This window comes from Rhinopithecus bieti, unplaced genomic scaffold (genome assembly GCF_001698545.2).
Source record: "Rhinopithecus bieti isolate Rb0 unplaced genomic scaffold, ASM169854v2 scaffold_22548, whole genome shotgun sequence".
Classification (NCBI taxonomy): Eukaryota; Metazoa; Chordata; class Mammalia; order Primates; family Cercopithecidae; genus Rhinopithecus; species Rhinopithecus bieti.
This window is the reverse complement of record NW_016810469.1, coordinates 755139-825634: the sequence shown is the minus strand read 5'-3', so window position 1 is coordinate 825634 and position 70496 is coordinate 755139. Positions and strand designations below refer to the sequence as shown.

At 50.5% G+C, this 70496-nt stretch overlaps 1 protein-coding gene across 6 annotated transcripts; it reads right to left on the bottom strand.

Moving 5' to 3' along the window:
* Positions 1-10172: 10172 nt before the first annotated feature.
* RSPO1 (R-spondin 1) lies at positions 10173-33713 on the bottom strand. 6 transcript variants are annotated; one of them, XM_017892151.1, is made up of 8 exons: positions 33356-33443; positions 31080-31214; positions 28689-28749; positions 28368-28484; positions 15311-15502; positions 13025-13174; positions 12545-12733; positions 10173-11743 (listed from the first exon to the last, which is right to left on the bottom strand). In XM_017892151.1, the coding sequence occupies exons 4-8, from the start codon at positions 28459-28461 to the stop codon at positions 11580-11582; spliced, it is 789 nt and encodes a 262-aa protein (XP_017747640.1). In that variant the 5' UTR covers positions 28462-28484; positions 28689-28749; positions 31080-31214; positions 33356-33443; the 3' UTR covers positions 10173-11579. The 6 variants fall into 6 exon arrangements, with proteins under 6 accessions (XP_017747640.1, XP_017747635.1, XP_017747641.1 ...); XM_017892146.1 differs by having other exon boundaries at positions 28368-28749; positions 31080-31146; positions 33356-33713; XM_017892152.1 differs by lacking the exon at positions 31080-31214 and having other exon boundaries at positions 33356-33447.
* Between the last annotated feature and the right edge of the window lie 36783 nt (positions 33714-70496).

Below are 70496 nucleotides of genomic sequence, written 5' to 3'. Positions count from 1 at the left end.
CAGAGGTTGCAGTGAGCCAAGATTTACACCAGTGCACACCAGCCTGGGCGACACAGTGAGACTCTGCTACAAATAAATAAATAAGAAGAAGAAGAAAAGTAAAGTGTATTAACTTGGAGCTTCATAGGCCAAGTTACCCTCAGTTTTCAGTCTAGGATACCTGGGAAATTCTTGGACAAGGATATAGCAAACTGGTGGGCTTGCTAGCTGTAAAAATGGCTAGGTGACTCACCTCTGGGAACCCCGAGAAACTTATCTTTATGGTCACCACTTCTAAGTGGGAAAAACAGTCTGTATTAGTCTTGGCATGCATCTCACTGCTGGGTAGGAGCTCTTCAAAAAGATCCCCAGATTAAGCTTTGGAAAATAACTAGAAGCATTTTACTCCTTCCTATCACCAAATCCCTTGTGGTCTTCGGCATATTCTGCGCAAGAAAATCTGAGAAGCCCTTTTATGAGATACGATTAATGGCCTCTAATTTTCAGCGTGGTTTAGATAACTCAAGACTGCTGGCTGTGTCCTGAGAAGTGGATCCAGAACACACACTGATGTGGGAATTTAAAATATAATTCCAAATTGTAGATAATTGTTTAAGCTCTGAGGAGGTTGGAGGGCCTATATTAAGTCATCTCCCCAGGATCAGTGTGTTTCCTATTACACTTGATATCTATCTGTCCTGGGATCCTTTTGATTTTGAAGCCGTTAGACCAAATCTTTGTGTAATTCTTTACCCCCTTGTCTCCTGCCCACCTCCCTCCTTTTTCTTTAAGAAAACACTTTTTAAAAATTTTATCCAGGTCCCTTGGTTTGTTTCCAGTGGAATAACGTCACGTTGAAGAATCTGAAAAGTTAACTTCCCGTCTAAAACCAACAAATCAGTGGAGCTCTGTCTGTCAGATGGTCAGTCTTGCCCTAAGGGCATCCTCTGCCCAGAAAGACACTGAGATTTTCCTTGACCTCCTCCATCCCTCTTGCTCTTCTGTCTGGTTTAGTCTAGACTAGGAACAAAATCTTATTTCTAAAATAGAGATTCAGGCAAAGGTATGGAAGAAAGTCAGGGTGAATATCTTCTCAAGCAGCAGAGGAAGAACTAGTCAAAACCTTTAGCTATGTTTCCTTCTTTAGAACCCCGATTAGAAAAAGATAAGTCTACCACTTCCTCATCTTTGGGAAAAGCAATCCTTCCTACCCACTGTGCAACCCAGGTTGGAGGAACCTTCTAGATGGTTTTGTTTGTTTGTTTGTTTGTTTGTTTGTTTGTTTTGAGATGGAGTCTCACTCTGTCATCCAGGCTGGAGCACAGTGGTACAATCTTGGCTCACCATGCCCAGACGAGTTTTATATTTTCAGTAGTGACAGGGTTTTGTCATGTTGGCCAGGCTGGTCTCAAACTCCTGACCTCAAATGATCCATCCGCCTCAGCTTCCCAAAGTGCTGGGATTACACGCATGAATCACTGCACCCAGCCCCTTCTAGATGCTTTAAAAGTCTATGTGAGAGACTTTAAAGTTGTCAGTTTTGCTTCTAGCTAGAGCTGGGCAAATCCCCAAGATGCCCAGTCACTGTGCCCAGGACCTGGGGACTCAGGTTTTGCTGTGTCCTCCCCACTCTCCTACATCAAGAAAAGGCATGAACCAAACGAAGTAGCTTATCTCCGAGTGCAGGGGTAGGCAAATTACAGCCCACAGGCCAAATCCCACCAGTTGCTGTTTTTATGTGGCCCACAAGCTAAGAATGGTCTTTATGTTTTTAAATGGCTGAACAAATTCAAAATAAGAATAATATTTTGTAACATGTGAAAATTATATGAAATTCAAACTTCTGGGTTCATAAAGTTTTATTGGTTCACAGCCACACCATTTGTTTACATATGGTCTATGGCTGCTTTTGCACTACAAAGGCAGAGATGAGTAGACACGACAGACCACAAAAGGCCTGTGAAGCCTAAAATATTTACTACCTGGCCCTTTACAGAAAACACTTGCCTACAACCGCCTGTGCTAGGGCACTAGTGTGTGCTGTGATCATTGAAGAGACAGGGAATTGACCATTCACTGACTATCTATTTGCCATTGCTCTCTGAGAGTGAACATTGCCCATCCCACTGTAGAGGTATATTTCATTTTTTCTGCCCTGGGGATTCAAACGAGGGGTCCACTCCATACCTCATGTAGCTGATACTTTCATGGACCAGCAGGGGGCTCTCTGCAGCGGTTTAAAATTCATGGGGAGAGAGCTGGTGTTAGAGGACAAAAGCAAGTCTCAGGGGAGCAGCACTGATCTGTCAGTCTCCTAGGTGAGCCCCAGGATTTTTTTTCTGCCTGAAGGGAACTTCAGGCAGAAATCCAAACTGCTCCTTTGTCCATGGTCTTTGTGAAAGCAACTTTGGTAACCTTGAAGCAAAGCACAACAGAAAGTAGAGGAGATGGTCCACTTGCCCGGCATGGTTCTGGTGCACCATGGTCTTTAGGGGCTACACCAAGTGCAGGCAGCTTCAGGCGTGTTGGAGGCAGCCCCTGCAGCATGGCACAGGGGCACACACTGGCAGGTGGTCTTGAATAGCTTTGTGAGCAATGCATGCTGATGAGGGGCTCAAGAGGTGAGGCAGGGACGGGTGGATGTCCTTGCAGGCCCTATAGTGTTATTTATAAGCATATATGATCCAACCCTCAGAATCCCCTCCTGCCAATAAATGAGACACTCACCAGGCTGCATATCATGGTATCAAGTTATGGAAAAGCACATGGAAAATGCAAGTTTTCACATAGCTAAGTGGTAGCTGAGCCAGACTACCTGGGGTCGAGTTCTGACCTCACTATTTATTAGCTGTGTGTCCTTGGTCACATCCTTTCACCTCTTTGTGTCTCAGTTTCCTCATCTGTAAAATGGGCCTAATAATGGTATCCACCTCACAGGGCTGTGTTGAGGATTAAATGAAGCAATGCGAGTAAAAGGCTTAGAATAGTATAAGCACTGTGTCAATGCGTAGTGCTGTAAGCGCTACATGTATGCACATAGTGTAAGTGCTATGAGAGTATTTCCAACTATACCCACAGCCTCAAGAGACTTGGGAAAGAACAGGAATGCAATAATACATCGCACAGTCTCTGCTCTCAGGAGCTGATCTTAGGCCGTGGGATGCGGACATGGATGTCATAAAGGTGAAATAGTCCTTAGAAACATATAGGAGGAGCAGCTACTGGGGAGGGGCCTCCTTCACAGAGGAAGGGTAATTCCATCAGGGTAAGAAATATGAGTAGAAGGTCTGCAGATGAAAGCAGGGAGAAACACATTTTGGGGGGAGAGAACAGCATAGACAAAGGCATGGGAACTTGAAAGTGTATTTTTACTGGGCACCAGTGAGTAATTCTGAGTAGAAGACTAGATGGGGCAGGGGATGGGAGTGCCAGGAGATGGGCCTGGAAATCTGGGTTGCCATCAACAGTTGTGGCCAAATGACAGAAAGATCAAGATTGCTTTGCTTTTGGCCTGATGCCCCACTGAGCTTTGATGCTGGCCTCATTTTTCCTTCTAGAAGGAAAAAGGAGTAAGCACCATCAACAACTATCATCTCCAGGGATAATATAAGAACATTCCCGTCCAAGAGGGATTGGTCCATTCATTCACTCAACAAACATCTAGCCTGTGATACCAAAAGACAAATGCAATTGGTCAAATATACAGGAGAAATATGGACTGGGCAAGCCATGGCTGTGAAGAACCTGTGGCCATACAGCCAAAGGAAAGCAAAAAAAGGATGACAAAGGAGAGCGGTGGATGCGGTGCTACAGGCCGTCTGGGAGAGCAGAGAAGCCAGTCAGCCAGCATGGAGAGGGATCAGGAGGATCAGGAGGGTGAAACAGGTTTGAAAAAAGTGGGAGGAAAAAAAAAAGAGGAAACAGAAGGGTAAACCATGGGAATGCGATGAAAATGTGTTTGTGAGAAATTGAGATGCAATGTCTGTGGACGTTTTGTTGGTTTGGTGGTGGGAAAAGAATTGTAACTATGCGTGGTAGGCAAATACCTCGTACAATAAAATACCTTGTGAGAATGAATGTGCGGGCATGAGAGAAATCAAGCACAGTCTATCGGCAGTGGTCCTGCCCTTGGGAGAAAGGCCAAGTATATATTCAAGGCAATTGTTGCCAGAGTCCGTGAGCCCCTGGGGCGTATCCAAAGTCTGAGCCAGATGGGTTATGTGTATCTCAACCTGGAGCAGGCAGCTTTTTATCAGACTTTTCTGCCCAAAGTAGGGAGGTACTGCTGCCCTCCTCCATGCTGAGCCCAGGCCTGGAAGTAGCTGGGTAGGCTGGGATTCTACTCTGGGGCCCACAAAGAGGTGGCTCCAGCTTCAGGCTCATCCCAGGGCAGTGCTCACTTTGAGCTTGCCATGCCATTGGATCCTGAGGCCCAAGTGTGCCAAGGGCAGTCCAATACCCTTTAGGGTGTGGTTTCCTCGTGCCCCAGGCAGCGAAGAGTGTAGCAGCGAGACACTGGCTCAAATCAGGAACCATCATCCACATGTAAAGCCCTCAGAGATAAATCTGATGGGAACAACGATTAGATTAAAATGTTGGGTTCTGTCATGGTGAGCCTGCTAGTCACTTGGCCTCAGCATCGAGTCCTCCCTCTTCAAGTCCTCCAAGATGAGACAGTGGAGTTCAACTGCCTGAATGGCCATCCTCACATCCCCACGGGGCAGTCTTGGGTCAGCAGGGCCACAGCTCACTGCCCCACCCACCCAACTGCCACAGCCTCTTTCCATCTCAGTGTCCTGCTCCAGCTCCAAATCCTTAGGAGAATACTTTCCATGGTCCCTGGGATTGTGACACCCTCATCGTCACACCTTTGCCAAGCGAGGCTTCCAGAACTGGCCCAGGAAAGCACCTCTCTTTGTTCCTTGCGCTGCCAGCTCATTTGACAGGCTTGGATCTGATCTGGCTGTTACAGCATCACCTATCCCCCTCCTCTGCCCCCCAGTCCCTGTCCCTCCCCCACCCCCTGCTTCTGTTCTCCTGCCCTGAAGGCTGCCAGTTTATTCCTTTTGGAGATGAACTCATTGTTGACTTTAACTCACTTCGATGTTTCCCAGGGAAGCATTCTGGCGGGAGGCCCACCGCAGCTCCTTGAAGAAGACAGCCAGGCCGGGGCCAAGACTGGGTGCCAGGGGCCTTGGAACTGCCAAAATGCCTCCCATTTTATGGACAGGCCTGGCTCACCCTGAAAACATTCCAAGTATTTAATCAGCAGTCCATGGTACATATTGGGTTGCAGAGGGAGCCCTCAGAAGCCGGCCTTTTAGGAGACAAAACTCAGCCAGAAGAAGGAGCTGGCCTTCTCCATGGACCAGGCCGATGCTCGACAGATGGAAAAAGTGCATCCCAATAACAAGGATCAATAACCAAAGGCTGACAGCTGCAGAGACCTGGCCTGAGGGGCCCCTCAGCTCTGCCTCTTTCCCACACCAGATTGAGTCCAGCCAGGAATCCATCTCACCCACCTCCCTGCACCAAGCTCCGGGAGAGCGAACAAGCGAGGGAGGAACCATTTTTCACATACTTTCTCTTTCAAAATGTAGCCCTGTTTCGCAATTTCCTACTTAACTTCTGGAAGGCTCTGGGGTAGAACCCAAGCCACCTTCTCTAGCCACTGGCCTGGGTCTCTCGTCACCAAGAACCTGGTAGGCTAGCGGTGACAGAGAAAGGAAGGGGCCCAGATTTACTAACTCTCCCTCCGTCCCCATCCATGCTAGCTCACCCAAGGGTCTATTTAGTGCAGGTCTGTCTCTCTCTCTTTTTGTAGGGACAAGGTCTCAGGATGTTGCCCAGACTGGTCTTGAACTCCTGGCCTCAAGCTGTCCTCCTACCTCAGCCTCCCAAAGTGCTGGGATTAGAGGCATGAGCCACCATGCCCGGCCTCACATTATTGATGCTAAAGGAGCTTCAACCAAGCCTCCAGTCAAAACCTGTTTATTGTTCCCCATGTGTTGGCTTTCTCTTGGGAGAGCCAGGAGGTGTGCCACACCAAAGCAGGTGCACCCAACCCTGGTATGCTCATGTCTCAGCAACCCCTGAGGCACCGAATCTTCAGATCTTCTCTACTCCCCTATAACTAGGCTTTTGTTCTGGCTCACTTTTACTGGCAGTACTAAACAGTATTCCAGCCCTTTTGCAATGAATCCATTTAGTCCTTAAAAATGAAACCTGTTCTCTCTGATTGTTTTCCTCCTACCTTATCACTGTTCACTTGGGTTTCCACCTGTTGCCCATTTAAATCTTGTCTGGACCACAGCTGGAGGAGTGAGACGCAAAAAGCCAGCACCTGGGTTGCTGGCCCTGCATCAGGGACTTGTAATAGAGCCCAAGAAGCTGACCCTTTTCCTAAATTCCCTCTCAGTCCTCCTACACCAAACCAAACAAACCAGAAAGAAAAAAAAATCCCCACTTAAGTAAACAAATCCAGAAAACACAACCCCATCACCCAAAATATTGAAATGGAAAACAAATCTACACTCTGGAGATTTGATCTGAAACATACCAGAGCTGGAACTGCATACAGTGGCCAGAAATGTGTTAGTCTGGGCAAATCTGTGGCCCTGTAGAGGAAAAAGCTAACATTTTCCAAATAACAATGTGGGCACGTAACAACCACATACAATCATGTGCTGTTGTTGCCTAAACCTGGAAATAGGGTTAGGCAGCTCTACATCTTGACGTAGATTCCCTCTCTCCAGCACTCACTCATCCTAAAAAGCACAGGGTGTGATGTCTGGACCAACTCCGGGCTGCTCTCAGCCCTTATGGTCTCTTCCTCAGGTGGGCTGCTTCTCGGGTTGTGAGCAGGTTTTGAAACACACACCCCTCTCCAGCTCAAAACAGGACAGGGTGAGACAGACACGAGTAGGTCCAGGTGGGGCTAATTGTTTTTTTGGAAAGTACTGGGATCGCATCTGAAAGCACCCAGTGTATCAGTATCAGACGATCTTGCCAGTAATTCTGCAGATGTAGAAGCTCAAGTGTGGGGTGTACATCAGTGGATTCAGGACTTCCTGAAACGCATACTATGTACCTTGTCTTAGCTGCCTAGGACTTCAAGAGCAGCTTTAGGTGGCTCAAAGATGTGATGTGGAGAAGCGGGATGGCTCAGAGCATCACAGAGTTGATGGCAGGAGATACAGGAGGATTCAGCTCATTCTTTGATGTTGCTAAGATTCTGAATTTCTGCTTTGATGTTGGTGTAGAGGAAAGCTTATGACAGTGCTTCTCAAATTGTTAAATATCTGCACAAATTTCCTAAGGGATCTTCCTACAAGGCAGATTCAGATTCTTTAGGCCAAGGTTGCTGGTCCATGGCCACACTTTGGGTAGCAAGAGCCTAAGGGTCAGGGACACATCAGAGCCAAAGACAGCCAAGACATACTGGGACTAAGGATTGATGCCCCGAAATGAGAAACAGAAGGACAAAGAGAATCAATGGTGCACAAAAATAGAGTCAGAGGCTGAAGTGGGAACAGAGAAGGTCAGGGTGACAAAAAGAGGGACTGAGAAGACAGAGTTAGAGATGCAGAGAGGGGCAAAGACAGAACACAGAGATGGAAGATGGATGACACAGAGAGACTTGCAAAGACACAGCCAGGGTCAAGGAGAGGAGACAAGGTAAAGAGTGAGGGAAGAAGGGCTGGGGTTGGCTGTGGGCAGTCTGTGACTGGCAGTGAAGATCACAGGTGTAAAAGGGACAAGACCTGCAGGTGCACAGACATGAAATTCCCCACTTTCCTCACCTCCCAGCCTTCCCACACCTGCATCACTCTCTCCTTGCTCCTGCAGAGCAATTCCTCCCAATGGAACCTTCCACTACTGATTTCCCCTTCTTTTGCCTGTGTACTCAACTGCTTTCTCTTAAGTGCAGCCCTCCCAGAAGGTTTTAAACACCATCAAGTCTTTCCCATCTAAAGAAAAAGGGTCTCTCTTGACTCATATTTCTTTCTAGCTCCTGTCGTATTTCTCTTCCTCTTTTTCACAGCTAAGGAATTGTCTGCTTCCATCACCCTCCCCAAACACTGCTGCTAAGCTTCTGTTGGCACACATGTTGCTGAGTCTGATGGTCACTTTCCAGTCCTCTTTTGCTTGATCTCTCCCTCCTTCCTGCTAGTTTCTGGGGCCTGATATTCCCCTGGGTTTCGTCTTGCTTGCTTCTTCTTTAACTCACCCTTTGTGATCTGATCTTTATATTTAGAGGGTCTTTATATTAGAGATGGGTCCAGACTCCTCTCTTCACCCAGTGCTGTCTTTTCAGTTGACCTCTTCCAAACCCACAGCCTCGATTGCCTTCTGTACACATTTACATTCCAGCCTGAACTCCGCCTGTACAACTAAACCTATGTTTATGTCTAAGCAATGTCTGCTCACCATCTTTACCAGGATGTCTCAGAGGTGCTACAAACTCAACGTGGTTGAAACCAGATTTATATTCTTCCTTCTTCTCCCAAACTGGTCTTCCTTGCAGGTTTCCCATCTCAGAACACAGCACTGTCATCTCTCTGGGTGTTTGAGTCAGAAACAGAGATTTCGTCCTTGATAACTCCCTCCCCGTCTCTCCCCTCTTCCACATCCAATGCATCACCAAACTCTGTCAACTTTATGCCCCAAATACCTTTGAATTTTGCTCACTTCTCTCCATTTCCACTGCCTCCACCCTAGTTCAAATCTCCAACATCTCTCACCTAGATGACAGCAACAGTCTCCTAACCAACCTCTCCCTAATCTGTCTTTCAAGCTACAGACAAAGTGATCTTTGCAAAATGCAAATCTACTTGTTTTGGCCTACTGTTTAAAACCCTTCAGCAGCCTCCTTTGGCTCTGAGAATAAAGGACCAACTCCAGGCAATCTTTCTAGAATCATCTGAACTCATTTGCCCTCGAGACCTTCCAGCTATACTGGCTTTCTTTCAGTTCCTTGGCCAAACTACTTTCTGCTACAGGACAATTGCATATGCTGTGTCTGTAGAACTGTGCTGTCCAACATGGTAGCCACTGGCCACATGTGGTTATCGAGCACTTGAAATATGGCTAGTGCAACTGAAGAATTGAATTGCTAATGTTATTTAATGTTAATTGCCTAAATTTAAAATTTAAAAACATACATCATTAAGTTCCAGAAAAACTGCTAAGTGTTCTCAAAACAGCTTGGCTATGTGTATCTTCTTTTCAACTTTAGTTTTATGCAGCATAATTACAGATCAGGTATTTCCAGTGAAAATGTAGCATCCAAATTAAGATATGCTGTGAGTGTAAAATACACACGGAACATTGAACACGTGGTTTTAAAAATGTAAAAGATCTCACTAATAATTTTCTTTTACCTTGATTGCATGTTAAAAAGATAATACTTTGGGGCCAGGTGCAGTGGCTCATGGCTATAATCCCAGTGCTTTGGGAAGCTGAGGCAAGAGGATCGCTTTAGCCCAGGAGTTCAAGACCAGACTGGGCAGCATAGTGAGACCTCATCTCTATGAGGAAAAAAAAAAAGATAATACTTTGCATATATATAGTTAAATAACAGATGTAATTAAAATTAATTTCACCTCCTTTTCCTTTTTATACTGTGGCTACTAGAGAAATATTTTCTTTTTTTATTGCTTAATTTTTTTTTTGCACACCAAGCTGGTCTCAAACTCCTGGGCTCAAGTGATCCTCCTATCTTTGCCTCCCAAAGTGTTGGGATTACAGGCGTGAGCCACCCTGCCTGGCTATTTTTGTTTGTTTGTTTGTTTTTGAGGCAGTCTCGCTCTGTTGCCCAGGCTGGAGTGCAGTGGCGCGATCTCGGCTCACTGCAAACTCCATCTCCCGTGTTCAAGTGACTCTCCTGCCTCAGCCTCTGAGTAGCTGGGATTACAGATGCACACCACCACACCGGGCTAATTTTTGTATTTTTAGTAGAGATGGGATTTCACCATGTTGGTCAGGCTGGTCTTGAACTCCTGACCTTGTGATCCACCCGCCTCAGCCTCCCAAAATGCTGGGGTTACAGGTATGAGCCACCGCGCCCGGCCCAAAAATGTTAAATTAAATATGTGGCTCACATATTTCTACTGGACAGCAGCAATCTGTCTTAAATCCTTCTATCCATCCTTCAGCATTAGGCTCAAATATCACATCCTCTGAGACACCTCCCTGAGAGAAAGTATTTTATTTTTATTCTGTTTTATTAACTTTCATAGCTATGCACAGATGCCAGTGGTCGCCTGCCCTTGGCACCATCCTTTTGTAGTTACATATGTGTTTGTACGATTCCTCGGTGCATGCCTATCTTCTTCCCCACCAACCTCTAAGCTCCACAAGAGCAAGGCCTGTGTTTGGCTCCTCCCTGGAAACCTAGCACCTGGTCCAGAGCCTGGCACACACTTCAGAATGCCACAAGGAGTTATTCCATCCACTGCCCTGCCTTTGGGCAGGACTGTCCCCAACCATCACTGGAAGCCTATGCACTCCCTTCCCCTGACAGTGCCAGTAGCCCTTCCGTATGTAGATTCTGCCTCTCCCAGATGGAAAGTCCTCGTTTATAGATGACCAGAATTCCTCCTGCTGCAACATGGCTGGGGCCCTTTCTCCCATCCATTAAGGGGAATTAGAGCAGCACTTCTTACATTCATATAACATGCCAATCATCAGGAATCTTGTTAAAATTCAGACTCTGGCTCACCAGGTCTGGAATGAGACCTGAGATTCTCACTCCTAACAAGCTGCCCTGTGACGACACTGCTGCCAGTCCGTGCTCTGAGTAACAAGGATATAGACAGCCTGTTTACCACCCTCAGAGCAGCCCCTAAGTTTTCTTCCTTCTCTGCACGACCCTCTACTGAGCAGGCTATTTGGGGTCTCTTGAAATTCCCTGTCTCTTCTTGCTCCCACGCATACCTTACCAAACCCTCACACCCTGCAAAGGAATGTGGTGCCTGTGTCTACTGCTGTCGTTGATTTTTTTTTGTTTTAATTTGAAATAAACCTTTAAGGCAGTTTTCAGAGTCAGGTTAGCCCTCATACATATCATGGAAGAGTAACAATACTCTCCAACGATAAAGTCACACAGCTGGGAGTGCCGAACGGGATGGGAAGAAGGCTTCTCCCCAGGTCACCAGCAGTCCTCAAGCTTGGCTCCCATCTGCCACACTAGCTGGTGCAATCCCAGCAGCTTCTCCAGAAGGCTCCCCTCTGCAATTTGGTCTCAGATGCTGGGAAGTGTTGTCTCTGACACGTCCACGGGGAGCTCCGGAAACCAAGAGCGTACTGCTGGACCCGAGGGATGGAAGTGTCTTCCGGTGGCCTCAGGTGTGTGTGTGTGTGTATGTGCGTGTGTGTGGTGTCTGTGTGTGTGTATACATGCACACACATGTGTGCAAGTATGTGTGGTTGTATATGTGGATAGGGGTTTGAGTGTGTGTGTCTTGTGTCTATGTATGCATGGATGGATTGGAGTGTGTGTGTATGCTTTGCCCCCGATGTTCCAGTTCAGGAAAGCTTTAATCACACAGAGCAGCACTGAACTCTTTCTGCATGGGCCTGGGGGCTGGACAGTGTCCCTAGGCGGGCCCTGCAGATGTGAGCGGCCCCACCGTCCCTTGCTGCTGCTGCTGCTGCCCCTTGCGTCTTCGAGAGCCAGTACCCGCCTCCTTGCTCTCCTTCCTGGCCAGGTTCCTGTTGGCATTCTCCCGCCGGCCCTGGCCTCCCTTCCTCCTCTTCTGCCCTGAAACAACCAGATAGCAGGAAGAATCAACAAAGGATGTGCAGGGAGCCCCTGGGCATGGCCACAGGCCCTAGGAGGGGAGTGTGAGGAAGCCGGAAGGGGAGGCAGGGAGGAGGCAGGGGAGAGGCAGGGAGGAGGCTGGAGATGCTGCCTGTAGGTAGTTGGGTCATGGTGACCTCCTCTGACAGCAGCCACTTCAGAGGACCCTGAGGCATGAGCACTGAGAGGCAGCCCAAGAGCCCTTTCGCTCCCCAACCCTCAAGGCACACAAGACATCATCCTCTTCCTCATGGGTTCCTCAGATCTTGGATCCCAATGGACCAAGAGCACTTCCCAGGTATTCAGTGCAACCCTCAGAACAGGCAGGACTGCCCCCATCCCCTCCCCACCACCAGCCACCTCTGGGGCCAGGCAAGAGCAGCAGCCACCTCCTTGCCAACTGCAGGCTGTGTGACTTTGGTGGAATCACTACAGCTCTCTGGGTCTTAGTGCCCCTTTCGCCCACCCATCAGGCCTCCGAGGGGCCTTCTAGTATGAACATCCACTAGCTCAGAAGAAATGGGGAAACTGGAAGGATATTGGCCACAGAAGCTTCCAGCTTCCACCATGCAGTTCCGGGGCCCTGTTCTCTGCCAGGACATGGCATCTGGATTGGACAGCATGAGGTCTTGAGTTGTGGGTGCCCCATCTGGCCTTGCCCTGAAGCTTTCTCCTGAACCATGGGCAGGAAGCAGAGATGGTGGGACCTGCCATGGCTGGTGCCTGAGCCCTGACCCCAAGGAGGCAGAGGCTGCAGCTCACCCTCAGGACACGGCACCCTCCTCACTGTGCACCTCCGGGTCTCCTTGGTGTCAGAGCAGGCAGCATGGTCCCCTCCAGGGGCATTGAGAACCCTGCGTGTCCGCTCCTCGGAGCCTCTCCGGAAACCACAGAGCTTCTTCTTCTTGGAGCAGGGCCCCCATGGGGACCATTCGCTCATTTCACATTGCGCTGGCAGGAAGAGAAGGGAAGGGAGAGGAGGACAAGGAGGAGGGGATCATATCTCCTCCCCTGGCCCAGAATAGCCCAGGGGAGCATCTCCCACCTGCCTTCTGCCTGGACCTCAGGCTGCAGGTATCTTTAGTCCAGAGGGCAGAAGAGTCCTTGGAGACCCGGAAAAGAGTGGTAGGGTAAGCTCTCCCTGCACAGTGCCCCAGACCACCCACTCTCTGGCCAGACCCTTACCCAGCCCCTCCTCCTGGGGCCCTGGACCCTCTGCCCACAGTGCCTGCCATGGCTTACCAGGACTACTGCACTCCATGGTGCCATTGGCAGCTGAGGAGCCCTCGGGACAGGCTGGATAGCAGCGGCCCTTGTGCAGGTACAATCCCTCCTTACACTTAGTGCAGAAGTTATGGCTGAAGCAGGCCTCACAGTGCTCGATCTTGCATTCTGAGGAGAGGACAAATTGGGGGCTTCTGGCCCAGCCTAGAGGGAACATTTCCCCTCATTCCCAGCCCCAACACCCTCCCTTGTGTCCACATCCACCTACATGGAGGGCAGGACCCTGTCCTAGAGCTGCAGTTACTGCAGAGGAATCTCGGGAGGAAAGGGAAAGGAAGGGTAGTAGCAGGCCAGGGAAGAAGAAGTTGAAGCGGCTGCTCCTGAGGGCTGGCTGGGACTCTTGCCACCGTCAATCAACTTGAACATGAAGCCAGTCTCAGTCCCTGGAACCCAAGGTGAGGCTCAAGAGAGCAGTTTCAGAGGAGGAGGGTGGGGCCCTCTGGGCTTGGTGGGGGTGGGACAGGAGTGTTTCAGCATCTCACAGCATCCACAGGGCCACCCTAAACGGAGTTGAACTGAAGGGCAGAATGGCCCCCCAGAGAGTGGCTGTGTGATCTCCTCTTCCCTCATTGCTGGGCATCTACAATACCCCAAACTGTGGTTCTCTTCCTGCCTGGGGCAGAAAGAATCAGCACGGAGGAGGGGGAACCCATCCTCTGGCAAATTCCTCTCCCTCTGCAAGGCTGAGTTCCAGGAACCACCTTGGTAGGACTCCTGGGTCCCTCCCTGATTCCCTGCTGCCAGTTCTCTCCTCTGGGGGAATGGGAGCATGGTGGGTCCTCCAGGGCTTGGCTGAAAGCAGGCAGGGTCTTTCACAATCTCTCCTTCCCAGAGTGCAGGCGGGGCTGACTTCCTCCCAGGCTCTGGCACCTGAAGCCCACACTGCCAGTTTCCTAGGAGCTGGCATAGCCAGGAGCTCCCCACCCCAAGGACCCTAAGGACCAAGAGGGTAGCTCCCAGGGTCCCACCTCCATCCTCACAAACTCCCACCATCCTCCAGGCTTATCTCAGCCTCACCTCTCTCCTTCCCTTCTTCCTTCCCTCCCTGGTGCTCTGATTCCTGGGTTTGGTTGCCAGTCAAATAAGAACAAAAAGAAGAACAATAGCAGCTACCATTTATTGAGTGCCAGACACTAAGGGCTTTACCTGCATGTCTCACAACAACCCTAGGGGGTAAGAACTCTTAAAGATGAGGCATTGAGAGGTGGAGACGTGCTCAAGGTCACACAATGAAGAAGGAGCAGAGTTGAGCTCAGAACCCAGTCTAGTCTTGGACCAGTCATTTACCTTCCGGGCCTCAATGTTGTCAGCCCTGAAAAGGGTACAATCAGTTGTGTCCTGTCTCCCTTCCAGTGTTGTTGTGAGGCTCAACTGATATGAGACCTGCAAATGCATTCTAAATGGCAAGGCACTGAACAGGTGGTGGGGGCACTGGCATTGTCTCCCTGAGTGTGTTCACATGTGTCCCCCAGCACATCGCAGCTGCAGCTACAGAGAAGGGATGGAGATATGGCAGCGTGTGCCTTGGAGCACGTGGAGCTGTAGCTGGTGTGGAAATGAGGAGCCAGAAGATCAGGGAGCGAAGAGAGTGGAAGAGCAGGCTGCCTGAGCTTGGATTCCCCTGCAGCCCATGTGGAGTTAACAGTGGTTTTTAAGCAGAAGTGTGATGGGATGGGTTGTGTGTCTCAGAAATGTGATGGGATAGGAATAGGTTCTGTGTCTCAGAAGTGTGATGAGATAGGTTGTGTGTCTCAGAAGTGTGTTGGGGTAGGGTGTGTATCTCAGAAGTGCCTTTCTGGCTGCAGTGCAGAAGGTGGGTTTCAGGGAACCAGATGAAGGCTGGAGGACAGATGAACAGGCTATTGCAATGATCCAGGAGCAAGGTGTTGGGAGCCTGGGGAGGACAGTGGCAGTGAGGACAGACAAGAGATGACAGACAGGCTCTGATGATTGGATGGATGGGGTGGGAGAGGTTGGCACTCAGGGCTGTGGCTTGGGTGACAGGTTGGGACATGGAGGGTAACCTGTGGGAATACAGGTAGGGGCAGGTGCGAAGGGAGGAGACAGGGTTCCAGTATTTACACACCAAGGTGGAAGTGTGCAGCTGGATACTTGAATTGGAGCCTCATCTCCTCTCCTCAGAGCCCCCTCTGGTCCTCTCACCAGCCACCAGTGGTTCAAAGCACTATCCCCCAGTCCAGAGCTTCTAGTGCCCCTGCCCCCGACAGCCCTGCCCACACTCACTGATGCACTTGTTCATGTCTGGGTTGCGGGCATCAAAGTATCCAGGTGGGCAGGATGGCAAGCAGACGCCCACCTGGCGGATGTCGTTCCTCTCCAGCAGGATGAACAGCTTGGGCGAGCACTTGAGGCAGCCGTTGACTTCAGAGCAGAGCTCACAGCCTTTGGCACAGGCCTGGCTCCCCTCGGCACTGACTGCAAAGGTGGAGCAGGGATGAGAAGGCAGCTGTGGAGAGAACCTCACCTATCCAGATTCTGACAAGGATGGGAAGTGAATAGATAGGCGTTTCCTTCCACAGAAGGAATATGCTTCTCAGAAAGCACAGGCCAGGCAGGCAGGCAGCTCTCTGCAAGGCTGCTTTATACACCTTCCCAGTAGCTTTTCTCCAGAGAGCTAGCAACAGATGCTGACCCATGTGCCTCCCTAGCTCCAGGCACGACATGAGCTCACTCTCTAGGCCGGCTCCGCCATCCCCAGAGAAGCAACCCAAGCTGCACCCTTCCTGGAATTTCTGCACTCTCCCCAGAGCACAAAACAGTCAGCCTTAGGTATAGAAGGAGGGTTTTTAAAATTTCTGAGAAAGTTTTAAGGGCAAGAGGGATAAAGAGTGAAACAGAAAAGGAACACCTACTCAGAAACACAAAGACAACTGGAATAACCTATGTCTAGAACAAGGGTCTCAACCACGGATGATTTTGCTCCCTAGGGGACATTTGGCAATGCCTGGAAACCTTTTTGATGATCACACCTGGGGAAAGGGGTTGTTACTGGTATCAATTGGGTAGAGACCAGGGATGCTGCTAATCATCCTATAATGCATCAGGCACAGAAAAGAATCATTTGGTCCAAAATGTTAATGGCACTGAGGTTGAGAAACCCTGGCTCAGAATCATCCTTTGAAGCTGGGCATGGTGGCTCACGCCTGTAATCCCAGCACTTTGGGAAGCTGAGGCAGGTGGATCACCTGAGGTCAGGATTTCGAGACCAGCCTGGCCAACATGGTGAAACCCCATCTCTACTAAAAATACAAAAATTAGCCAGGCGTGGTGGCACACGCCTGTAATCCCAGCTACTCTAGAGGCTGAGGCAGGAGAATTGTTTGAAACCGGGAGGCAGAGGTTGCAGTGAGTTGAGATTGTGCCACTGCACTCCAGCCTGGATGACAGAGCAAGACTCCATCTCAAAAAACAAACAAACAAAAAAGAGAACTATCCTTGGAGGCTTCGTGGTTTTCCATCCCAGCATTGAGTCTCAAGATCTTTGATCTCACTCACTTGTTTAATCCTCACGGAGCCCCTTCCACGGACCTTGCACAGTGTGAGCCCTGGGGACAGAGGCAGACAAGCCACTCTGTAGAGGAACTGAACTTTCAGTGGAGCAGACAGACCCACAAATAGGTGAATGTTGACAGTCACAGGGCCAAGCAATAGTGGAGCCAAAAAGAAGGAGAGAAACAAGCCACAAAGGAGGTGTCATTGAGGCCACGTCTTAGATAATTTGTACAGATGTGTCCTTTAGGAAGTAGAATTAAGGGCACTCAGGGAGCAGGACCACAGAGGTATAAAACGGGGGAAAGGTGGAATTGCAGATAACTTGGGGTGGAGATGGGAATAGGAGGGGAGTGGTGAAAGGTAAGGTTTTCTATCTTTATATCATGCTAAGGAACTTGAACTTGATCCTGCCAGATGGCATTTCCCAAAAAGTATTCCTTACAACTTGATTCCCCCAACCGTGAATAGGAAAATGTGGAGAAAGGCTACTGTGTCAGGTAAGACCAGGAACCAGTGGGTCAAATAAATCTAAACAGGTTTCTTTACTGCAGGCCTAATGGAAGCTTTATTACTCTCCTGTGCACAGTGACTCTCTGAGCGGAGCACAGAGTGAACTGCATTTCCCAAGCATATTGGCCACAGAACACTTGTTTTGGGACCTTCTCAGACTGTTTAGACATCAGGGAGCCATTAGAACATGTTAAGCAGGGATGAGACCTGGTCCAATTTACATGTTGGGAAATTGTCTCTGGGAGCCAGGGTAGAGACCAGAGATGGAAGAACTGTTTGGGAGGAAGCTGACTAGATCATCCAGGTGAGAAAAGTGAGAACGTCTTAAAATTCTGTTCCACAGGGATAGAGGGAAGAAAGACAGATTTGAGAGATGCTTAGGAAAAGCAACCCGTAGGACATCGTGGCTAACAGGCAGAGAGGAAAGAGGCGTGGGGAGGAGCCTGGGGTGATTCCCAGATGTGTGGCCTGGGGTGTGGGTGAGCCGTGGGGCCAGACTTGAAAAGAAGCCCATGGCAAGAGAAGCAAGTTGAGAGGGAAGGAGAGGAAGAAAAGTAGTTACATGGGATGGAGATGGGAATGGGAGTGGAGTGGTGAAAGGTAAGGTATTCTGTCTTTATATCATGCTAAAGAACTTGAACTTGATCAAGAAGGGCAACAAGAGCCAGGCAGTGGCCGGGTGCAGTAGCTCACGCCTAGAATCCCAGCGCTTTGGGAGGCTGAGGTGGGTGGAACACCTGAGATCAGGAGTTCAAGACCAGCCTGGCCAACATGGCAAAACTCCATCTCTACTAAAAACACACAAAATTAGCTGGATGTGATGGTGGGTGCCTGTAATCCCAGCTACTCAGGAGGCTGAGGCAGGAGAATCACTTGAACCTGGGAGGTAGAGGCTGCAGTGAGCTGAGATCATGCCACTGCACTCCAGCCTGGGTGACAGAGCAAGACTCTGTCTCAAACAAAACAAAACAAAACAAAACAAAACAAAACAAAACAAAACAAAACAAAACAAAACAAAACAAGAGCCAGGCAGTGAGGAGCTGCAGATACAGGCATAAGGCAGAGAGCTGGGAAAATCAGAATAGAGATGGTGGGAGACGGTGCAGGGTAGTGGACCCAGAGCTCAGGTTTCAGAGTCATCAGGACCCGAAGCCAGATTCCCAGTCTGGGAAGCTGGGCAAAATACTGAATGTCATGTGCTTCCCTGAGAAGGGGAGATGAGGATGTCCACTCTGGACAGCTGCTGGGGTGAGTCTCTGCTGCAGGAATCATTCCTGGTTTCAGAACAGGAGAACATGGAGGAGTTAGGAAGAAGAGCAACCGAAGGAAGGACCAAATCATCACAACAACACAGCAATAACCACAGTGGCGGCAGTGTGTTACTAAATGTTGATCACTTACTCTGCGGCAGCAATGTGCTCAGTGCTTGACAAGTATTAACTCATTTAATCCCTACAACAACCCGTGAGGTAGGTACTATTGTTATTTATTTTTTTAGTTTATTATCTTTTTTTTTTTTTTTTTAGACAGAGTCTCGCTGTGTCATCCAGGCTGGAGTGCAGTGGTGCAATCTCCGCCTCCCAGGCTCAAGCAATTCTCCTGCCTCAGCCTCCTGAGTAGCTGGGATTACAGGCACCTGCCACCATGCCTGATTAATTTTTTGTATTTTTATTAGAGATAGGGTTTCACCATGTTGGTCAGATTGGTCTTGAACTCTCGACCTCAGGTGATCCACCTGCCTAGGCCTCCCAAAGTGCTGAGATTACAGGCGTGAGCCACCACATTTGACCTATTATGCACATTTTTATAGATGAGGGAATGGAAAGGTAAATTACTTGAACAAAATTTCTCAGCCAGTATGTGTTTCAGGCAAAGGAACAAAGTTTAGGGAGCCCAGGGTAGGACAATATGAGGTGGCATGGAAACTATATATTTTTGGAAAATGGAATTCATGGGCCGGATGTGGTAGCTCATGCCTGTAATCCCAGCACTTTGGGAGGCTGAGGTGGGCAGATCGCTGCAGCCCAGGAGTTCAAGACCAGCCTGGGCAACATAGGGAGACCCCTTCTCTATTACAAAAAATAATAATAGACTGGCCAAGGTGGCTCACATCTGTAATCCCAGCAGTTTGGGAAGCTGAGGCCAGGAGTTCGAGATCAGCCTGGTCAATATGGTGAAACCCCATCTCTACTAAAAATACAAACATTAGCTGACCGTGGTGGCACACACCTGTAATTCCAGCTACTCAGGAGGCTGAGGCATAAGAATCACTTGAACCCGGGAGGCAGAGGCTGCAGTGAGCCAAGATTACCTCTGCACTCCAGTCTAGGTGATGAGCGAGACTCTGTCTCAAAATAATAATAATATAAGATAAAAATAAAAATCACGATCATCCTTGTTGGTAGAATCGTTGTATGAGCAAAAATACTCCAAATGCGACATTGAAGTTATGAGGGAGCCCTTCGGATTATTTTTCTACTCTGGGCCTTTATTCAGTTGTGTTACAAATTTACGAGTCATTATCTATTTTAGGCACCACTTCCACTTCAAAGATATTAAATCGTCTACGACTCACTGTTTTGATTTAATTCATTGTTGACGTGAATGCGCCTTCTAGGTTTCTGCCTTAGTTTCAGTAACGGCAGTCATCCCGGCGTCCCATTTGCAGCCCTCTCCAGCGATGCTGCCATACTCATTTCTTCCTTCATTATCACCCGTGCTAAGAACAGGTTTGCAAAAGGCGCCCTTTCAGATCTGCTGCCCACCTTCCATTCCACTAGCAACAAGTCCCTGTGTGCATTTTTCTTCAGTGCCGTCAATGGCACTGCAGAGAAAGTGTGGCATACCCAGGGAAGGAAATCTGGAATCAGGTCAGCATGGCGGGAACGTGGAGCGAGTGATGAGGCAGGAAGCTGGAGAGGGAAGCAGGGGCTGGATGAGGAAGAATCCTAAGCCTGGAGTAAGGAGTTCACACCCTATCCTGAAGGTCAGAAGGAATCAGTGGGAGGTTTACAACAGGAAACACAGTCAGGATTCCATTTTAGAAAGATCACTCCGTAGAGTGGAGAATGGATTGTCCGAGGGCAAGAGTGGAGACAGGAAGACTCCCAGGCTAGAACTCCAGTTCAGGAGAGCTGGGCTGAGCCAAGGAGAGGGGAGGGAGTAGACACACGTGAGATGGTCAGGAGGCAGGGTCAACAAGATGGGGCGAAGCATTCAACAAGAGGGAGTGAGGGGCAGGGGCAAGGTGACCTTGAGATGCTGGGTTTGTATAACAGCCCTTCCCCGGGAGAGGAACCACAGGAGGAGGAGGGGGTTTGGGTGGGAAAATGATGAGTAGCTAAGTATTAGACAAGTTGAGTTTGTGGTTGCTGTGGAACATCCAGGGAATGATGTCTGTTAGGCAATTGAACACGTGGGTCTGGAACTCAAGAGAACTATTTTGGCTGGAGATTGAGACGCGGAGTTCGTTTTTTCTTCTTTCTTTCTTTTTTTTTTTTAAGAGATTTTTTTCTTTTTTTAAGAGATGAAATCTCACTCAGTTGCCCAGGCTGGATTGCAGTGTCACAAACATAGCTTATTGCAGCCTCAAACTCCTGGGCTCAAGTGATTCTCCTGCTTCAGCCTCCCAAGTAGCTACAACTACGGTCACATGCCACCATGCTTGGCCAAAGAGAGTTGGAGTTCTTAACATCGAACAGTCATCAAAGGCATGCCAGTCCATGAGATGGCAAGAAGAGTGGGTCTGGGGAGTGAGAAGAGGAACTGGACATTGAAGAGAAGGACAGATAAGTCTTTAGTCCACTAAGAGGCAGAGGAGGAGCCAACAGACAGGCAGGGGACACTGGGAAGTATATTGCATCGTGGGAGCCGAGAGAAGAGTGCACTCAGAAGAGGGAGGCATCAACACGACAGTTGCTTCTGAGATGTCATGTGAGCCCAACCGGGTGGTGGCGGCCCTGGTAAATGCAGTCTCAGTGGGGTGGTGGGGTGGACAGCAGGAGGCAGTGGTTCGGCAGTGAAAGGAAGGTCAGGAAGTAGAGAGAGGAAATAGCACCCCCTCTTTGAAGAAGTTGGCTGTTGGCTGGCATGGGGGCTCATGCCTGTAATCCTAGCACTTTGGGAGGCTGAGGCTGGAGGATTGATTGAGTCCAGGAATTTGAGGCTGCAGTGAGCTATGATTGAGCCACTGCACTCCAGCCTGGATGACAGGGCAAGACCCTGACTCAAAAAAAAAGAAGCAGATAGTTAGATCTGTGGGAGCAGAAGAGCCTGGGTGGTGCCTCAGGCAACATCTGCATTTAACAGCTAGGCAAGAGGAAGGGGGGCTCGGGAAAGAAGTGGAGAAGGATCCCTGGAGAGCTGGGAGGAGACTGAGAGACAGAGGTGCCAGGAATCAGGTTGAAAAGGGAGAGATCTTCAGGGACCAGGGCTGGGAGGAAGCAAGGCCAGTGAGCTCTGAAGCAAATCTACAAGACTTGATTCTCAGTGGTCATTGATGAGGTGACCTTGAGAAGGGCAGTTTTGGTGGAGAGGTGGAGATGAGAGCCAAACCACAGTGGGCTTCGGAGTGAGTGGAAGGGAAGGAGTGGAGATAAAGCCAGGAAGGCAACAGAGAAAATCAGAGATCACAGACAGAGAAGGGGAGAGCACGGCTGGGGGTGGGGAATGTGATTACAAGAGTCAGAGGCAGGAGACATTGATGGAGTAGAGACCTAAGGACACGAGGAAATGGGAGCATCAAGACATAGGGCTCAGACGCTGAGGCTGGCCTTGGTTAGGGGGAGGGACCAGGGGCTGCAGTCAGGGACAAGGGGGCCAGCGAGCTGAGCTCCATGAGGGTTTGGGGGCTCAGAAGAGGAATGGCGGCTCAGTTACAGGCGGGGTCAGTTCATTAAGGAAAGGGATGTTTATCAAGGGGGACAGAAAGCACAGGATGTTCTCAGCTCAGAGAGGCAGTGAAGGGATCGGGGACAGGAGAGGGGGCTCGACAATAAGAACGTGCCCTTGAAGGAAGGGTCCAAGGAAGATGGTTCATATTTGGGGGAAATGCATAATGATTCAGAGCAGGAAAACCAAGGCTTATTTATTCCACAGATGTTTACTGCACACCTCACAGGTGCTCAGGGCTCCTAGGAGCCGGAACGTGGAGGTATAGCCACAAAGGCCCACCCAGGACAAGGGAGGCAGGGCTGGTTACACATCTGGATATAGAGAGGGAGAGGGCACTCCGCGACCCAGAAGCCTAGGGGAGGAGGGCGTTCCACACAGGAGGAACAGCCAGTGCAAAGCCTCCGAGGCACTGAGTATCCTGGATCGACCATGGCATGGAAAATAGGGCTTTATATAGCATGTGCCCGTAATTCCAGCTACTCGGGAAGCTGAGGTAGGATCACTTGAGCCTAGGAGTTGCAGACCAGCCTGGGCAACATAGCAAGATCCCACCTCAAAAGGAAAAAAAAGAACATAGAGCTTTATATATTCTCTCTCTCTCTCTCTTTTTTTTTTTTTAAATGGAGTCTCACCCTGTTGCCCAGGCTGGAGTACAATGGTGCGATCTTGGCTCACTGTAACCTCCACCTCCTGGGTTCAAGCGATTCTCCTGCCTCAGCCTCCCAAGTAGCTGGGATTACAGGCATGCACTACCACGCCCAGCTGATTTTTTTGTATCTTTAGTAGAGACGGGGTTTCACCATGTTGGCCAGGCTGGTCTCAAACTCATGACCTCGTGATCTGCCCGCCTCAGCCTCCCAAAGTGCTGGGATTACAGGTGTGAGCCACCATGCCTGGCTGAGCTTTGTATATTCTCTTGGTGAGGAAAACGACCAATGGAAGGGCATCGTTGGGTTGGTAGTTTAGAAAGCTCCCCTCTAGCTGGGCACAGTGGCACACGCTATAGTCCCATCTACTCAGGAGGTTGAGACAGGAGGATACCTTGAGCCCAGAAGTTTGAGACCAGCCTGGGCGACATAGCGAGATCAAGACCCTCTCTCTAAAAGAAAAGAAGAAACAAAAGCAAGAAAGTTCCCTCCTGCTGCTGCCTGTTACGGGGATTGTGCAGGGAAAGCGGCCTTGCAGGGCTGTAAGCCTGGCTGAGGAGGCCAGGTGGACTCTGAGGGTGAGGGGTGCTTGCAGGGGAGGGAGCCTCCTTCCTGGCTTCTTCAGCACCCCCAGCTCTGCCCTCCCCACCAACCACTGCCCCCCACCAACCCCACCTCCCTCAGCTCCCAAGCACCCTGCTCTCCAGCCCACTTCGCTGAGCCAGCAGGGCAAGGCTGTGCCCTCAATTCCCCCTCTCCTAGCCTCCTTCATCCTATGCAAAGCTCTTTTAAGTTGCTGTGGCTATGATGAGGCAATGCTCCAGGGCAGCTCAGCCCCACACCCCTTGAAGAATGGTTCTGGATCACTGCCCCTCCTCTCTAGGGGCTTCATTTCTTCCAGTTCCCAATTTCTTCATCGCCAGGAATCTTTCTTAAACTAAAAATCTGATTGTTTTACACCCCTTCCTCTTATCTATCAATAGCTCCCTATCACCTACAGAATTAAGACCCAGCTCCTTGCCTGACTTTAAAAGCTTTTGTGGGCTCATCCCATCCATCCACCTTACCCCTCAGCACCACTCCTAAGCAATATCAAACCATTTTTGTTTCTCTGGACACGTCACACTATCTCACACCTGTGTGCCTTTGTTTAAGTTGGTCCTTCTGCCCAGAACACTCTCCACCTCCTTTTGAATCTGACCAGCTCCCTCAAGCCTCAGAACTAAAGTCACCTCCTTCAGGAAGTCTTCCTGATCTCACCTCCCTGCAAAGTCTCAATGGAGTATTTCTATGTGTTCCCACACTCCTCGTACTTGAATCTCTCATGGCGAACGTCACCTTATATTGATATTATCTGCTAATGTGTCTTTTTCTCTCACTAGAAAGAGCTTCGGCAGGCAGAGCCCGTCATTTCTGAATGGGAGCTCAGTAAAGGATAAGGCTCCACAAGGTTATAAGGTTGAGGATATGGTGAGTGAGACAGAGGCTTGAGATGAGGGGTGGTGTATGGATGGGGCTTAATGAAGATTCACTACAGTGGAGGGACCGGGATGGAACATGGATAAGGGACTCAAGTGGGATGGGTCAGGGACAGTGGTGGATGGAGAGAACTCACCATGACCCAGAGAGTGATGATCTTGGTTTTGGGGTGGAATCTAGTCTTGGAGGACTTGGGTTTGGTAAGAGAGGCCTGAGTTCAGTTGGTGAGGGTAGGAGGATAGGGAGCAGGGCCTCAGCCAGGAGACTGAGGGAGTGAGTAGGCCAGGGCCCCTCTCAGGCCACACACTGTCCCAGGAGGTGGATCTATCCCTGTGGCTTTCTGAGACCTGCACCTTCAGAAAGCCCTGGGTATGTCCTGCTGGTAGGACCCAGGATTCTTCTTTTTTTTTTGAAACCGTCTCGCTCTAGCACCCAGGCTGGAGTGCAATGGTGCAGTCTCAGTTCACTGCACAAACTCCGCCTCCCAGGTTCAAGCGATTCTCCTGCCTCAGCCTCCCGAGTAGCCAGGACTACAGGTGCACACCACCATTCCTGGCTAATTTTTGTATTTTTAGTATAAACAAGCTTTCACCATGTTGAGCAGGCTGGTCTCGAACTCCTGATCTCAGGTGATCCACCCGCCTCAGCCTCCCAAAGTGCTGGGATTACAGGCGTGAGCCACCGTGCCCAGCCAGACCCAGGATTCTAAACTAAGCTCTCAACTGTGAGCTTAGTTTAGATCCTCACTTTTTCTTACCTGGGCTGTTTGCCTCCCACCTCCCCCACCCAGCCGCTGGGCTCTGGGCTCCCTGATGAAAGCCTCAGTGGCTCCTTATCCACTGTAGCTGGAGTCAGGCCAAGTCCAAACTCCTCAGCCTGGCAGGTGCGAAGAGCTTAATGACCTGACCTCTAACCTGCAGTGTCTTCTACCTGGACCCTCCCCTCAACCCCAGACAGCTTCCTTGTTCTATCCCAGTGGGTTCTGGATGGCTTGTTTAGCAGCAGAACACTTCTTTCCAACAGAAAACATATGAGCATAGCTTCTCCAGTGGAAATCCTAGGGCTCCCCAGAACCCCCTTGATAATTCATTTCCCCAGCTACTCCTAGCTGCACCCCACTTCCTAAAGGAACACTCTGTGCCTCCTCCCAACTCCCCGGGGCTCTCCATGCCCTCAGGTTTTCTCCCATGCAGCATTCCCGACCTGGATTGACATTCTGTCTTCCCCCACTCGCCTGCAGCCTCCGCAACATTCATCTCTGCGATCAGGGCCAGCTTGCAGGATCTCAATAAACATTTGTGGAATGAGCCAAGGAAGGAATGGGGATTCAGTGAGGGATGAGGGACTGTAAGGCTGTCAGTGCAGCAGGGGCAGAGGCTCCAGATGGAGGATGGGGCCGTGAGAAGAGGCACAAAGCAGGCTCCTGGCTTCTGGAGAAGTCAGGGCTCAATGAAGGAATGGAGGCTTCCTGGGAGGCAGGACTGAGACAGGGGGCCCAAGAATCAGAGAGGAGAAGGGGCTCAGGAAGGAGCACACTCAGTGCAAGGGATGAGTGGGAATGAGGGCTCAGGAAGGTGCAGGGACCCCAGATCGGGGTGAGGGCTAGCAAGAAGACAAGGGGCTTAGTGAATAGGAGTTCCGGGAGGGGCAGGGTCCTCAATGAATGGAGGAGGGGAACTTCAAGGGGACTTCACCACTCACAGCTAAAGAGAAGTTCTTTGCTCAACTTTTCTCGCTCCATGCAGGCAGACCATCACTCAGACTCTGAGATCAGACATGTCTGGCTTCAAAACTGGTGTATAATAGCTCAGAATGAGATTCAGATTGAGTGGCTTCTGGTGGCCCTCCTACCCTGAAGCTGAGGACTGTCAGCCAGAGTCAACAGCCCTGAGGCTCATACACAGCACACCTACCCCCGTCCCCAGGTCCACCCAGTGCCCTTCCAAGCTTGTCTTGTCGACAGGCCAGGCACACACAGGTGTCTTGCTCTTCCTTCTTCCCTTCTCTACTTCCCTAGAATCCCTAAGGCAAAATGGTCTACACATTGTTTATATAATAATGATTTGCACCCAGAGTCTACACAGAACTTGATGTTTTACAAAGGTGTTAAAAATATATACCTATTGAGGTGGGTGGATCACCTAAGGTCAGGAGTTCGAGACCAGCCCGGCCAACATGACGAAACTTTATCTCTACTAAAAATACAAAAAGTAGCCAGGCATGGTGACACATGCCTGTAATCCCAGCTACTTGGGAGGCTGAGGCAGGAGAATTGCTTGAACCTGGGACGCGGGGGTTGCAGTGAGCCAAGATCGTGCCACTGCACTCCAGCCTGGGTGACAAAGCGAGACTCCATCTCAAAACAAAACAAAACTAAACTAAACTATATATATATACCTATTATCTCATGTAAGCCTTACTATCCTCCTATACATTTCAGCTTCCTGATTGCGATGACTATGGCTGTTATGTGACAAGTATTGACAAACAGCACAACCTTCATCCCTCCCTGCACCCCTGAGCCTGTCTCCACACCTCTCCCAACCCTTGCCTCTTACCATCAAGGATATCTGTCACTCACATCACTTGGTAATAAAAACTGGCTCATGTGCTGCCATGGCTGTTAGATGTGGCCGTATGAAAAGTGAGCAAGCACGTCAAAATTGCTGCAGGAGATTTACCATCGCTGGGACCAGGCCCTTTCTGATGCCAAGTCTAGTACTTCCTTTCCTTTTCAATACAACAGACTTGAACTCAGGTCCCGTGACCTCTGTTTTAGCCGGGCATGAGGCTCTGCATGCATGAGGGTCAGCGTTAAGCACACGTGCACGTTGCCTGAATGTGAATGGTTCCTCCCATTCTCTCTCTCTCTGTCTCTCTCTCTGTCTCTTTCTCTCATTTCGGAAATAGAGGAGACTGATTATAAACCGCTAAACTGCATCTGGCCCATGGAGTCCAAAATACTGGCCACAACAGATGAGAAGGGAGGAAAATCAAGGCCTTGCTGCTGATTAAACCTAACTGTCTCTAATTGTTTGTTAAGCCAGGGATTTTCAGCTTCACCAGTTCTCTGAGCTTCTCTGCCTGGGCTGAGTCCTGGCCTTGGCTGCTCCCGTGGAGCCCCGGCAAAACCCCACTGCTTTTCAACCTTCACTGGGGGCCCTCCGTCTGCAAGGAAACATGAAGCAAGAGGGGGCTGGGCTAGACTTCAGGAAGACCTCCTACCTATGGGCACGGCATCTTCTCATGGCAGAGGTCAAAAGACAGATGAGGACTTGGGACTCTGGAGTCCCCCACCCTCTCCCTCGTGTAGGCCCCTCACACACAGTGGCCACCCCTACAGCACTGGGGCCCCATCACTGGAGACCTTAAGCAGAGGTTGAGGAGTGCCTATCAAGGGGCTGGAGACAGATTACCCTTGACCTCCATCAAATTCGGCTTTCAAGAAGACTGGGCCCACAGGCATTAGGAGACCTGGGTTCCAACATCAATTATATCTCGTTAGACCTGTTTCTTCCCCTTTCTTAGCATCTGTACAGTGATAGGATTTTGGTTTTCTTTTTAAGCTATGAGAACCCTCTCTTCCAATGACATCTCATGTGGACGCTCATTACCAAAAGCAGGGAAAAGTGAGACTGCTGTGGTTTGAAAGGTGGTCAGGCCAGACCCCTGCCTGCTTGTCTCCCCTTCGATGCCACTGGAGCTCCCTGAATCCCACTGGGCGTGGTTTAAAAGCCACAGCAGTGGACAGTCTCCTGACCCTCCCTACTCCACTGTTTCTGCCCCATGATCTGGGCAGGGGAAGCCCTGTTACCCAGTGCTAAGCTGTGCAGAGCTCCTAACCCAAAAGGCTTGATGGCTGCACTTTAGCCAAAAAAGGAGCCCCAGGGCAGGGGGTTTGGGGAAGCATCTCCATGGATACCACACAAAGCTGGTGTTATGTCAAAGCACATAATCCACAAAGGCGTAATCCACAAACTGGATCCTCACAAGAGAGGGGTTAATCTAGAAAGCAGAGTCTCCAAAGGGGAAAACAGACAAAGTGAGTCATCTACAGAGTGGGTAATCTCAGCAAATTAATCCACCAACTGAATAATCCACAAACAGGATCATCTACTGAGTAATCTACAAAGCTGTAATAGACAGAGTGGAAATCTGCAAGGGTCATCATGGAATAAAACTCCTGAAGACCCCTAGTTCCCAGGTGGCCCCCTCCCACTTCCAAGGCCAGCTGTGGCCCACCACGCTCCATTACTCACTCCGCCTCTGCCTTTTCCCCTTGATCCCCCGGCTGCCGATGGTGAGGTGCGTCCAGCTCAGAACCAGGGCCACCACGCACAGCCCAAGCCGCATAGTCACACGCCAGCTCCAGGCCCCTGGTTGGAGGGGTGGTCTCAGGGAGGGTGGACAGCACACGGCTTTTGCTAACACCTCCGGGGCTGGGTCAGCAGCAGGAGGCCCAGGCCTGGGCCGTAGCCCAAATCCACCATAATCTCAGCTGGGGACAGAGAGGGTGTGGGGAGCCCAGTTCTCCATCAGCTCAAAGGGAGGTCCTCAAAGAGAGACTTCCTCAAAGGTACCTCAGAATATCACATGAGAGATCTTTTTGTCACATCAGCAGGGACTACTCCAAAAACCAACCTGTGAGGGGAGGAGAAAGAAGGGTTAATTCTGTAGTACTATGAACTCTCCCACCTGTGCCTCCTGCCCTACCCAGAAGACTGGGAGCTCAAAATGTTTGGACGTTACAAGTTACCTACCTAGCACCTTTCTAGAAGAAATCCGCTCCTTTTCCTATCTTGCAGAACTCCCTAACCTGGGACTGGAGCCGGCAACCTGTGTAGCCAGAATATGGCGGACATTCAAACCAAACTTGTGGATCACTGATGATTTCTCAATAATGGGAGCCAGCTGGTCCCACCCCGGCTTCCTGTTGTCCAGCTGTAACTGGAAGTCCTTCCTTAAGTCTACCCTACAGACCTCATGCTGCAGTAATATCCTCTCTTGAAGAAGAGCTCTCTCTCTCTGTCCTTCCATGAGTGACCCCTCAGCCTTTTCTTCCTGGGGCTGAGTCACCCATGTGCCTTTCACCTGTCCTGGAGCTAGAGCTGTGGCCCCCGGCAAGCTGGCAGACTCTGCGTGGCCCTCTGGGCTTGGCGGGGGAAAAGGAAGTAAGGCTTCCCCCGGCCACAGAAACTCTGACACAGCAGGCCCGGCGGGCCTGGCCTTTGTGAGAGGATAAAAGAGGCAGCAATGCCCGCCCTGGCCAGAGACACAGAGAATGGGGATAATCCCCCAGCCCAGTGAGAGCCAGGTCTCTGGACCCGCTGGCCGGCTGGGGTGATGGGGGCAGGGGAGCCGGTCCCTCCCCTGAATCAGATGAGTCTGGGAAGTTGGACATCTGAGCCCAACCTGGGAGTGAGAATGAAAACCCTGCTTCCCCCTCACAGGATCACACACTCATGCTCCAATGCTCCCGAGGTTCTTTCATAGCAGCGGCCTGCCCACGCACACCCCACACTCTCCCACACACACCCACACCACAACAGAGCACGCAGGTCAATAGCATAGAGGCTCTGTAGATGTCAGGGAGCCATCACCTTCCCCTCCACTGGCTAGATGCCTTTGAACAAGTCATGTAGCCTCGCTGAACCTCAGTTTCATGTCTATAAAATGGGGACAAGCATGACTATGTCACAGGCTAGCTGAGAGTCAGAGAGTTCAGGCTCAGGAATGAGAAATCTGAGGTGCTGGGGTGGAGATGCCCCTCCCACCCCCATCCTAATCCTTTCCCCACTAGACTCTTCAGTGCTAGTCCACCCCCCTCACCTCTCAGGGAGGCCCCAGCAAAGCCCACCTGCACGGGAGATAAATCATTATCCCCTAAGGGAGTTCAGTACCTCCCTCCTTGGCCTCTCCCGCTGGCTTTGAAGGCCAGACACACTCAAGTGGTTAAGCTGCCTGTGAGAAGTGTTTACATGAGGCTGATGGATCCCACCTGGTGCTGTGGCCGGAGCCAGCGGAGATGCCCCCAGCCACCCCCAAATGCCCGTCAGCTGCCAACCCCTGCACGCCCCTCCAGTACTCCCTGCCTGATTTACCAAAGTATTTGTATCCTCCCCAGCCCCCACTACACACTTCTATCACCCACAAATTATAGATGTCCAGTTGAGTTTATCAAACTGGGGTCTTCAGGTCCAAGAATGTAGTCTCAGAGGCTGGCTGTACAGCGTGATAGTCACGGACATAAACTTCAGAGTCAGACTGCCTGGCTTTGAATATTGGCTCTGCTACTTATTAGCTGTGTTACCTTGCTCAGCTGGTCTGAGCCTGTTTTCTTATCTGAAAGAAGGTTATTGTTGTTTATAACTTAATACATAAATCTGCTTAGAATGGTGCTGGGCACATAGTGATTACTCAATAATATTTGCTGTATTTGTTGTGATCAAAGCTTCATTTTGTGTCTATATTCTAATGATCATTCAAAAGGCAATATGAACATGTTCTGTATCATCTGGATACTAACCTTAATACTGGGCATTGTTATGCAATTTCCATATTTGCATTTATCTTTATGGTTGATTGCCTCGACACCAAGACGATCACTCAAAGTGATAGGATTTGCCTTTAATTGCAGCATTTCTCAAACTAAGGTCTGAGAATCCCTGGCAGATCTGTTCCATGAATCCTTACAGTTGACAAACACTGCATCAGACAAACTTGGTGTTAACCCTGGATCTGAAAGACTTTGGACTCACTGCATGATCAATATCCCTGGCGTTTTTTGGGGGCACAGAATTTCCCTTATGTATCTCTGCATTCCTTGTGCCCACCTGTCATGGTGCCTGGCAATTGAGGGTGAGTGCTCAGCAAATGTTAGCTCCCTTCTTTTTCCTCCCTCTCCTCTCCCTCTGAATTCCTTCTCCATCCTCCCAGGTCCTAGTTTTCAGCTTGACCCCTGCCACACTCACCCAGTCCTTGCCAGCGTTGATCTTCTGGCCCACTCCCACCTGAATCACCAGGAAACCACAATCTCAGCTGGGAAATCGTAAGGAGGATCCAGATGTAAATTTCACTGAAGCAAGTGACACTGGCCTCCCTCACCTCTGGGATGGGAAGAGTTGCAAGCACTTTTTGAAAAGGTACATATAGAATCAACCCTGTAAAGGGGCTAAGAGTTCCTCTATACCAGGGGGTACAAATGACATGTACGATTGAAGCTGGATGTGGAGGGGGTAAACTAGAGGGTAAATGACCCATCTAAAGGGAGCATATGCCGTTCAGCTCTGACTGATTGTTGACAGATCCTCTGATTTTTCAAAAGAGGAGTGGAAAATCCAGGATCTTATATGAAATCTGATTTGAAATGCTGGACAGGTCTTAGACTAGGAACCCTGCAGCACCAAGCCCCAGAGGGCCACAGGTCCCTGCCTCAGTGGCTCCACGTTCCTGCATCTCGTCCCTGACCCCATATGTGCACACACAGGCACGCACACTTGCAGACACGGATAGCATGGACTAGGGCTGAGAGAGGAGATAGGAGCTGACGACTCCCTTTTAAGCAGCCTGCCTCATTTCTCTTAGAGTCCTCTGTCTGATTTCCTTTGGGCCTTGGGTTATATGGCACTCGCAGTTTATGTTTTGAGGTTCGCTCTGCACAGATAGAATGGGGACTGCTGGTAGTGCCTCAGGTATTGGTAGGGGTAAGAAAGGGTATTTCTCTCTGCCACTGTGGGGGTTAGGGATTCACACTTGTTAGATGCCTCCCTCCACCTGCCATGTGCCAGGTCTTCCTTTACTCCTCACAATGGAAGGAGGAAGGTAGAATTATTTCCATTTTACAGGGGGAGAGACCTAGCCCTGAGTGGTTAAGGGTTAGGGGTTACAGACCTAGTTAGGGACCAGCCCTCGGGTTTGCTACCCAGGATTGGGTGTGGGGAGGGCAGGGCAACCCGCAGGGAGCTGCGGAGTGTGAGGCACAATCCAGCTTGGGGGGTGGACCTGCAAAGTGGGAACGGTGCTAGGGGCAGAGGCAGGGCTGGGACTGAAGACCAAAGAGAGAGGCCACATGGGCCTCAGAGGGGAGGACACAGGTGGGGAGGGGAACACAGCTGGAGGTGGAGCTGAGGGCAGAAACTCAGCCCAGGGACGGGGCTGGAATCACCTTCACCTTCTTGCCTGCAACACCTTCAGAATAAAGTGGTACTCCATCAGGTGTCCGATACAGACCCAAAAATGTAAACTATCCAGATAATTTCTCATTAGCCCTCCCCGGGCGGGCTGCGGGTTGCAGAGTTTTGGCCGCCTAGCAGGCTGGCAGGCGGGGGCAGAGGAATTGCGGGCGGGGGGCGGGACCAAGTATGTGCCTGTCCGACCTGTCGGGATTAGCCTGTGGGTCGGAGCCAAGCCAGGTGCGGGGCCATGCCCCGCCCCAAAAGCAAGGGCAGCAGAGGATGGCTTCTTCAACCCTCCATCACCCCGCAAGCGCGCACATTCTTATTCCCTCCCCCACCATCCCACAGAGGCCCCAACAGGTGCCGAGGGAGACGCAGACCTGAGGTCCCCCGGCTGGCCCTCAAGAGCCAAGAGAGCTGTCCACGTCTGAAAGGCCAGTTTCACAAGAAAACTCTCGCCCCCAAGCACCCTCACCCCAAGTCCGTCCCGGCCCTCCTGGGAGTCCCGGGCGAACACAGCTTCCACCTGTCCCCAACTAAGTGATACCTTCGGTTCCTGTGCGCCAGACCCCGAGGGCCAGGGAGCCGCGCCACTTCGCTGCGCACCGGAGGCCGCAGCGCATGCCGCCTGCCACGTCGAACCCAGGCCCAGGCTGTGGACTGGGGTGGGGGTTACCAGAGACCGTGGGACTTGGGGGAATCCAAACCAGTGAGACCCAGGATCAAGAACTTCTGGATTAGAGGCGGGGTGTAAACAGGGCTGGTTGGACTTGGAGAATTCAGGACTGCAAGTGAGAACGATCACCCGGGGCTGCGGGATGAAGGGGAGTTCGAGGGGAGGGGTTGCCTGCTGGATTGAGGGCCGACGGGGGCGGCAGACTTGCAGGAAGGGGTGCAGGAGGTGCCCTCTCCCAATCACCGACCGGAGAGCGATCACATTCCCCTTCCTTTCGCTGTCTCCCCCCCTCCTCGCACCCAGCTCGAACCAGCCCCGACGGGAGGGCCCGCCGCACCCCAGCTCCCGGGGAAGGGGGCGCTGGGGAGGAGGACGGGGCAGCTACGAGGGGACTCACCTTCGTGCTGCCAGTCGCGGCGGGGGCAGGCCCGGGAGGGGCGAGGGCGCGGCCCGCTCACCCGCCCGCTGCGGGACTGTCCTGGGCGCCCGGCTCGCCTGCGCTCCGCCCGCCCGTTCCCAAGTTGCTCAATCTGCGGACGGCTCACGCCCTCGGGGCCAGCGCCCCACCCGGCGCATCGGTCCTCTGGGGCGGCCCGGAGCGGCCCTGGTTCTCTGCAGCACCCGATCGAATGCCCTACTCTGGTCGGTCGCTCCGGGCTCTCTGCCCTTCGCTGGTGCCCTCCGTCGCGCCTCCGCTCGGCCGGAGCTCCCAGCCCGGAGAGGGGCCAGTCCTCTGCGAGCACGAGGGAGGGAATCCCCCCCTTCGCAGTCCCACCCGGGAGCCGGCCCCCCTTCCAGGGATCCGCAAGAAAAAATGGACTGGAGCGCCGGCCCGGGAGTCCGCACGTCCTTGCCCGAAGCTGGCGCCCTGCGCTCCGAGCGCGGGACTGGCAGAGGGACAAGTCCCCGGGACCGTGGGGCAGATCCTCTGCCTTTGTCCCCTGCCCCGCCCCGCGCCCCGGGGATTCCACGCAGCCAGAGAACCCGCAACAACTCCGCTTGCGCAACAACTGCGCTCATCTTGGGGTCAGAACTGGGGCCGGAGACCCTCATGAAAACCCCAGTTTCCCCATCGGGAACCTGGAAAGGTGGTCCAGAGCCTAGTGGTCCTGACCACACCCTCTCCCCCTTCAGGGTCAAATCTGTGCATCTTCCCAGTACAGAAGAAATACCAAAGCTATCAGATCCTGGGCACCCAGGTGAGGACACCTCCAGAGGCAGCTGGTAGGTGAGAGTGAGGGAGATCATGGAATAACACTTAGATTCTTGTCTGGCTCTATCACTTACCAGCTGTGTGGTCATGCCTAGGTTACTTAACCTCTCTGAATCACAAGGTTTCATCTGTTTTGAGGGTTCAATGAAATGAAGGCTACAAACTCCTGGTTAATGGTAGGAACTCCATAAATGTTTGTGGAATGAGTCTTGAACAGCTACAGACACCTGCAGTGACCCAGATGATGTTGAAGTCAAGCCTGAAGAAGGGAGGGAAGGAGACTCACTTCTTAGAGTGGCAAACAGCTGCTCTCCAGCTTCACTTCAGATTGGGAAAGGAAAATGGGCTAAAACTATAGTTAGTGGGAGTTAAGCTAGAGCAGAAAAGATGTACTGATTGTGTGTGTGTGGGGGGGGGGGTTGAGTAATCAAGACAGGCTGTGGAATCTCCCTCTTAGGACAGAAGGGGGGACCCTGACTATTGAGTTTAAGGGCACAGGGTCATTTACGATGACAGGAGAATGGATGTAATGACCCCTAGAGTGTCCCGATGACCAGGGAACAGGAATGATGGGTAGCCAGAAAAAGTGGAGCAGTTGGGTCTGAAATGCCCAGTGTCTGGGTTCATTCAGCCAGAGCATTGCCAAGTTTGCAGGAGGCAAACAGCCATTTCCGAGTTGGTCCAGGGGCCCCCTCCAACCTCCAACCCCCTCTCAAGTCCCTCCCCTCTCCCCTCTGCCCTGAGCCTTCCCTGCATCTAACCGGCCCTTGGCTCTGCTCCGTGTCTAATCAAACAGCCCCAAATGCTGAAAACTCAATGTTTATTTTATTTTATTTTTTTACACACTTGCATAACTCTCTGACAAGCCACGCCAGGCATTGGGCTTTTTGTTTGGTTTTATTTTGTTGCATTTAGGAAAAAAAGAGAGAGAGAGAGAGAGAAAAGAGAAGAAATAACACAAACCACACAGCCCTAGAAGCTGTCCTAGGCCAGGCAGTGGGCTCGGGTTTCCTGCCTGAGGAAAAGTCTGTGGAAGTTGGGGGGCCTAGCTACTAGGCTCAGGAATGAGTGAGAAAGGGAAGAAAGCCACCTGGGTCACAGAAGATAATGAATTAGAACCATGTGACAATAACGGGTGAATAAGAAAGAATGTTTCTTGTGCACCTAATGTATGCCAAGCTCTGTGTTTTGCATATATATTCTGTTACCTAATTTCGCAACCATTGTAATTCCTTTCTTTTTTCTTTTTCTTTTCCCCCCCATTTTTCTCATAAATGTAAATTCAGAGCCTCAGAGACAAGTCAATTGCTCAGAGACACACAACCTGCAAGTGGCCAGCCCTGTTCAGATTACGCCAAATGAGTAGTTTCCCTGGGAAAGTTGTGTTGCGCTAAATTTGCATATGCTGTGCATTCTGCTTAGAAATGTCTTTTTCTCTAATCCTTCTTGTGCCATCCTTCCAAAGGTCTGTACCAAATTTCACCTGACCACCTCAAAAGTCAGCCTCCAAACCTTGTGTAGACCTGTACATCACCCATCATTGGTCAATGATGGTCTCTTCTACTGCTGTGTGGGTTCCTTATGGTCAGGGACTGTGTCTGATTTGTCCTTATGATCCCAGCACCATGGACATACTTAACCAACATTCAGTAAACCGAACCTCCAGATGACCAGGACTGTACCTTTGTAGGTCCTGCAGGCTTACTCAGATGATGTTCCAGGTCACTATCTGTAATTACCCAGGCCAAGATCATCATTCTCATTAGAGACCAAAGGTCAGTGGACCCGGGCCAGGGTTGTAGCTCCTAGAGATTAGGAAAGTTCCTCACACTTTATGTCACTTTGCAAGACAAGAATTATTTGACCACCTTCATTGTCACTGTATCACAATACTTTCAGCTATAAGAAATAGAAGACCAATTCAAACTAGCTTAGACAATAGGAGTGAATTATTATTTGAACATCAAGAAGGGCTGGTATAGGAATGGTCTAGTAACTCAACAACCCCATCAAGAATCAAGTTATTTCCCATATTTTCATTCTAGCACCCTCAGTGTGCTGGTCACAGCCCTCATGAGAAAAGATGGCTGCAGGAGCTCCAGACACCACATCTTCACCCACCAAGTCCAGCAATTAAGTCCAGCTGTCTCTTTTTAATAGTTAATGGGATTACATGCCCACCAATGAACCAATCACAGACAAGAGGGATCACGCTGCTAAAATTAGTTTAGACCAGTAAGGATTTACCTGAATTACCTGTGGAAGGGTCTTCACAGACAAAAGCAGAACTCTGTCAGCACTGAAGAAGGGCTTTTGAATTGGAAACTAATGGCATCTGTGATCATTACTGTTACTCTAGAAAAAGTTGACTTTGTTATGGTCAATTTACAGGCTCCCCTGCAAACTCTAGTCTTCATAACTCTGTTGTTCTCTGAAATCCATCTATGTTTCTTTTCTTTCTTTCTTTTCTTTCTTTCTTTTTCTTTCTCTATTCCTTCTTTCTTTCCCTCCTCCTCCTGCTTCCTTCCTTCCTTCTCTCTCCTCTCTCTCTCTCTCTCTCTCTCTTTCTTTCTTTCTTTCAGAAGAAGAAGAAGAAGAAGAAGAAGAAGAAGAAGAGAAGAAGAAGAAGAAAGAAATAGTCGCCGTTGCCAGGGGAAGTGCAATGATGCAATCTTGCTCACTGCAACTCTCAGCCTCCAGGTTCAAGCAATTCTCCTGCCTCAGCCTTCCAAGTAGCTGAGATTACAGGCACCGCCACCCACGCCCAGCTAATTTTTTTTTTTTTTTTTTTTTTTTTTTTTTTTTTTTGATTTTTTGTATTTTTAGTAGAGACTGGGTTTCACCATGTTGGTCAGGCTAGTCTCGAACTCCTTATCTCAAATGATCTGCCCACCTCAGCCTCTCAAATTGTTGGGATTACAGGCATGAGCCATTGTCCCGGCTAGATCTTGTCATCCTTTCTTTCATGGAGGCAATATAGCATAATAGCTAAATGCATGGACACTAGAATCGGCCCTGAGTTTGAAGCCCATCTCTACCACTGACTAGCTTAATGTCCTTGGGCAAGTCACCTCACCTCCCTGAGCCTCAGTTTCTTCATCTGTTAAATAGGTATAGTAACAATATTAACCCACCACAGTTCTTATAGGGATGACCTAAGATAATGCATTTAAAGAGCTTAGCACAATGTTAGGAATTATAGTAAGTACTTAGTACATGCTGGCTCTTCTTATTAGCTATAATTTGGCTAGTGCCTTTATTAGATATCAACTGAGCACTATTGTATCCCAGGCACAGGGCTGGAAATGGAGGTTAGAGAAATGAGTATCATACTGTCTGTCTTCCTAAGGAACTCCTGGTTTAGTGAGGAAGGCAGACTCAAGAGCCTGGTGAAAGGGTAAATGAGGCAGAGTGGTGGGACAAAGTAAGGGGTGACCGCGACTCCTTGAGGGAATCTGAAAAGGCTTCTTCAGGGAAAAAATGCTTGAAAGATTTATTGGCATTTTCTAGGCACACATGATCAAAAGGCATTCCAGGCAGAGGGAATGGCAGGTGCAAGGGCCCGGAGGCCTGCTGCATCATGTTGCCCTTAGTGCTATAAGTAGTTCTGCGTTGTGGATATTTTGGATGAGAGAGGTGGAGAGGTGGGGAAGAGGGCAGCAGATGGGGTCTTTCCAAAAGGACCTTATGGTACCAGGCCAAAGAGCAGGAACTTTACCTTGAGGGCAAGGGCAGCCCCTGAGTGTCAATGAGGCAGAAAGGCAGGACCAGAGTTGTGCTTTACAAGTGTCTTGCAGCTCTGGTGAAGGCTGAATTTGAAGAGGCAAGACTGAAGGGAATGAGGAGCCCCAGTAAGCAGTAATAAAGTATGTCATTCCCAAGAACACTGCCCAGCTCCTCCTTCTTCCTCTCTCTCCACCTCCCTCCCAGGGGGCCTGCTGTGTCCTCTGGAGCCCCATACCAGCAGAAACACACCTCTCAGATTCTCCACCTTGTTGTGAGTGAGTTCAGAGTCCTCTAACACACACCAGGGATGCCATCCCCTTTGCCCAGCAAAGTCTGGCAAAACCACTCATTCTCCCTCACGAGGGTGTGGCATCTGCCTCATTCCACACCGCTCTCCTGCCCTCCCTTTTGTAACTGTTCCTCCTGTTCTACCTTCCTGCTCTCCTCACTTAGGTTATTTCCCTCATGCCCTGCTGTGCTTTCTTTGCTCACACAGGACCTTGGCATCTGTCTCGAGGTCCTCTTCTCTGTGGCAGACTCAAGCATCACGTTGGGGACCTCATTCTCTATGTCAGTGCTACTCCCAACACCTCTGGGACCTCCTGGACTAGGTCGATACTCTTATTCACTCCACTTTGGTTCCCATTCACATGGCCACCCCCTCTTGACCTCACCAAAACTACTCCATCCCTAAAATCATAGGCCTCAAGATCCTCAGACCCCCAACTCTGACTTTCTTCTGCTCCCAATCTCTCATGCCCTTCCTTCTAATTCAGATTCTTGGCATTTCACCTGCCCGATGACGATTTCTGCACTGGCCTTGCCTCCACATCTTAACTGCCCCACAAACCCCCTGCCAGTTTCTGCTGAGCTCCTCTGGACAGTCCTCCAGCTACCTAGGACAGGGCCACTGCAAATCCACAGGCAGCCTCCACTGGGGCTTCAGCAAGCCCACAATGACCATGCAGACTTCCCCTTCCAGCCCCTCCCAGCCTCTCACTCCCTCCCAGCCCTCATCATCAAGCAGCTAAGATGGCCAAGATTGACCCCTTTCAACTCCCTGCCCCTAAACTTAAACTCTTGAGCCCTGCACAGAACCTCTTTCTCCCCAGATTTTCTCCTTGGAAACAGCGATGAAGCCGATAAAGCAGGAAACTGGGAGTTGTTTTGCATTCTTCCCTCTCTCACCTCCCACATCCATTCTGTTGGCAAATTCTGTTGGATCTGCCCCCAGAATCTTTCCTGCTTTAAGCCAATTTTGCTGCTTACCTGGACAATTGTTAGTGTCCCTTCCAGGTTGCCCCACTCCCACTCTATCCCCCACCAACACAGACTTCACACAGTAGCCAGAGTAAACTAACAATTATAAAGCAGATCCCATCATTTACTCCCCTGCTTAAACCTTCCAGTGATTTTCCATCACACTTAGAACCAAATTCAAACACCATCCCTTATAAGGCTACATCCCTCCAGCTTCATACATCGCCTCTCTCTCTCTGCTTCAGCCCTATCAGGCTTCTTTCAGTTCTTTGGTAATTCCAGACTCTTTTTCATCTCAGGGCCTTTGCACGGGTTCTCTGCCATCTTGTCCTTCCCATAACTCTTCATATGGGCCATTTCTTTTCTTCCTTTTTTTTTTTTTTTGATTAAAACAATTTTTTTAATAGAGATGGGGTCTCACTATATTGCCCAGGCTGATCTCGAACTCCTGGGCTCAAGCAATCCTCTCACCTTGGCCTCCCAAAGTACTGGGAGTGGGCATGAGCCACTGTGCCCAACCTCTTTTCTTCCTTCCAATCTCCACTTAAAAAATATTTTGTTAGAAGGGCCTTCCCTGACCTCTCCATCTGAGTAGGTCCCCCACTATTTCATATCACAGCTTCCTTTCTGTTGCAGTGTATGTTGTATTTGTTTGTTGGTTTTATTTTGGTTTTAGAGACAGGGTCTCACTCTGTTACTGAGGCTGGAGTGCAGTGGCACAATCATAGCTCATTCGTCCACCTCAGCCTCCCAAGCAGCTGGGACTATAGGTGCGTGTCACAATGCCCAGTTAATTTTTTACTTTTTTTTTTTTTTTTTTTGTAAAGATGGTGTCTCACTGTGTTGCTCAGGCTGGTCTTGAACTCCTGGTCCCAAGTGATCCTCCCACCTTGGCACTGGGATGACAGGCATGAGCCGCCATGCCTGGCCCTATTTTGCATTTTGTAGCCATTTACTTGCATGCTCCTGTGCTAGACTCCAGTTCCCAGTCCTTCCATGTGAAAGAGCCCCCTTCCTTTCCACAGTTCTCACTCTCCCTACATGATCCATGGCTAAGGTCAGCAACAACCTCCTTATCACTGCAGTCTGTGGTTCCTTTGTCTTCTTCCTTCTCTATCCCTCTGTAATTCTTGACACCTCCACCTTCTTGGAATGCTTCTCTCCACTGTCCTGGTTCCTGTTTCCCTGTATATCTGTCCACCTGCCCTCCCAGCCCTTAACTGTGGACAAACCCAGGGTGATTCCCGGCCATCTGCCTTTCTTGTCAACCACGAACTAATATAGCAGAAAGCACAATTCCCAATAGTAAGAAAAGTAAGTGTCAAGTTGGCTAGGCCATGAGAAAAACATTATACTTTTTGTTTCTCTGCAAGTATTTTTTCAGTGGGAATAATACTGAAATCGGTGGACTTTGAGTAAAGGAGATTACCTTCCATAATGTAGGTGGGCCTTATCCAATCAGATGAAGGCCATAAGAGGAAAGAATGAACTTCCCTGAGCAAGAAGAAATTCTGCCTTTGGACTTGAGCTGCAATACCAGCACTTCCTTGGGTCTCCAACCTGCCAGTTCATCCTTGCAGATTTTGGATTTGCCAGCTTTCATACTCACGTGAGCCAGTTCCTTAAAATTCAGTCTCTCTTTCTCACTGGCTCTGTTTCTCTGGAGAACCCTGACTAATAGAGTAGGTGCTAAATAAATCTTAACTTAAAAAATCCCAAACTCTTTCCTTAGTGAAATCTTTCTCACAGATCCAAATATGAGGTCTGAGAGTCAGGTCACCCAAGTTCTAGTTCCAGGTTTGCCACTTGCTGGCTGGATGATCTTGTCCAAGTCTCCCGATGTCTGTAAACCTGCTTCTCCCTCAGTCTTTCCCACCTCCATAAACAGCACCTCCAGCCATCCAGATAATCAGATTAAAACCCCAAGAAGTCATTCTTCTAGATTGCTGTCTTTCCTTTATTCCCCATTCCGGATCATCAGCAAATTGTTTCACTTCCACCTCCAGAGTGGATCCATGTGTCAGACTCCATCACCTGGTCCACGCACCACTGTCACCTGCCTGGGTGATGCCTCAGACCTGCTGCTTATCTCCCAGCTTCCCTTTTGCTCCCACAATCCACAGCAGCCAGGGTGATTTTTTAGAAATATAGATCAGATCATAGCACTTGAACTGGTTTCCTATTGCTGCTATAACAAATTATAATTTAGTGGCTCCAAATAACACAGGCTTATTATTTTACAGTTCTAGAGGCCAGAAGTCTAAAATAGGTTGTTAGGGCTGCATTCCTTCCAGATACCTTAGGAAGATCTGATTCCTTGCCTTTTCCACCTTCTAGAAGCCACTTGCATTCCCTGGTTCACAGCCCCTTCCTTGCATCCCTTTGACCTCCACTTCTGTCATCACATCTCCTCTGACTCTGACCCTCTTACCCACCTTTTATAAGGACCCTTGTGCTTCCACAGTGCCCACCCAGATAAGCCAAGATAGCCTTAATAGCATCTGCAAATCTCTTTGCCATGTGAGGTAACATATTCACAGGTTTGGGGGATTAGAACGGAGACATCTTTGGAGGGCTGTCTACCACAGCACTCTTAAATCCTTCCAGTGGTTCCTCATTGCTCTTAGAATTAAAGCCAGACATCTCACCTGACTTATAAAACCCTCAGGAACCTACCCCTGCTACCCCATTCTGCCCACCTTGGCCTCCTTGCTGTTCCTTGAGTGCACCAAACCCAATCCTGCCCGAAAGTCTTTCTTTTGCTTTTCCTTCTGCTCTGAGTGCCCCCTCCCAGATCTGCATGTGGCCTGCTCCTTCTTGTCATTTAGGTCTCAGCTCAAGGGTCACTCCTCAGAGAGGCTTTCTGTTGTCTAAAGTAGCTCTAGTAGATCATCTCATATTGTTTCCTTCATAGCGCCTTATCTCTGCTTGACGTTTTCTTGTTCACTGTAGATTGAGCATCCCTTATCCAGAATGCTTGGGACCAGAAGTGTTCCTGATTTCAGATTTGTTTGGATTTTGGAATGTTTGCATTTTGCTGATTCAGAATTCCAAATCCAGAAATCAAAAATCCAAAATGTTCCAAAGAGCATCTCCTTTGAATGTCATGTCTGTGTTCAAAAAGTTTTGGATTTTGCAGCATTTTGGATTTTGGATTTTTGAATTTGTGATGCTCAACCTAAATTTGTTTGTTGTCTGCCTGCTACATAAGAATGCAGGCATCTTCAAAGCTGGGACCTTGTCTTTCCTGAATCCCCAGCACCGGAACTCAACCAGTATTTGCTGCTATGTCAATGAGCCCCAGTTTTCTAATTTTCCCTATGGGTGTAATAATAACTTTTGACTCATCAGGTTTCTTTGAGGAGCAAAGGAAATAATAATAGCTACAGTTTTTAGTGGCCAGTGATGAGTTAAGCACTGCACCAGGAACTTTACACTTAAGATGCACTGTTCATGTCTTAGTTCAAGGCCATGTGGTTGCAAGGAACAGAAACCTTCTCAAACCAGTTCAAGAAAAAGGAGGTTTATTGGAAGGTTATAACAGACAACCTGGTAAACATCCAAGGAGAGGGTAAAATGTGAGAGAGACAGGCTGCTTATCACCCTGCATCACTCCTTCCAGGGGCAGCATGGTCCCTTATCACCACTTTTTTCTGTGCAACTGGGCCTTCTCTCTGAAGACTAGCTGCTTCTGCTTCCACATGGTCACTTATGGCTCAAAATGGCCTCAACCCTCTGTGAACTTATGGCATAGCTGCTTCGTAGCTACTGTCTCTCAGAGTCCTAAACCTCATTCCAGGGAGAGAGAGTCCAGTTGCCCTGGACTGAACACCTTGTCGACCCTTGGTGCCATCACCTGTGGACAAGATGATGAGGTCATGAACCCTGTGTGGCTGCCTGGGCACATGCCCTCAGAAGGGACTGTGGATGGGACACAATCCCAAAGAAAGAAATATGACTGGGCAGGCACCCCAAAACATGTCCGCAGTAGTGCAAAGCACTGAGCACACACTCCAGCTCAGCTCTCAACTGACATGAGTTCCGTCCTTTCCAACCACCTTTTCAGCTACTAGTTCAGAGTCCTCTGGCTCCCTAATAAATGCATCTCCAGCTTGGTTCTTATCTTCACACCAGTCAATACTTTAAGTTGCCTGCGGCTTATTTCCAGCACATGTATCCTGCTAGTTCTTCAAATTCAACCTAATTCAACCTGGCTCCTCTCCATTTCCTGCCTCTGACACAGCCTGACTCTTCCAGGCAGCCTCACGCTGAGCCCTTGGATCTGCTATCAGCCATTTCAGGGCCTTGGGAAGAGGTCTTTGCCTCCCTGTCATCTCCCTCCACTGTTGGTCTCCATGTTAACCCATGGCACAGCAGAGCAAGACAGCTGAGGTACTTTGCAGTCAGACAAACCTGGGTCCGATCCCAGCTCTACCTCTTAATCTTGTTTTGTTCTGTTTTTGTTTGTTTGTTTTTGTTTGTTTTGAGACAGGGTCTCGCTCTGTCACCCAGGGTGGAGTTTAGTGTCACCATCATGGCTCACTGCAGCCTTGACTTTCTGGGCTCAAATGATCCTCCTGCCTTGGCCTCCCAAGGAGGTGGGTCTACAGACACATGCCACCACATCTGGTTAATTTTTGTATGTTTTTTTTTTTTTGTAAAGACAGGGTCTCATATTGCCTAGGCTGGTCTTGAACTACTGGGCTCAAGCACTCCTCTGCCTCCCAAAGTGCTGTGATTACAGTGAGACACTGTGCCCTGCTCCTTTTAATTTTGCGATCTTGGCAAATCTCTCTCTTTCTCTCTCTCTCTCTCTTTTTTTTTTTTTTTTTTTTTTTTTGAGACTGAATCTTGGTCTGTCGCCCAGGCTGGAGTATAGTGGCGTGATCTTGGCTCACTGCAACCTTCACCTCCCGAGTTCAAGTGATTCTCCTGCCTCAGCTTCCTGACTGGCTGGGACTACAGGCATGCACCAACACGCCTGGCTAATTTTTTTGTGTGTATTTTTAGTAGACACAGGGTTTCCACACATTGGCCAGGCTGTTCTCAAACTCCTGATCTCAGGTGATCCACCTGCCTCGGCCTCCCAAAGTGCTGAGATTATAGGCCTGAGCCACTACTCCTGGCCAAATCTCTTGAACTTGATAGGTTAAGTGTCCTCATGTGTCCAATGGTGATAATTATAATTTCTGCCTTACAGAGTTGTCGTGGGTTGTCGTAAGAACTGATATAATGCCTGTAAAGCCTGCAGATCCACATTTTCTCAGTGATTGATTGATTAGTTTCCAGCAATGTGCCAAGAAAACAAAGATAAGTAAGATATGGTCCCGGGTTTTAATAAACCTGAAGTTTCTTGACAAGTCTGTGTCAAACATGGTAATATCTTTTTTTTTTTTTTTTTTTGAGATGAGTGGCCCCTGCTCGCCCAGCGGAGCAGTGGGCCGGATCTCACTCCTGCAAAGCTCGCGCCTCCCGGGTCACGCCATTTCTCCTGCCTCAGCTCCCAGGTAGCTGTACTACAGGCGCCGCACCAGCCCGCTAATTTTTGTATTTTTAGTAGAAGACGTGGTTCATTGTTGCCAGATTTGTCTCAATCTCCGTTAGGACTCGTGATCCGCCCATCTCGGCCTCCCAAAGTGCTGGGATTACAGGCGTGAGCCACCGCGCCCGGCCCTGGTAATACCTTTCTCACTCCCTGCCTGACGAGGCCCTTCTGACAATACATTACTGAAATTAATGATTAACTGTATTATATAACATTAATTAAATGTAAGTATATATTATATATAACATGTAAGTGTATCTTATACATAATATGTAATTATATATAACTAGTCTCCAGTTATAAGAGCAATTTGTGATTTTTTAGAAAACATAGGGGACGGTTAGAGTCACCCTAATCCCTCCATTGTGGTAGAATTCATTCCTTCCAGATATGCTGCTTGGCAACAATTGTAGCACACGTCACATACGTCTGGATCAAGTGTTACTTTGCAAGTATTCAGCTATGGCATTAAAGATCCTTTCAAGAACCCTTTTGAATGGCTTCTCTAGGTGACACAGCAAATGGCGAGTAGCGACACACATTTGTCCTCTACCCCATTATTAGAGATGTGGGTGGGTTTTTCTCTCAGTGATAAATAATGCAAAATAAACATTACTATTCAGGGGTTCACTTTTTTTTATTTATTTTATTATTGTTGTTATCTTAGACAGAATCTTGCTCTGTTGCCCAGGCTGGAGTGTAGTGGCAAAATGTCAGCTCACTGCAACCTCCACCTCCCAGGTTCAAGCCATTATCCTGCCTCAGCCTCCCAAGTAGCTGGAATTACAGGCACCCACCACCACACCTGGCTAATTTTTGTATTTTTAGTAGAGACAGGGTTTCCCCATATTGGCCCAGCTGGTCTCGAACTCCTGACCTTAGGTGATCCACCTGCCTTGGCCTCCCAGAGTGCTGGCATTATAGGCATGAGTCACCATACCTGGCCAAGGATTCACTTTAGTCCGGATCTTTTATACCTGTTGTTTTACTTTGTGCTCATGACAACTCTGTGAGCATTGGGGTACGTTATTATCCCCATTGTACAGACAAGGAGATAGAGGGCTTGACCAATTAGGCAGCCCCCCTAAGGTGGCCCAGTGGCAGCCTCTGGGTTTGGATCCACGTCTGTGTGAACTGTTTTGTGTGTGTGTGTGTGTGTGTGTGTGTGTGTGTGTGTGTGTGTGTGAGAAATGGAGTCTCACTCCCAGGCTAGCGTGCAGTGGCTCAATCTCAGCTCACTGCAGGCTCCACCTTCCGAGTTCATGCCATTCTCCTGCCTCAGCCTCCCGAGTAGCTGGGATTGCAGGCGCCCGCCACCACGCCTGGCTGATGTTTTGTATTTTTAGTAGAGACAGGGTTTCACCGTGTTAGCCAGGGTGGTCTCAATCTCCTGACCTCGTGATCTGCCCGCCTTGGCCTCCCAAAGTGCTGGGATTAAATAGGCGTGAGCCGCGCCCAGCCTCTGTGAACTGTTAATACCACCTGGCTCAGCCTTGTTCATGGTTAGTGCTATAAACTCGATTTATTTTTGCAGTGCTGCTGTGAGTACTTTCAAGGCTTTTTGTCCACACTGCAAATGTGCTCTCCAGCCTCCAGAACAGTGTCCGGCATGTAGTATGTGCCTGATAAATATCAAACTAATGACTGAAAATGGTGGCAGTATATGAGCTTGCCTTTTTCACTATGATAGCACCTACACTGGGGATTCTCGATAAAGAAAAAAGACAGAAATGTTATTGTCACTTTAATTTGCGCTTCTGCTGCGTGTGGTGGCTCACGCCTGTAATCCTAGCACTTTGGGAGGCCAAGGTGGGGAGATCACTTCAGGCCTGAAGTTCAAGACCAGCCTGGCCAACATGCAAAACTCTGTCTCTACTAAAAACACAAAAGTTAGCCGGGCGTGGTGGTGGGCGCCTGTAATCCCAGCTACTCAGGAGGCTGAGACAGGAGAATCACTTGAACCTGAGAGGCGGAGGTTGCAGTGAGCCGAGATTGTGCCACTGCACTCCAGCCTGGGCAACAGAGTGAGACTCTGTCTTAATAATAATAATAATAATAATAATAATTTGTACTTCTTTGATTATCAATGAGATGAAATGTGTTTTACAAATACCCACCACTACATATTTATAATTTCTGGCTTGTGGATTTTGCTATCCATATTATTTGCCCTCATTGTCTCTATCATGAGGCCCATTAATGTACTGCGGTCTCTGTGGGGTTTTTGCCCCTTAAGTTGTGTAAGATTGTTATATGGCAAGAATATTAACTATTTGCTTGTCACGTTAATTGTAACTATTTCCTCCAACCTGTTGTTTGCTTTTTATCTGAGATTACATTATTCTGTCCCACAGGATTCCTGAGTATGCATCCGTTCTCCTGGGTAAACCATGAGTCTCAAAAAGCAGGCAGCAGGCTGGACCCGGCGGCACACGCGTGGAATCCCATCGGGCCTTGGGAGGCCAAGGCAGGAAGTTGCTTGAGGCCAGGAGTGCAAAACCAACATGGCAAGACTCCATTTGTATAAGAAATAAAATAAATTGTCCAGGTATGGTGGTGTGTACCTGTTGTTCCAGTTACTTGGGAGGCTGAGGTGGAAGGACCCCTTGAACCCAGGAAGTGGAAGATCCACAGCCTGGGTGACAAAGCGAGACCCTGTCTCAAGATAAAAAGAAAAAAAGTAGGTAGCAACTGTATCTCGGACTTTTCCTCTCTCAGACCTTTGTCAGGGGTCGGACCACAAAGTCGTGTTTTTTGTTTATTTTTGTTTTGTTTTGTTTTGATTTTTTTTTTTTTTTTTTTTTTTTTTTTTTTTTTTTTTTTTTTTTTTTTTTTTTTTTTTTGAGATGGAGTTTCACTCTTGCTTTCCCAGGCTGGAGTGCAATGGCGCAATCTTGGCTCATTGCAACCTCTGCCTCATGGGTTCAAGCAATTCTCCTGCCTCAGCCTCCCAAGTAGCTAGGATTACAGGCATGCGCCACCAAGCCCGGCTAATTTTGTATTTTTAGTAGCGACGGGTTTCACCCTGTTGGTTAGGCTGATCTCAAACTCCTGACCTCAGGTGATCCACCCGCCTTGGCCTCCCAAAGTGCTGGGATTACAGGCATGAGCCACCATGCCGGCTGTTTTGTTTTGATTTTTGAGACAGGGTCTCGCTCTGTGGCCTGGCTGGAATGCAGTGGTGTGATCACAGTTCACTGCAGCCTCGACCTTCCAGGCTCAAGCCATCCTCCCACCTCACCCTCTCAAGTAGCTGGGACTACAGGCTCATAGTCCACCATATCCGGCTAATTTTATATGTTTTGTAGAGACAGGGTTTTGCCATGTTGCCCAGGCTGGTCTCGAACTCCTGGAATCAAGCAATCCTCCTGCCTCAGCCTCTCAAATTTCTGGGACCATGGGCGTGAGCCACCACACCCAGCTGCAAAGTAGATTTCTAATAAAATTTTCTCCAGGCTCACCCAGCAAAAGTGCACTTGATGGACACTGTCACTTCTTTTGAGCAAGGCTCCCCTAGATAGAAGGCATCACCATTTCCATTTTACTGATGAGAAAATAGAGGCACATACAGGCTAAGCGACTTGCCCGTGAGCACATTGATTGTAGTGGTCAAGCCTGGATTTATATCCTGTGCTTCCTCCATCACGTGGAGTTGCTGGGGGTAAAGCCCAGGTCAGCGACAGGCAGCTGGTACAAGTCCCAAGCCCCTTTTCCTTGCTGGGTTGGACTCATGGCCTTGGCTAAGCTGTTGTTCTGCCCAGTGTCTAAGAGAGAGAGAGAGAATAAGTGTGTCTATGTGTTGCATAGGATGAGGGGAAGCAATTGGACTGAGACTGCATCGTGGAAGGCCTTGGATGCTGAGCCTGAGAGTCAGATTTCATTCTGTAGAATATGTAGAATAAGCATAGTCAGATTCTCCACCACATCCCCTCCCCTTCCCAGAAAGCAAGAACCAACCCCACGCTGACTGTGGAGCCCATAACTGGGAAGCCTGAGACCCTGGGCACTTGAGAAACACCTGACCATCAGCTCTCGTCTACCTCACAGAGGAGGGAACCAGGCCCAGTGAGGGGCGGTGACTCAGCCAAGCTCACAATACAACTTAGGGATTAGAACCCAGGTGTCCAATGCCTACCTGAAGACCCTATCTTCTAATCACTCAGCCCCTCTGAGCACAACCAGGGTATCTGTGAGCTAGGGTGAAGCACTTATTCTCTCACCCACTTATTTCATTTATTCAATTAGTATTTGTTCCTTTTTCATCATCTCTGAGAAGCTGTGGCTATTCAATTAATATTTATTAAGCACTTACTATATTTCAAGTTCTAAACTAAATCAAAACTAAAGCTAGAAAACAAATAAGACAAATGGTCCTTGCCCTCAGAGGTAGTGCAGAGGAGGTGAGGAGCGTGTAATACAGGAGAGACAGTTCTGAGGGACACTGCTCCCTTTAGGATAAGTCGGAGGCCGTGGGAGCCCTGAGCAGAAGTGGAGGGGGAATCAATATTCCTGGAGAAAGTGACTCTCAGCTGGGACCAGACGGCACAAGTTGGTCAGGCCAAGAGTAGAAGGGAACAGCCTCCTATGGAGACCCAGTGCTTGTGGGAAGGCCTGGAGGCTGCAGGTAAGTTGTCATCAGAAACCCACAGGAAGCCAGTGACCATGCGGTGTCTGCCATGAGCGGGAGTAAGGAGAGGTGAAGCCTCAGTGAGCAGGGGCTGGCCAAGGAGGGCCCTGAGAGCCGCGTTAAGGAGTCACTTCTTCACCCAGAGGGCAATTAGAAATTCTTTTTATTAGTAGGGGTGTTGCACAGTCTGGTTTCTGGGAGAGACAGGTCACTGCCATTGCAATGTAGAGGGCAGACTGGAGGGGAATGGCATGGAGGCAAGGAAGCCAGTGACAGGCAGGTGCCATGGGCAGTGGGAGAGGTGGGACTCAGTCCTAGGTTCCCTGGAGACCAAGCTGAGAGCTGGCCTGGCCTGGCAGTGCGGGAGTGACCGAGTCCAAGTCCCGCAAGTGTTCGTGCCAGCCCTTCCTCCTGCCAGCCTGCCCTAGACATGAGTTACACAGGGTAGGCTGGACAGCTAACCAGGTTCAGGTGTTCTGGCCCCTGGCCTCTGTGGGGAAGGGGTGGGTAATGGAGAGCCCCATCCCCACCCCCTCCTGCGGAGTAAGGCCTCAGCGCAGCCCTCTAGTGCAGTTCATCCTGAACCAGCTCAGGTTTAAGGAAAGGGAAGTGTTAGTGGAAAGACGGGGTGCCTGGCAGGAGGTGGAGCAAGCAGGCTCCGGCCGGGCTCCTATGCTGGGATTGTTCATATGCTGTGTGTGTCTGTGGATATGAGTACTTGTCAGGTGTGTGTGCATCCTCTTGCTATCAGTAATATGAACCTGCATCAGTATGTACATCCATGCAGTGTGCATGGTTGTACATGTAAATCTGTGTGTGTGTGTGCATGTGTGTGAATCAATGGGCATGGGTGTGTGCTTGTGTCTATGCGTGTGTGTCTGCATGTTTCTGAGTGTGTATGTGATCTCACTTTGACTCTGCTGTGTTCCTCTTTTTCTGGAAGGGGACTAGGAGGGTTGGGATTTGCTAACTCCCAGCCAAGGCATTACTCTCATTCCATGCCTGGACTCACCAGGCTTGTCCCACACCCAGACTGCCCTCTGATAAGGCACCACTCCCAGTTGCACCAGGCTGGAAGTTGATTTTTCCAGCAACTATTGGTCCAGCTTTTCCAGGATAACCTGAATTTGTCCTGTGAAGAGTGGAACCCTGAGGGGGCGGCCAAGATCTCGGGACATAAGCGACATCAGTAATTCACAGGATACACATGCATACCACAACCATCATATAGCACAGACATGTGGTGCACACATGACCGCCAATGATTGGTGTAAATGTGCAATCACCATTCATGTTTCTGGAGCACAGGGCCAAAACGGGTAAAAGGTCACTAGCACAGGCGCCCCAGAGGCATGGGTGCCCTGTCCTATGTCTTGCACCCTGCATGCTGTGTCCAGTCTGTATCCAGGGACTGCGCAGGTGAACGGATGTGGGCCTAGTGGAGAGCAGGTTTCCGTGTGCAGCATCTACACAGGAGCCTCGGGGGCACACTGAGGCACAAGAACACATGGCAGCTTCTATATGTGACCATGGGACTTGGGTAGTCAATGAGCCTCCAAGATATGATACTCCCACACCAGGACAGCCACACACACACACAGAGACACACACAGGCACACACACACAGATACACACACACAGACACACACACACAGAGACACACACACACAGAGACACACACACATACACGGAGTAGCTGTGGTCATCTGGGCCTGCTCAAGAGTGCAGTGGGCAGAGCAAGGGCTTTACAGTCAGACAGGCCCAGCTCTGCCACTTACCTGGCTGTGTGACATTGAGCAAGTCACTTAACCTCTCTGAGTCTCAGCTGAAGATCATGTAACATGGTGATAATAATTATACCTGCCTCATAGAGTTATGATGAGAATAACAGGTACAAATTCATTTATTCCACATATATTTATTGAGTTCTTACCATGTGCTAGGCACTAAGGTTACAACAGTGAACAAAACAGAATAATGTCTGCCCTCATGGAGTTTACATTCTGGTACATACATACTAACATGTGGCCCTGATTCTATGCCTGGCACACAGCAGGTGCTCAAAAAATGGTTATTTCTCACCCTCTCCTCACACCCAGCAGTATGTCGTGGGTGAGAAGCCAGGCAGCAGCCTCTTTCTTCTCTCCCACTTCCATCTGCAGTTCTCGACTCCAGCCCCAGTACCTTGCGGAAGCCTCTGGCTCCTGTTTCAAGAGTAGGAAGAGGGTGGGCAAATAGCTGCAAACGCTGCAGTTGAGCAATAGGTAAAAGCATAGTAGTAGCAATGCTGCCCTTGGCCTTGGGGATTTGATGATAGGAAAACTGAAGGAGGCCGATAAAGCAAGAGGGTGGTGTCTGGGATTCTGCCCCTCCTTGTACAGGCAGGGCTTCCTCCCACTGAGGTGAAGGCCTAAACGGGAGTGTTTGCCAGAGAAGGGAATTCCTGAGGTGCAGTCTGCCCTGGAGTGGGGACAGGTTATCTGGCTCCAGGATCGAGTCAACCAGCCCTCACTGAGCACCTACCGCCAGGCCCTTTGGAGACCATGATGTAAACAGGTCTTCTCTATAAAGCCTCTACCCTGCCCACTTTGCAGGGGAGCACATCCAAGCTGGGAGGGGCTACATGTTTTGCAGCAAATCACAGAGCAGGTCAGCAGCTGAGAGGAGCTGAGCCCAAGTCTTTTCTGTCCGACTCTAAGGCCAGCATTGACTCTAAGACAGAGGAGAGAAGGAGGAGGAGGTCCCAGTTGGCCCAAGGCCCCAAGGCACCAGCACTGGGAGGGACGGGGCTGGGGAAGAGGGGATCCTCCCCAAGTGGGGCTCCGATTCGGGCCCCCAACACACAAAAGCTGAGCTGGTTCTGGCGGAGAAGGGGGTTTCCTAGCTGTTCTGGGGTCATTGAAATCTAACACAAGGACAATACTTCCTCCACCTGCTTTGGGGGTCTGGGTTGAGGGAGCAGGGACTACGACCCCCAGACAGATGGAGGGGTGGCTTGGGGGAAGTGGGAGGATGCATGGTGGACCCCACAGGCCCCTCCTCCTGCTCTCTGGTTCTGAGTGCCTCAGCCTCACAGCAGTCTGCTATGATGCCCATGCTGGAGGGCCAGGGGGCCTAGTGGGGAGGTCAGCTGAGCCTGCCTGGAAGGCTCCAGGCTGAGGAGGTCCTGGGCTGGTCTGACCAAAGCCACCTGTGGCTGGTGGAACTGGAGTAGGTGGGAGAGCAGTGAGAGAGGTGCTCTTGTTTCCAGGCTCATGGCCCAGATCTGGGGATTGGGGTCATAGACAGGAGGTGTCAATCAACGAACTCTAGATGGGGGAGTCATCACCCTGACCATTCACCCCTGCTGATTGCTACCCCCCCAGAACCTCCCCTTCTACCTGCTGCTCCAGAGTTCCTCCAGAGGTGGGGTGACTAAAGTGCACATGGCAGTGCATTAGGAGAGGGGTTTACTATCGGCACCTCTCCACCCCAGGCCCCCAGAGTCGGGTGGGGCAGGTCCCCACTGCAAGAATGCACCCAGTCTGCCTAGGAGCCAAGGAGTGGTTGACTTCCTCCCCCAGCCCCACCTCAGCAAGTCCAGCCTGGTCCCCATGAACTCAGGCCTCCCTCCACCCCTCCGATCCCTGGTCCCTTGGCTGGGCATTCCATGTGCGGAGCTGAGTGTGCCTGTGTGAGCTGAGAGGAGAGTGCAAGTGCAAGTGAGTGTACATGTGTGCAAGTGTGCAGATGAGTGTGTGTGCATTAAGGAGTGTATGTGTGCGTTTGTTTGCCTGCATGCATGTGTTAGACTGGGTCGCTGAGCACACATCCATGTGCAGCTTGTACATCTACGTGTGAGGGTCAAGAATCACAGAACCTCAAGTTTCCCCGGGACCCTGGAATCTTTCAATCCCCACTGTAGGAGCAAATGCATACGTGGCTGTGTGTCTGTACATAGGGGAAGGGGGAAATGCCACCAGGAGCCATGACAGACACTCTCAGAGTGCCAGCTTGCTGCCAGGTCAGGCGCCTAACACGCAAGATTTTAACTACCTCCCAGCACAATAGCCCTGGGAGGTAGGGAAGATAACAGCCCACTTTTTAGGGTCTTGACTGGAATGCGAGACACGGTCCAGGCCCTCCACCGTAGGAACCCTCACCATGACCTAGGAATGGGAGTGTGAGGCCCCGAGAGGGGACAGGTGTAGGCGTGAGTGTGCACACTAGGCTGCGTGGGGTAGGCGAGGGTGGAAAGTGGGAACATCAGCATCTCAGCACAAACCTGGGAGCTGCATTGAGCACAGGATATGGTTGCAGTGAAAGTGAGTGAGGCTGTGAGTGTGGGTGAGGACGAGGGAGCCTGCTTTGAGGGTCTTGGGGAGGGCAAGAGAGCAAGGGGATGTGCGAGTCTGTGTGCATCTGAGTGAGGGTGTGGGAAATGCATCGAGTTTTTTCCTTTTTTCTTTCTCTTCTCTGCCTTCAACCAGGAACAGATGTCTGAGCAGTCCGACGAATTGGAAACATCTGAAACAACTGTCCGAGCTGAAGTATAATAAATAGACCTTTCATCACATTCCCTAGAAGGGGGTCGCTGGGGACAGGTTCCAGGGGGCGTTTAGAGGGGTTGGGGGTTGAGAGTGGCCCGAATATGGGTGAGTGGAAGGACAGACAGACTGGTCTCCGCTTTCTCGGGAAGGGCAGACTACCCTGGGAGGAAGGGAAGACAGACCTGCCCTTAGCACCCCCTAGCATACATAGCTCTTGGTTTTCCTGTCTGTGTAGTGGGCTTGGTGTTCAGTCTGTGTAGCGGGCCTGGTCTGGGACCCGACCCCCTAAGGAAGAAGTTGTTTTTTTGTTTTGTTTTGTTTTGTTTTTGAGATGGAATCTCCCTCTGTTGCCCAGGCTGAAGTGCAATGGCGCAATCTTGGCTCACTGCAACCTCCACCTCCCAAGTTCAAGCAATTCTCCTGCCTCAGCCTCCCAAGTAGCTGGGGCTACAGGTGCGTGCCACCACACTTGGCTTATTTTTGTATTTTTAGAGATGGGGTTTCACCATGTTGGCCAGGCTGGTCTCGAATTCCTGACCTCAGGAAATCCACTCGCCTCGGCCTCCCAAAGTGCTGGAATTACAGGTGTGAGCCACCACACCAGGCCAGGAAGAAGCATTTTTAACTTGGAAACAGGCTGACAGTCAACCAGACAATGGGGCTGAGGGTCAGAAACCAGGCTCTTGCCCCCTGCCCCTGCCTTTCCTTGGGCCTGGCGTCTGCACTACCCGCCCCACCCCACCCTCCACACCTCTCAGTGCACACATGGGGCCTCCTAGATCCCCAGAGCTTACTTGCCTTAAACTTTCCAAAGCAAGATGCACTGTTCATCCGCCTCCCCCAGATGTGTTGGTTTGAAGGGTTTGGTGAGACTATTACAGCTGGGGCTGGTGGAAGCAGGCAGGGGCCTGGAGAAGGGAGCTCAGCTGTGTCGGACAGAGGGTGTTCTGCCAGACCTCACCGCCACCCTCATCACGACTTCATCCCAAGCCCACATCTGCCACTGCTGCAGAGGCACATTCCTAAGAACTACCCAGGAAGTGGCAACCCAGAGGCTTTATTCTCACAGGAGCCAGATGCAGCACCCAGGGACCCCAGAGAGGGAGAGATGGGCAGAAGTGAGCCCAGGGAGCCAGGGTCTCTAGTCCAGGCCCCTGAGAGGCTGGTGTGGGAGGAGGACAGACCATAGGGCTCAGGATGGACAAAGGTCTTCCAGAAACTTGGGTTCCAGGGATTTCAATCTCAGAGACCCCAGGGGCTGTGCTTCAAAGGAGAGAGCCTTGGGAGCCTGTCCCTAGCCTGCCGGTTCTTGCCTAGGTCTTTTCTGTTCAGTGGTTCTCTATAGTAGCAGCAAAGAAAACATTCCCCTGAACCCCCAAAGCCAGATGACAGAAGGTAGACTGTCCTGACTTTACTATAGATCCCGGAGCTATGTGACCTTGGCCACCTCTGTAAGCTGCTGAGCATCGCCTCTGTGAAATTGGTGTACATTAACTCCCATCTTTGCTACAAAGATCCCATGCGATGAAATGCAGAAGCTGGTAAGCAATTGATGCTCCAGTCAACACATATTGACTGGTCTGGTATCGTGGCTGAGCTTATAATCCCAGCACTGTAGGAGGCCAAGGCGGGAGAATCACTTGAGCCCAGGAATTCCACGTGGCCAAACCCTGTCTCTACCAAAAATACAAAAATTAGCTGGGCGTGGCGGTGTGCACCCGTAGTCCCAGCTACTTGGGAGGCCGAGGTGGGAGGATGGTTTGAGCCCGGGAGGCAGAGGTTGCAGTGAGGTGAGATCATGCTATTGCACTCCAGCCTGGGTGACAGAGCCAGACCCTGTCTCAAAACAAACAAACAAAAACAAAAACAAATATTGACTGGCAGTTTGATATGGCCAGGCCATGGGCTAGACCCTGGAGTTGATAATGACCTCAAAGCCTTTGTGCACACTGTGCCTTCTGCCTGGAGCCCCTTCCTCCTCATCCTCACCTGGTTACTTCTACTCATCCCTGCAGGTCTCACCTTGAAAGTTCCTGCCTCAGGAAGCCTTTCCCCAACCCATTGCCTGGGCTAGGACCTCCTGCCTTGTGCTCCCGTAAAAATCCTGCCTTCCCCCATTACAATAGTCATTACACATTATCTCAGTCACTTGGTCAAGGATGACTCCCCACCCTGTCCCCGAGGCCCTAAGACTTTGAGCTTGTTGAGGGCAGCACTGTGTCTGCCTTATTCTCTGCCATATACCCGGTGCCTATCAAATGTTTGGCATAGGGCTGGTTAGGTTTTTAAAGCTAATATATGTGTGGCATTAATTTTGGGCCAGGAGGTGGTTTATCTTTTCTTTTCTTTTTTTTTTTTTTTAGAAACAGGGCCTCGCTCTTTCACCCAGGCTGGAAGGTAGTGCAGTGGCATATTTCTTGGCTCACTGCAGTATCGAACTCCTAGGCACAAGCCACCCTCCCACCTCAGCCTCCTGAGTAGCTGTGACTACAGGTGCACACCACCATGCCAGCTAATTTTTAAATTTTTTTGTAGAAATGGGGTCTCACTATGTTGCCCAGGCTGGTCTCAAACTCCTTGGTTCAACTAATCCTCCTTTGATCTCTCAAAGTGATGGGATTATAGGTGTGAGTCAACTGCACCTGGTGAAGGTGGTATTCTATGAGATTTACATAATAATTCATTCCATCTAAAAATCCTATGAGGGGCCGGGTGCGGTGGCTCACACCTGTAATCCCAGCACGTTGGGATGCCGAGGCGGGCAGATCACCTGAGGTCAGGAGTTCGAGACCAGCCTGGCCAACATGGTGAAACCCTGTCTCTACTAAAATACAAAATCAGCTGGGGGTGGTAGTGCGTGCCTGTAGTCCCAGCTACTTGGGGGACTGAGGCAGGAGAATTGCTTAAACCTGGGAAGCGGAGGTTGCAGTGAGCTGAGATCACACCCCTGCACTCTAGCCTGGCGACAAGAGTGAAACTCCTTCTCAAAAAAAAAGAAAAAAATAATAATCCTATGAGAAAGATACTATTATCCATGCTTCAGAGAAGATAATTAGGCCTCAGGTTATTTAGCTGATAACGAATGAATGAATGGCATAAAATAAGCTCACCGCCTGGTGAGGGAGACAGGTACTTGTTAGAATAGAGAGAGACAAGTTGCAGCCCAGCAGCTCTGGGAGCCAGAGGAAAGCTCTAACCTAGGATTGAATGAGAGGTAGACTCATGGAGACTGAGTGGCCTAGAGCTCAGGCCCCAGGCCCCAACAGCTGGTAGATCCTGTTCTGGCTCCTCTCAAGTTGCTCATTCTGGTCCCTGTAGCCAGGAACAGGATGGGGCCTCTCCTCTTCACATTACCCTGGTTCCTGCTTTCTTCCCTCCCTCAAAACCCAGGACCCCTCCCCCGCCACCAACCAAAAGCCATCCTGCCCAGCCTAGGGGGTTCAAATCAGCCTTCCTGTGACTTGGATTCCCTAACCTGCCGTGGCCTTGGTCTCTACCCCTGCATCTTCCTTGTCTGCTGAAGACACCATGGGGTCAGAGCGCCTGGGCTTCTTGCTCCTTCTGCTTAAGTAAACAAATAAACCAAAGGTTCTCAGTTTGCATGGGAGAAGGTGTCCTCCCTAATCCAAGCCAATGCTTCTCTTTGGCAAGGCCCCTGACCCCACCCCTGAGAGTCTTCCTGCCCTTGCACCCCTTCCCAGAGCCCCTTCCCTTTGAGAGTCAGCCTTGGACTCCAGCACCTGAGACTTCAAGTCACCAGAGATGGTTCCCAAAGGACCAGATCAACAAGGCCCATCTGACAAAAGTCAGATGCCATGAGGGCTTCCAGAGGTTGGAGCCAGGACTAGGCTACGTCTCTCCCTGGGTGATGTCACAACAGCTGGGGAGGCCTGGAAGGAGGGCCTGCCAGGCAGGGCCTGGGCATGGTGCTCTTCTCCCAAGGTTCCTCCCAGCCGGGAACCTGAGGGTTCTTCACACTTGAGCTTGCACTGAGATTGAGGACACGCCCAAGTGTGTCTGAAGTGGTGTGCCCCAGCCATGTGGACTGTGAACAGGTGTCAGAGTGTGTGTGTGTGTGCCAGTTGTGGGTTGACATATACATGCCTGAGTGTGTGCCCACAGAAGTGTGCTTGAGTGTGTAAGAGACTCTATTTTTATTTTTTTGAGGCAGAGTCTCATTCTGTCACCCAGTGCAGTGGTGTGATCTTGGCTCACTACAACCTCCATCTCCTGGGTTTAAGCAATTCTCCTGTCTCAGCCTTCTGAGTAGCTGGGATTACAGGTGCGCGCCACCACACCTGGCTAATTTTTGTATTTTTAATAGAGACCGGGTTGCATCATGTTGGCCAGGCTAGTCTCAAACTCCTGACCTCAAACGATCCTCCCACCTCAGCCTCCCAAAGTGCTGGGATTATAGGCGTGAGCCACCGCACCTGGCTGTAAGACTCTCAAGTGCCTCCCTAGGGTGGCTGTCTCTGTGTGTCCATGTGTGTTAGTACCTGGGGGGCACACATGTGTGTGTGAGTGTATGTGTGTGCATGTCAGTAACTGGAGGGAGGGTCTCACGTGGGTCTCCGTGTGCCTATGTGACTGACGGGGCGTGTTTATGTGCAGTGAGATGTGACCGGGAGCTCCGGCAGCCTGACATTCACATCCTGCCTGCCCCTGGCAGCCCTGCCTTGCAGGGCTCAGACTCTCAGAGAGCATTTTGGAAGGTTTGAGAAGGCGGCATCCTGGCCCCTTGCAGTCACCCAGACAGACACACTGGGTGGGGAGGAAACCGGAAACCAGAGCCTTCAGAGGCTCCCATGGGCCTAACTCGGTTACACGCTCATTACTCAATTTCCCCACTGTGAGCCCAACGCTGCTGGCACAGGGTGGGGTGCAGCATGCGCCCCTCCACTGCAGCTCCACAGCCCTCCTGTGGGGTGTGGGGAAGGCTGAGGGAGAGCCCTCAGCCCTCAGGGACCCCAGTGTCAGGGGAGATATGACTCTGCTTTGGGGGAGGCCTAATAAGAAGAGTGGGTGGTCCTAGAGGATTCCAGAGGTGGACAGTCCATCCTGTGAAGCAGATAACGTCAGCATGGCCTCATCTCACTTGTCTCAGTGCTGATCAGCCCCTCCTCTCAAGGACTCCTCTCCCCTCGGGCTAGCACTCGGTGCCGGTGAGGGCACAGCCATCTCCCGTGGCTGAGAGCCACCCAGGAAGTAGGAGGGGCCTGACTGCTCTCCCCTTCAGGAGATGTGAGGTGCAGAGATGTGCAGTTCCTCACACCCCCAAACCTTCACCATTAGAGGTCTGCAAAACCCAACGCCAGCCTAATGAGAAGCACATTGTCTCCCAGAAGACGCTGGGAGGAGAGGAGAGGGCAGCTCCCGCACCCTGCCATCCCGGGGAGGGCCTCCAAGCTACAGGGAAGAAGGCCAGCTGGCCCTTCTGCCCACCCCTTCTGGTATCCCCCGCCCTCCCTTGCTCTGTCTTCCCTTACCACAAGGTCCCCAGCCTTTCGCCTTCCCTCCTGGGGGGTCATTTGGGAGCCAGATGTGGAGCTCCAGCCTCTGGGTGGGAGGAGCACAGAAGGGGAGAGAGGGAGAGTGGCCTTTGGAATCAAGCAGATGTAGACATCAGAATGCGGGCTCCACAACTTGCTCACGAACTCTGATCCTGGGCAAGTTTCTGAAACTTTCTGGGCCTTTGTGCCCACACAACCACCTCCAAGGATGACCTGAGGATGACAGCAGATCCCTAAGGCCACACCTGGGAAGCAGGGCCTGGCATATCACAGGTGCTCCATGCTTGGAGGTGCTACAGGGATGTCGAGGAGGGAAAAGACATGGGGGAGTTTCCTAGCCAATGCTGAGGAAGAAGAGCAAAAGCAAAGGAGCAGGCCATGTGAGTGAAGGCAAGAGCTGGGTGCTGAGTGCAGGAAGCCTGCAGGAATTCCAGCTCTTGCCCTGGTGCTCCCTAGAGTGTGAGGCAGGCAGAGCCAAGGAGAAGCTGCAGGGCGGGGGCCAACCGCCTGGGCTCAGCTCCCAGCTCCTCACTTACTGGGTGTGACCTCGGACAAGACAGTCACAATCCCCTCTCCAAGCCATGCGTGCCTCCTTTGCAAAATGGAGAGGATTATAGTACTTACTGCTACCCCAAAGTTGTAGCGTAAGAAGGAAATGGCTATAGTGTGCTTCCGTCTGTGCCTGCCTTGTAGTTAGTCTGCAAAGAAATTTCTCCTCTCCTTCTCTCTCTTTAACCCATGTAAGATGACCTATTTACTGACCCAATTACATTACACACAGTGTCTTATTCTACCCTTAAAATACCCTATGAACAACCCAGAGGTCCATCAGTGGGTAAAGGGATAGTACACGGCCATCCACACTGTGGAATACTACTCAGCAGTGAAAAAGGATGAAGTGGGTCACACATGGAGGAATCTCAAAGCATTCTGAGAGAAGCCAAACACAAAATACCACATGCTGCATGATTTATTTTAATGAAATGTCCAGAAAAGACAAATCTATAGAGAAAGAAAATAGGGCTGGGCGTGGTGGCTCACACCTGTAATCCCAGCACTTTGGGAGGCCAAGACAGGCTGATCACTTGAGGTCAGTAGTTTGAGACCAGCCTGGCCAACATGGTGAAACCCCATCTCTACTAAAAATACAAAAAAAAAAAAAAAAAAAAAAATTAGCCGAGTGTGGTATTGCATATCTGTAATCCCAGCTACTTGGGAGCCTGAGGCAGGAGAATCGCTTGAACCCGGGAGGCAGAGGTTACAGTGAGCCGAAATTGCACCACTGCACTCCAGCCTGGGTGCCAGAATGAGACTCCGTCTCAAAATCAAAAACGAAAACTTCATTGAATTGTGCACTTAAAGTGGGTACATTTTACCTGTGAATTTTATACCTGAAGAAAGTTATTTAAGAAAAAAAAAGCTATGAGATCAACATATATTAGCCCTTTGCCCTTAAAAACTTCATAGCAGGTTTCTGGAATTCAGTGCCAGGTTTGTTTGCCTCCAAAGCTCATGGTCAGGTTCTTTAGTTTGGGAGACAAAAGGAAAAACAACAACGTGAGGTGAACATTTTTTTTTTTTTTTTTTTTTGAGACAGCGTCTCACTCTGTTGTCCAGGCTGGAGTGCAGTGGTGCAATCACAGCTCTCTGCAGCTTCCACCTCCCAGGCCCAAGCCCTCCTCCCACCTCCACCTCAGCCTCTCAAGAAGCTGGAAGTACAGACGCACGCCACCACGCCCGGTTAACTTTAATTTAATTTAATTTTTTGAGACAAAGTCTCACTCTGTCTCCCAAGCTGGAATGCAGTGGCACAATCTCAACTCACTGCAACTTCTACCTCCTGGGTTCAAGTGATTCTCCTGCCTCAGCTCCCCGAGTAGCTGGGACCACAGGCACATGCCACCACACCTGGCTAATTTTTGTATTTTTAGTAGAGACGGAGTTTCACCATGTTGGCCAGGCTGGTCTCGAACTCCTGATCTCAAGTGATCTGCCCGCCTCAGCCTCCCAAAGTGCTGGGATTCCAGGTGTGAGCACCTGGTCAAGGTGAACATTCTAGGACTCCAGTTTGTTTTCCACTTAGTAGCCATGAATTGGCTCATAGAAGTGAGATGATGAATAAGGAAGAGGAGCCTGGACCCCAGAAACAGTCATCTCCAGGGAAGAGGTCCTGCAACTCAGAGTCCTGTTCTGCTCATGGGCAGTGGGGGCTTTCCAGGCACCACTGAGCTCTCTCTGTCCCTTCTCCCTTCTGTCTCTCTGTCTATGCTTCTGATACTACAAACTAAGAATTATTATTCCATTTTGCAGACGAGAAACTGAGGCTCAAGTAGATGAAGTAGCTTGCCCAAGCCCACATGACTGGGTACCAGGTGTGACTTTAAACACAGCTCAAAGTCCCCAAACCTGTTTTTCCCACCATGCCAAGCTGCCCTGGACCTCTCCTCCATTTCTCTCGGTCTCTCTGTGTCTACTTCCTTCTGCATCTGTCTTCCTAGCTCCGTCTTCTATCTGTCTGTCTTTCTTTGTCTCTCTTTGCTTGCCTCTGTCTCTCAGCCTCTCTGTCTCTCCCTCTGTGTCTCTGTCTCTGCCTCATTTATTTTTTAATAACCACAATAATGAGAAAAGCTCCTTCCCGACCCTCCTGGGGAGGGAGACAAAAGGAGGGGAGCCCGGGGAAGAAGGGGAGGGATAACCTCCCCTCTTGCTCCTGAGAAATTTAATAAAGGGCCTGAGAAAGTGCTGGGCTCCACGGCCAGCCAGTACCCTGGGAAAGGGGGCGGCCCCCTCCCCCACCACAGACACCAGCTCTGCACGGGCCTGGGGTCATGGAGGGAGTGTCTCGGTGCTGGGCCCCCCTTCTCCAGTTCACAAGCTTTATCTCTCCCCTCCCTGCTGGTGGGAGCAGTTCCCCCGGCTAATCCGTCCCTGAATATGGTCCATACCAGACTCCCTCCCCTTGACCCAGACCTGCGGCTTTCCCAGGAGAGCAGCCCAGAGGCTCCGAGGGGAGAATCAATCACAGAATGGTAGCCTCTGGACTCACAGGAGGTCAGGCAGTGCAGCCGCCTGCCTCTGCTGTGTCCAGGCCAGCTCCCCATGAGGCCGTGCCCAGCCCCCTACCAACATTGGTACAGAGCAGGCTGGGCCTTCCCACCCCCATCCTGGCTTGCAAAGGCACCTGATGCCAAAGTGCCTAATTGGCTTCTGGCCAGAGACAGCCCAGGATCCCAGAAGGGAGAAGGTTACCAGGCCTCCCGCCTCTGCCTCCTTGAGGGCCAGCATTGGCCAAGATGGAGAAAGCAAGTCACAGCATCGTTCAGTCCGGCCCCGGCCTCACCTCTTCCTACATGGGTGGTTCATTCTGGCAGGGGCTTAGCACGTCAGAGTGGAAAAATGCCCTGGTCCAACCTCAGGGAGAACCAAGGGGATGGGAGCTGCTGGTTGATAGGTGAGAAGGGGGGCTTCCCAGGGGGCCGGGAAAGGAGGCCTGGCTGCTGCCAGGCTGCTCAAATGGACCCACAGAGAGGAGCCGTGGGGTTGGTAAGATGAGGCCAACTCATCAGAGGAACACTGAGGCCAAGTCCCACAGTGCGGGGAGGCCAATCCAGCTCTCCACCCAGGAATGCGCTCTGGGCTCCTTTCTGCCCAGAGAGACTATGGGCCCCGGGGCTGCCCAGGCACAGTCATCCTGCTGTTCCCAGGTGTCCGGACAGCCTTTCCCATGCTGGGAAACCACACTCTGGCAGAGCTGACAGCATCTCCCTCCTGGCCAGGAACCAGAGGGAGGGGCTGAGGGCCAGGGCCTAGGACTGAGCATGCATTCACATGCTCATTTGCTGCGCACTACCCTCTAGCAAGCTGTGCTGGTTTGCCAGGACAGGGAGTAAGAACAACAGCTCATTCTCTGGGGGGCTTACAAGGTGCCAGGGACTGTGCTAATGCATTATCCCACTAGACCTTCACAGCAATGCAATGTGCATTAAAGATGAGAAAATTAGAGGTACAGAGAAGTTAGGTCACTTGTTCAAGGTTACAGCCAATCCATAAGAAAACCACCGTTCCAATTTGGCATTGAATGGAGCACAGCATGTCCAAGGGACAACAAGACACCCTTTCTGTCTCAAGAAGCTCACAGACAAGAGAAGTGAAGCAGGGTGGAGTTGCAGGGAAGGGGCAGGCAGAAGAGTGGGAGCCAAGAGACAGAGGGTTCCAGAGATGGCCCGAGTTAGGACTTAGTCCCACCTCCTTTGAAATGGGAAGGCAGAGCAGTGACCTCACAGGCACTGCCAACAGATTCCAACCGCTGACAGACTCTGCACAGACTAACTGCCTGTCCACCCAAGTCCCAGGTGCCCAGTGGGCAGCCAGAAGCAGGCCACACTCCCGCACACCTGGGCCCCCCTTGCCTGGGGTCACAGGCAGAGGAAGTGAAAAGGAGCCGAGAGATGGAACCGGAAGACAAACATGTGCAGCTCCCAGACTGATTCTGCTCTGTGCCAGGGCCTGCACTGGGCATTGTGGGGGTGTTAGCTGAGGCCAGCTGGGCAGCGCCCTGCCCCACCTTGAGGAGCCAATGATGGAGCATCCTAGAACCTTCTCAGAGAACTGTGGCCATGGGGAGGGGAATGCACTAGGCACCAAAAGGGAGGTAGCCAACCCCAGGGGTCTGAGCTCCCAAAGGCTCTCTCTTGCAGTGTAGGGCAGTGCAGTGAGGGAAGGCCTGGCTACTTCCTTTACTATATCTGAAGAAGTAGAGGTGGCCAGCAAAGGCCAGAAGAGTAAGACTTTCCCAAGTACCCCATCCCCACTAGCAAAGCACTTGAAGACCCTTTCTTGTCTGTTCAGATAATTTTGATCCTTTAGTCCTTAAAATAGGAGTTATAATCTCCATTTTAAAATAGAAACTGAGGCCGGGCACAGTGGCTCACGCCTGTAATCCTAGCACTTTGGGGAGGTTGAGGCAGGTGGATCACTTGAGGTCAGGAGTTTGAGACCAGCCTGGCCAACATGATGAAACTCCGTCTCTACTAAAAATACAAAAAAAAAAAGTAGCCAGGCATGGTGATGCCCGGCTGTTATTCCAGCTACTTGGGAGGCTGAGGCAGGAGAATCACTTGAACCCAGGAGATGGTGATTGCAGTGAGCCAACATTGCAGCACTGCACTCCAGACTGGGCAACAGAGGAGACTCTGTCTCAAAATAATAAAATACAATAAAATAGAAACTGAGGCCCAGAGAGATAATGAGATTTGCCAGAAGATACACAGCCAGTGAAGAGCATCACACAGAAGCTGTGTCTCCCAGCTCCTTGCCCAGTTGTGTGGAGACCCCTGGTTTATGCTGAAAGTGGCAGAATTTTGGGGAGAGCTGAACGAATTCTGACCCCCACTCTCCCCAGTGGGCAGCTGCAGGTGGCCAGGCACAGCTCCTGCCTCGAGTGTAGCACCAGCCCCGTGGTGGCTGGTGGGCAAGCGGAGGCTCTTTGGAACACGTGTTTCCACTTTCACTGGAGCTGGGAACTAATAGCAGAAAAACCTGTGAAGCTGCTAATGGGATAATGGAGAAAGTATTTATTTATTTTTCGAAGGAGGCCTGTGAGGATCTGGGGCAGGCCCAGTGTGAGGCCACGGAGGCGGGAGGTCAGCCCACTGTTAACAGGGATTAAGCAGACACCGTGGAATGAGGGGGTTTCCGGAGCAGAGGCTGGCAGCAGGGCCTGGTCTGGTACTCTCCACGATTGCTCTCCCTGGGGATAGTAAGCTGGACCCGAGGGCTCCAATCACTTCTAGGTAGGGGGCTCCATGCTCTGCACTTTGCTCTGCATCTGCTTCCTGCTATCCCGCCCAAGGTGCAGGCGCCTGTGGGGGGTCATCACATGGGTCTCCTGTCCCCAGGCAGTGTGACCCTGGCAGCTTGCTGAGGGATGTCTGGGTAGCTGCCTCCCTCCATGTGCAGCTCTGGGAGGGAGGTGGTTCATATTGCACCTTCGGCTGGAGCCGCAACCATCCCCAGGAAGCTAGTTCTCCTTGAGAAATGTCTTCATGAGCAAGGCACAATGGGCCTGCCCTCCCCTCTCCCCACTAGTGAGCCAGCTATCTCTCCAGCAGATAGCACTGCCCTTGGACTTTCCAGTCCTAGCCCACCTGGAAGCCCCTATTAAGCTTAAGGACAAGAAGTCCCTTAGCTATCCTGCAGTGCCATGGCTGTGGTTGTGGGAGAGGTGCTCAGAGGTATAGGGGAGGCTGAGCAGGCAGGACCCCAGACTCCCAGGCTCCTGCCAGAGCAGTCCCGCTTTGTTTTACATATTGACATTCCTCACATTTCTCTCCACAATACTAAGGTTTCTACTTCTTTAAAAAATAAAAATAGGCTGGGCACGGTGGCTCACGACTGTAATCCCAACACTTTGGGAGGCCGAGGTGGGTGGATCACCTGAGGTCAGGAGTTCAAGACCAGCCTGGCCAACATGGTAAAACCCCGTCTCTACTAAAAATACAAAAATTAGCTGAGCGTGGTGGCGGTCAGCTGTAATCCCGGCTACTTGGGAAGCTGAGGCAGGAACATCGCTTGAACCTGTGGTGGAGGTTGCAGTGAGCCAAGATCACATCATTGCACTCCAGCTGGGCAACAAGAGCAAAAGTCTGTCTCAAAGAAAATAACAAATATAAAAAGCATTTAAAAATCTTTGCTCTTTACCACTCTATGGAGGTGAAATAACTCAGGACTCAGAGAGATGGGACTTGTGAAGGTCATACAGAGCTGGAACTTGACTGCAAGTCACTGGCCTCCTGGCCCAGAGGTGGTCCCACCACCCTCTGATTAGAGTGACCAGTGAGACTTCAGGAAAACCAGACAGAGGCTAGAAGTGGTCCTTTAGGGAGTGAAGAGCTGGGAAGAAGGGTTTGGTTGGTGTTCCCAGAGCCCCTGGAAAGTTGTTTGATCTCTCTGGGCCCAGCACAAGGTGGCATTGAACATTGCGGGAGGGCAGTGAGGATGGCAGGGACCTGTGTGCAGCTGGGCTGGAGAGCTCCTGCCTTTGAGGCTGACCCAGACTGCAGATGAGGTCCTTCCTTCCTGCAGGGCAGCCTTGCTGGAGGCCCCTTCTTTCTGGCCTGTCCAATAGTGAGTAGTCCTGGCCCAGGCTACACAGTCCTTTGTTTGTCCAGGCCGGCCTGGGTATCTTCTCTCAACCCAGCCCAGGAAGGCTAAGGGTCTGGAAAGGCCCACCCTGTCTGCTTCTTCCGCTGTGCCTGGTAGGTATTCCAAGATTCCCAGTGCACCTGCCACGCTCGAAGGATGCCTGGCTGCTCATGACTTGAGAGCTCACCTTTCTTGGTTGCCAGTGCCTCTCCACTAGGAAAGCTCTTGAGTTTCAGATCAGATGCAGGCCCTCTTTGCCAAGCCCTGTTCACTACAAGTACATTGTATTTCCATGGGAACATGCACTGGACATCTGTCAGTCCAATTTCCAACCTGTCCCCCATCCTCCTCACCCTGCTGTGCTGGTTCCTCGTGCATTCTTTCCCTTGGCGAAGCAAGGGGAGGCATTTGGGGAGGACACCCCTCTGTCTCCATGCTGTTTGGCTCTAGGACAATTGGCCAAAGTTATTTCTGGAGACTTAGGTAGACATTGGGAAGAACTTCCTGACCAATGGGCTTAGAAACTGAAACAAGAGTGGGAGGAAGATGGTGAATTCGTTGGCCCTGGAAACATTCTGTGGGGCCTGGGTGTGTGGGTAGTCTTGAGGGGCTGTTTTAGACAGGTAGGTCACCTCTCGGGGCCCTACTCCTAAGCCCAGCTGCAGGCCCAAAGTCCATGCTCATCCCTTTGTTTGACAAATATTGGTCGAGCATGTCCTTAGTGCTGGGCATTCACTGGTGTCTAGAGAGCAGGGAGCAAGAGACACAGTTCCTGTCCATCCCTGGTCAGGAACAAGTGACCAGAAAACTTCAAGATAGTGCATTGTCAGTGCTGTGATAGACAAATAATCAGGTCCAGACACCTCACCTGGTCTAGAGGGGATGGTGGTATGGGACTCACCAGGGGTCCTGGTTAATGGCCTCAGGAGCGCTTCCTTCCTGGAAGAGGGGAGGTCTCTGCTTAGGCTGGAAAAAGGGGGAGATGGTGAACAGAGCAAGAGCTGGACTCTAAAATTCTGGGACCTGTGAGCCATCGAAGTACACCCCGAAGCTCAGCTGCGGCAGCATCAATGAGGTATTTATTTATTTATTTATAAATAAGTGAATAGCCCAATGAAGAGAAAAATAAAATCAACAGATCACATGAATATCCAGTAACCAGGTAGACATCCCTGTCAATTCGACATATTTAACCCAGTGCTTGGTACACAGTAGGACCTCCACAAACATCTGTTAAAGGAACAAGATATTTGGTCAGTCTGGAACTCAGTATTCTCACTGGCCCTCTTTCTCCTCCAAACCTGCCACCTTTCTCAGCTTAGAACCCTGCCAGGAGAGGATCAGCTGCCAAACCATCCCAAATCATGTATTTACCCGGCCTCACTCCAAAGCTGTGTCCTACAAAGAAGTAAAAACAGTGACAGCAATGTGCGCTGAGGGCTTCCCACGTGCAGGCGCCATTCTCATCGCCTTACCCATGTTGCCCTACATAATCCTCACAAATGCCATATGAGATAGGCACTGCCATGATGTCATTTTACAGGTGAGGAAATGGGAGCACAGAGAAGTTATGTGCTTCACCCAAGCTCACACAGCTGGTACATGGTTGATGGAAAAAATCACATTCTGTGTAGCTACAGGGTGTCAGGCATCGTTGGGCCTTTAATTCTTAGAATAACTAAGAGAAGCAAGTATCAACCTTCCCCTTTTACAGATGAGAAAAACCAAAGCTCAGAGAGTTAAGCATTAATAACTTGCCCAGCCTGGATGCTGCTCCTCTGGAATTTGGCTCCCAAAATAGTGCTCTCCTCCCCCGCCTGCACCCCATCAGCACCCCAGGACCTTTCCTGAACTGGGGTGCAAACAGCTGCACCCTGCCGAGCTCCGGGAGGGAACCAGCTCCAGGAGGCGAGCTGGCCCAGTGACTTGCCAGCAGGATTTATGTACTGTCCAAGGAGGACAGTTTGGCTGCTGTATGAAAGGCTGAACAGAGCTCCAAGATGGAACTTATTTCCATTAAACGATCGCAAATGTCAGACAGCACGGCCTGGGAGCTCCTTGTGCACGCACCCAGGCGGCTGGAGGCCAGGCCGCCTATAACAAGCATGCCCGCTGACCTCATGGTTACTCCTAATGCAATTAGAGCCCACTAAGAGACAGAAGGTTCCAACACGGAGCCTGAGCAGCATGCTCTCCAGGGCACGCAGCAGCCCCTCCCGCCTGAGAGATGGCACTGGGACAGAGGGTGTTGTTCTAATGAACTGAATGAGATCCATTCCAATGCAGATGGATGAAGAAATTACCTGCAGATGTGACTATACACAACCATTGTGACTGTCCAGGCTGTCACGCAGGCTCGGGGAGCCAGGGCCTCATGGATTAGGGTTCCTCCCATACAGCCCCCTGCCTCTGGGCAAGGGCAACTTGTGCCAATCTGGGTTGATGAGTGACTGCTGTCTCCCTTAGGCCTCCCAGCCATCAGTGCTTCTCTGGACTGTGTTGTCCAGAGGCTCAGCTGGTAGTACGGGACTCCCCAGGGGTCCTGGTTAATGGTCTCAGGAGGCCTTCTGCAGGGGAACCCGGGAAGCTGCCAGTGGTCCTCTGTGCACACTTCAGCGGGGCTGAGTTCTCTTCCTTTGCACTGCAAAGTCCCTTCTTGGGTCTTTGAGTCCCTATGCATTTTTGGATTGTATAAAACCAGATAATACATTTTTTTAAAGACAGCTATAGAAAAGATTCCCACATTGAAGACACAGGATCCATGAGAACATTGATTGATTGATTGATTGATTGATTGATTGATTCATTCATTCATTCATTCATTCATTCATTCCAGCACCCACAAGGCTCCAAACTGTTCCTGGCTGGGACAGAAAAGAGGAGCAAACCTGGCCCCTATCCTGGAGGAGTCCAGGGAAAGGAGATGGACGCATAAATAGCCAGTTACCCAAAAGTGGGATGGGCTATGATACTGGAGCGTGTGATACAGTCAGTCCTTACTTAACATCGTCAATCGGTTCTTGGAAACTGACATTAAGCAAAATAACATATAACAAAACCAATATTTTCCTCATGGACATTGAATGAAACAAAATGCTGTTATTTGAGGATCTGCTGTGTGTTTTTTCCCTTAAAGTCAGTTTCCAAGAACCTACCAACAATGTTAAGTGCGGATTTACTGTACTCTGGGGACTCGGACGAGGGAGGTGACTTGACCTGGTGGTCAAAGAAGACTTCGTAGAGGAGGTGATGTTTACACTGAAAGGTAAACGGAACCTCCCCAGATGGATGAAGGGAGAAGGCATTCCCAGCGAGAGATCCCCCATGACAAAGGCGACGTGCAGAGGAGGGCATATTGCAGAGCACGGGAAGACGAGGGGCTCAAGGGCTCACAAGGGGCCTTGGACACCAGGCTGAAGACCCCAGGAACCTCTGAAGGTCTTCTGGGGCAAGAGGACAACATGTCTCGATTTCCATGTTAGAGCGATCCTCTTGGCAGAGGGTGTGCTGGAGGGAGAGAGGTTGGAGGCAAAGGCCAGCAATTGTCCAGGCAGGGAAAACAGAGAGGAAAGGGCAGATTCAAGAGAGGTTTGGACAGTACCACCATCTTGAGGACTTCTATGCTGCAGTTGGATGTAGTGGGGAGTGGTGAGGAGGCAAAAAAGAAGAAACAGTTAGGAACCATGAGGCTGGTGGGTGAGAGGAAGCCCACATGGGGAGGGGTAAAAGGATCCTGCCCCAGGCATGGCTGCCAGTGGTTAGGATTCAGGGAGCCAGGACATCCATGTTACGATCCCCCGCTGCTTCCCGAAGCATTGTGAGAGCTCCTTTTCTCCACTGGGCACCTGTTTCCCCACACCAAGTCAGAAAGCTCATTCCCACCTCTCTTCCATCCATCTCCTCCCAGCATGGAGAAGATAACTGGGAAACATTTGGGGAAGGTGTGAGGAACTCTTTGGATTTTTTGAGACCACCAGGTTCA

What these genes read in the sequence shown, in the direction of transcription:
- RSPO1 (XM_017892146.1), bottom strand. Translation starts at nt 28,461, where the DNA reads ATGCGGCTTGGGCTGTGCGTGGTGGCCCTGGTTCTGAGCTGGACGCAC. An exon ending in GGGGAAAAGGCAGAGGCGGA is followed by an intron (nt 15,503 to 28,367) that starts GTGAGTAATGGA and finishes CCACCTTTGCAG; the next exon opens with TCAGTGCCGAGGGGAGCCAG. An exon ending in GAGGGTGCCGTGTCCTGAGG is followed by an intron (nt 11,744 to 12,544) that starts GTGAGCTGCAGC and finishes TGGTTGTTTCAG; the next exon opens with GGCAGAAGAGGAGGAAGGGA.